At 41.3% G+C, this 72089-nt stretch overlaps 1 protein-coding gene across 1 annotated transcript; it reads right to left on the reverse strand.

The window, feature by feature from the left end:
- Positions 1–3513: 3513 nt before the first annotated feature.
- NKAP (NFKB activating protein) lies at positions 3514–22377 on the reverse strand. The gene is made up of 9 exons (XM_059910522.1): positions 21848–22377; positions 18819–18899; positions 14492–14562; positions 14170–14310; positions 12116–12179; positions 10038–10147; positions 9865–9940; positions 8345–8494; positions 3514–5284 (listed from the first exon to the last, which is right to left on the reverse strand). Exons 1-9 carry the CDS (start codon positions 22231–22233, stop codon positions 5110–5112), a joined length of 1254 nt encoding a protein of 417 aa, XP_059766505.1. The 5' UTR covers positions 22234–22377; the 3' UTR covers positions 3514–5109.
- Between the last annotated feature and the right edge of the window lie 49712 nt (positions 22378–72089).

Here is a 72089-nt window from a genome sequence, read left to right on the forward strand (position 1 = left end):
TCAAACCACGGAATATTTATTGAATAATAAACTTGTGGCACACAATCCAGCTGCATTGGTTTTCTTTGCATTCATTCATTTTCCAGTTGGCAACTTCCATCACATTAGCAGAGTAACCAGTAAGTTGTCTTCTATTTTTTTTTAAATTTTATTTATTTATTTATTCATTTATTTTTGGCTGTGTTGGGTCTTCGTTTCTGTGCGAGGGCTTTCTCTAGTTGCGGCAAGTGGGGGCCACTCTTCATCGCGGTGCGCGGGCCTCTCACTATAGCGGCCTCTCTTGTTGCGGAGCACAGGCTCCAGACGCAAAGGCTCAGTAGTTGTGGCTCACGGGCCTAGTCGCTCCGCGGCATGTGGGATCCTCCCAGACCAGGGCTTGAACCCGTGTCTCCTGCATTGGCAGGCAGATTCTCAACCACTGCGCCACCAGGGAAGCCCTGTCTTCTATTTTCTAAAAGGTTTTTCCCATCACTATCTGCATCACTCAAGAGTCTTACAGGTACAAAAGCTGAGTTTAGGGAGTTGCTAAAATTCACCTGTCAGACCAAACTGAGATTGGTCCTTGGCTGCTTGTTCCCCCATTTGAGCCTAAGTCTCTAGCCTGGACACACCTCTTTCATGGGCACAACTAGGGAACAGAAAAAAGGCAACAGTTCTACAGCTCATAATATAACCAGTCTGAAGGGTTTCCCTACTCACAGACCCCTTTATTTACTGCAAGTTAAGCCTCACTGTTAAACAATACATTCTGAAACTATGAAACTGGGCGTGCTGCCTAACACAACACAGCATTACAACTGTGATGGCACCAGGGTGGTTTGAGGATTGGGTGCAATGAAACAGGGAAGGTTCAATCACCACCCTTACTATTTCTTGTCTTCTTCCCATCCTCACGCCAGATCGTTCCTACCATCCCTGTGAGGTTGTCTTGCCTGGCTGCAAGGTTTTAAAACACCAAATACAAAATTATGAGTGATTACTTACAGGTACATCAGAATATGTATTTATGTACACAAGCACTGGAAGGGAACATAGAATACTAAAGACAATTGATGGGGTAAGACTGGGGGTAATTTTTCTTTCTTCTTCTATTTTAACTGTTGCATTTGTGCAATCAATTAAAAAGGAGGGAAAATCTCATCAGAGCAACAGGTGAGGAGGGGGGAAACTAGGTAAGTCTCCTTAGAGAACAAAAAATATATTTCAAATACAATAGCCCTCCCATTTGACTTATGGCTCAGGTGACTAAAACACAGTTTGAAGCAGTAACTCTAATAGGCTGAAAATAAAATACTTTTAGCCCTTTTATTCTTCCCTCCTCTTTCCCAAAGAACATGCTACTGAAGCTATTCTTTGGCAGATCTTTCCTGAAAAAACCTTGATGAAAGATATGATAAAGTTCTGAAATAAATTAATATATTTTCTTTCATTTATTCAACAAGCATTTGTTGAGTATCTACTCTGTGGAGGAGACAGAAGAATCCGATGAAAATCCACAATATTCATATATCACAAAATTGTTGCATTTAAACTACCTTGCCTACTGAATGAAAATCAGAGAACAAACCCATTCAGTCTCTAGGAACCAGTAACAAAAAGTAATGTTCTTAGAGAACAAAATTTTTATTTTTTCTTCTTTTTTTTTTTTTAATTTTTTTTGGCCACCTGCGCAGCTTGTGGGATCTTAGTTCCCCGACCAGGGATTGAACCCGGGCCCTCGGCAGTGAAAAACGCCGAGTCCTAACCACTGGACCACCAGGGAATTCCTGAGAACAAAATTTTTAAATGGGGAATATAAATTTAGGTTTTATTACACAGGGAAGTGGATGGATTATGACTCACAAATTTGGGACCTAGTTTCCTTTTAACTTTTGGAAATAATACATTTATTAGGCTAGGCAACAATGATGATAAATCGAAATCACTTCAAATTCAGGGATCATAAATGTTGCTACATGCCAACTGGCTGTTTGGTTCATTAATTGTGGGTTAAATTTAGACATTTTCCTAGAACATATGTTAAGTAGTAAAAATTTTATCTATACTTTGATAAAGTATATAAAGTATATTTTCACTGCCTTGTTTTAAAACATTTTTTCTTTTATTTTTTTTGAAGAGTACACTGCATTTATTTAACCCCATAAATTATAACATCTTAACACATGTAAATTATTTGTATTTTTAAAGTGCTTTGAAAGATATTTATTTATTTAAAAAATTTTTTTACTTTTTAATTTTTAAATTTTTTCAATATCCACCAGCCATTGCGTGACACACCAGCCGCCTCCCCAAGGAGCTTGAAGGTGAGGGGAGATGCCCAGTCTTGCCCACCACTTCCAGAGGCCCAGGCCAGCCACAGAGCCCTCAGGTTTGGGGACAGTCCCACCAGCCACTTGCTATTCATGCTTCCCCAGGAGTTGCTGAAACCCAGGTCACAGTTTGCCGTGGACTTGCAGACAACGGCGTCCAGAGGGCGCGTGTTTTACACAGGCACTAAGAACTCCTTTATGGCTCTTTATCTTTCGAAAGGACGTCTGGTCTTTGCACTGGGCGCAGGAGGAAAAAAACTGAAGCTCAAGAGCAAAGTGCAGTGATGGGAAGTGGCACACGGTGGCATTTGGGCAAGATGGAGAAAGGGGGCACTTGGTTGTGGATGGTCTAAGGGCCCGGGAGGGAAGTTTGCCCAGAAATTCCACCGTCAGCCTCAGAGCACCAGTTTACCTGGGATCGTCTCCATCAGGAAAACCAAAGACCCTCCCCCAAAACAGCTTTGTGGGATGCCTGAGGAACTTTCAGTTGGATTTGAAACCCCTGGACACTGCTTCTGCAAGCTTTGGGGTGTCTCCCTGCTTGGATGGCTCTTTGGAGAACGGCATCTACTTTTCTCAAGAAGGAGGTCATGTCATCCTAGCTAACTCCGTGCTTTTGGGGCCAGAATTTAAGCTTGTTTTCAGCATTCGCCCAAGAAGTCTCACTGGAACTCTAATTCACATCGGAAGTCAACCTGGGGAGCACTTATGTGTTTATATGGAGGCAGGAAAGGTCACGGCCTCTGTGGGCAGTGAGGCAGGTGGGATCCTGACATCGGTCACACCAAAGCAATCTCTGTGTGACGGACAGTGGCACTCCGTGACAGTCACCATAAAACAGCACATCCTGCACCTGAAACTGGACGCAGACTATAGTTCCACCGCTGGACAGCACCCCGTCCCCACTGCCCGCACGCAGGAGCATCTGCACATTGGAGGTGTCCCAGCTAATTTGAAAACCCTGAAGCTTCCTGCGTGGAAATCCTTTTTTGGCTGCCTGAAGAATATTCAAGTCAACCACATTCCTGTCCCTGTCACTGAAGCCGCAGAAGTTCTGGGGACTGTCAGTCTGAATGGCTGTCCTGACCACTAACTCAAACCCATCACAAGGCAAGGAAGTTCACCTCCGGAAGCACTGATTACCCAACGCCCCTCCCTCTCCCCTCTCAAGGTCGTTCTTGACTTAAGACACCATCCCGATGGGTTTATTAGCAAATCTCATTTTTAATTCCAACCACACATACCCATCATTTTGGCATTCAGTGCTACATATATATTTTACATAAAAATCCCATTTCTTGAAGAGGATGAACAAATCCTTACATGCTTCTGGTAATATCATTTTCCACTAAAAGTTTGATGTCTTTTAAAGAACATTATTTTCCACTTGTTAAAAAAAATATCTTTCAAAGCACTTTAAAAATACAAAAATTTTACATGTGTTAAGATGTTATAATTTATGGGGTTAAATAAATGCAGTGTTCTCTTCAAAAAAAAACCTTTTTTTAAAAAAAAAAACTTTATTGTAAGGAGAGAGGGCATTTTATAACAGCAAAGTCAGAAATTCCCCATCACTCAGATAATTTAAATTTATCCTAGGCACATAATAATGCAGCTCAAAACAACCTTAACAAAAACAGCCAAAACTTCTACTATCCCCTCCCCCTTCGCTCGTATGTCCTAACAACTAAACTTTAACAAAAGGAGGGAAGGAAAAAGATCACGATCTCACAGTCCCAGAATTTTCCATTTCTCCCAAACTTAAAAGCCAACAGTAGCCATAAAAAAGTGAGAAAGTGAGGGGTTCTATATGAAGTTACAGATTAAACTGAATGACAGATGTAAAAAATAAACTGAAAAGTTTAGCAATGCTTAAAATGAAATCTGCTTATTACAAAGGACAGACTTTAAAAACGTTTAACATCATTTTAGCTTCATCCTTATGAAGCAACCAAGTTAAAACAATGAAAACAATGACTCATTATATTTTTCCTTATTAAACTCCTGACCATTGTTGACTCCCATCCATTTCTAGTATTCAAATAATGATCTAAACACAGCTCAGACGGAAATAATGTACTTACACTGGCACAACAGGAGACTTCCCAATATTTTATATTTGAAATAACCATTTTTAATTAACCTATTAAGAATTTTAAAACTAATGTTCACATTTTCAATTCAACAAGTCTGTGGGTTAGTTTGCTTTTTGGTTTGCTTGTTGGTTTTGGGGTGGAGGCAGGGACTAAAATCAAAATACATTACTTCCAGAGCTGACAATAATATTGTAATATACAAGTCAACCTTCAAATTCCAGATTTGCTTTTTTCAGCCATGCCTTCATTTTGGTAACAAAAGTGGCCTCCTGTGTGTTTCTATCAAGTCCATTTATAACACATTCAACATAGAGGAATGATAATTTCTTACAAGTTCAGTTGGGATGGGTTGGGGAGTGGGCACCATGTAGAGCTAATGGGAGCACTGTCCCATGGTGTGAGTTCAGTTTCTCACCTCACCAGCACCTTCTCTCAATGCCACCTCCCCCAACACAGTAGAGTTTCATTCATAATTTGGATTTTTAAACCAGAAGGTTGTTTTGGTCAATCCAAAATAACCCAAAGAGCTTGCTAAAGTTACATCAATAAGCAGCTTTTTATAGAAGGACTGAAAGAATTAAATAGAAGGCACAGTATAGCACTGTAAAGCTTCTTCAGATCATGATAATCTTTTTGTGTGTATATATGGAACCCAAACTTTCTTTTTTGTTGTTAAAAATGTCTGATGAACAATCAGAAAATCCTTATTTGTCCTCTTTCCCTTTAGTTTTTCTGTATACCATCTCTCGAAAACTGGCCAGAATCTTGTTTTCTCTCTTTCGTCTCTCTTCTTGGTTAAAGGATGCAAGGGCTCTCTTCTCATCAGCACTATAGATCTGGTTCTCTTTTCGCAGTCGCACAGCCTCCATTCGGCGATGCCTGGAGATAATTTTATTTTTGGCTTAATTTCTCAGTAATTATTTTCATAGTGCTTCCTCACTAATTCTTTCGTAATACAGAGTAGTCTATTTAAAAAGCCGACAAATAGAAACTGTTTCTGTAATGAGTTAGATTTTCAAAAGATCATTCATTTTATCTGCTGACATGTCCTTTGATTCATTTCTAGTATTCAAATAATGATCTCTGTGGTTCTGTCAATAGGGTGAATGTTATTAATTTCAAATACTAAGGGCCTAAGTCTGGTTCTGTTATTTCCAGTAAAACAACTAGGAACAGGCAAATTGTTAAACTTCCTAAGTGATATGTAGACCTGATAGTAGGATAGATAAGATTTAAGTTGTCATCTAGCAGGTGGAACTTCTTCAAAGTTCTAATTTATCATACAACCAAAAGAACCAGGTTTAAATCTACAATCGAATTTTTGGGTGAGTTTTGTGGGTGGATTTAACGTCCTTAGAATTCAGTTGCAGCTCAAAGAAAAGAAAGAAGGGATTTTAGCACAAGGACCAAATCAGGAAAGTATAGGGGTCGAGGCAGAGGGAAACTCTTACATCATCTTCAAAAGGTCTGCCTATTTAGAAGGAAAACTTCATGAAAACCTGCCTCTTTTATGTATATGTACCCAATCCTACACAATCAATTCAAGATGAAGCTTGAACTATGCCTAGAAAAACAGAGCAAACTGAGTAAGGAGAAGAGGGGAGGATCATTTCAGGTTAGTGTGAAGGTGGGGGAGTGGCAGGTGGTAAGTCAAGGAGACGACAATGTATTTAGGTTGCTCAGGGTATAGTGAGTAGTTTATCTGGAACGGAAAGTGCCATGTGAATGATGCTGTAATAAACATCAATGTACACATCTCCTAGTACATGGGAAAGATTCTCTTGGGTATGTAGGTATGGAGTTGCTGGGTCATAAAATATGTGAATGCTCAACTTCCCAAGATAATGTCAGAATGTTTTCCAAAATCGTTGTACCGATTTATACCACCACTGGCAATACTTAAGAGAGCCTGTGGATCCACATCCTCTCAAATGCTTGGAATTGTTAGAACTTTGAACTTACCTCTATCAAATGGGTGTAAAATGGTATTTCCATATGTTGATTTCCATTTCCAATGATAACGAACATCTTTTTTGTATGTGTAGGCCATATATTTTTTCCTTCTGACAAATGCCTGTTTGTGTCATTTTCCCACTTTTCTTTTGGATTGTTTATAGGTATTCTTTAAATACTCTCAATACTATCAGTTGTGTGTATTACAAGATCTCATCCTAGCTTGGAACTTGTCTTTTTACTTATTTTAAGATGTCTTTTGATAAACAAAAGTTCTTATTTTTAACTCAGGCAAATTTATCAATACATTATTTTATAGTTAGTGCATTTTTTTTGGCCTTCTTTAAGAAATGCTTCCCCACCCCAAGATCTAATAGAAATCTCCTCATATTTTATACTAAGAGTATTAAAGTTGTTTTTGACGTTTAACTCCTGATCTAGCTGCAATGATTTTTAAATATGGTGATACAGGGTTCTACTTTCATCTTTTTCCATACAGATAACCATTTTCTTCCTGATCCATTTATTGCCTAGTTCATTCTTTCCCCGCTGATCTGACATACCAGCTCTTTCATATAACAAAGTTCCATACATGTATGGCTCTGCCCCTGGGCTCTGTATTTTATTCCGTTGAACAATTCATTTGTTACGCCACTCTTCCAAAGTGCTGCAAGCTTCATAATAAGCCCTCATATATGGTAGGGCAAATCACCTTCCTGCTCTTCTTCAGAAGTAAGATGGCTATTCTTGGCCCTCTAGTCTAACATATAAATTTTAGAACCATCTTATTACGTTTCATGAAAATCTCAGTTGTGATTTTGATTGGAACTGCACTGAATCTACAGATTAATTTTGGAAGAACTGACAACTTTACAATATTGCCTTCCTATTCATGAACATGATACCTCTCCATTTATTTAGGTCTTCTTTAATGTCTCTTAATAATGTCTTATAGTTTTCCCTGTAAAGGTCTTGGACATCTTTTGTGAAGATTTATTCCTAAGTCCTTCATATTCTCTGATACTATTATAAATGTTTTCTTTTTATTTAACTATATTTTCCAGTTCTTTGTTGCTGGTACATAAAAATGCAATTGATTTTTGGGTATTAACATTATATCCAACTATTTGTTAAACCTTCCTATTATTTGTAATTCATCTGAAGATTCTTTAGGATTTTCTATGTAAAAAATCATATCATTCACAAAAAATGACAGTGTTATATCCTCTGTTCTAATTCTTATGCCTCTAATTTCTTTTTCTTGTCTTACTAGTCCTTAGGTATAATGTTTTCAAATATCAGTCCTCAGAATTCCAAGATTCTGGAGATGCTTCAGGGGTTCCACAAATATTTGCCTCCAATTTCACTTAAAAATGTTTACCCACTTTTAAAAGTTTATGAAGTTTTAAAAAATCCAAAATTCAGTTTGATCTTGGTACTGATACCCTATTAGTTCCCTCTCCTTGCTCTTCCTGGGACTTTGCTTTCTCTTCCCAATTTTGTATTCCTTTTCTCATGCTAAAACTGATCTCTGTTCTCTGTCATAATCCTTTTCTGCTCTTCATTCTCAGAGTCCAGAGAACTAGAGAGTCCACGTTCTCTGACTCCACAGAGAACTAGAGACAAACTCAGAAAACAGGAAACACTGTCTTATGTAAATGCTTTCCTAACTACCAGAATGCCACATTCCTCGTGGGGCAGTGATAAATAGCTGAATTTAACTATATTCTCCGGAGGATAAACTATCTGTACCAAAATATGGATTAGAAAAGGACACTGAAAAGACTGATTCTTTGAAGTTGGAGACACAGCCGAGTTGCATACCTACTTGGAATTTTAGACAACTACATTTATACTAACAAAACCAATATTAAACCAATATTTATACTTTACTTTTCATCAGGAATGGTCACTTAATGAAAATCTGTCACCAAAATATAATTTTGGTAGTGAGAAAGGAAACTGACCTCAATGCCAAGAACATACCTGCTACCACTCATTACGTAACCCGAGCATTCAAATGATGCAATTTCTTCACTTGTCAAGCCAATTTCACCTCTTCGTGGGATACGTTTTCCAGCTTTTACATACTCAGCCATAGCTGCACCTTCACCAGGTAACAGAGCATGGCCATAGCTACAAAGTAATATAGAATTCAGAAAAGGTTCATTATAAAAAGTTCATCATCTAAAGAGAGCACAAAAAACCATTTCTCTCAGAGAACAGTAGGAATAACAGTTGCTGGGCAGCATGCTGGGAAGCCCAATGTAAATTACTTTAACTTAACTAGGGAACACTGCACTGTGACCTATATCACTAACCCAGAAATGCAGAGGTACTTTGGAAGAATAAAAGAACTGATGTTAGTGAGCATATACTCATGGTTTACAATTATGGATCAATTTTTCCCACAGGTATTGCCTTTATTGCTTCTGCCTCCAGCGAATTCCTTTTACCTTTTTCCCTTTAAAAAAAAAAGTAAAGAAATAATATATCTCAAATTAACATATTTATTAGACTTATAACCAATAATAATGCTATACAGTAACGGTTCTCAAATAACTTTCATTCAAGGGGACTTTGAAAACTACCATCCCTTCATTCAATTCACTGAATTCTTCTTGAATAGTTATTAAACTCAAAGCTTGTAATATAAAAATAATCTCTGTTCTTATGGCACTTACATATTAATAAGAATATAACACTAATACAATGTAGAATATATAACACATTGCACAAAAGAAAGAAAATGCTATGAGGACTAAAGGATTAAAGAGGGGTAGGAGGACTTCCCTGGTGGTGCAGTGGTTAAGAATCCACCTGCCAATGCAGGGGACATGGGTTCGATCCCTGGTCCGGGAAGATCCCACATGCCGTGGAGCAACTAAGCCCGTGCACCACAACTACTGAGCCTACGCTCTAGAGCCCACGAGCCACAACTACTGAGCCTGCGTGCCACAACTACTGAAGCCAGTGCACCTAGAGCCCGTACTCTGCAACAAGGGAAGCCACCGCAATGAGAAGCCCGTGCACAGCAACGAAGAGTAGCCCCCGCTCGCTGCAACTAGAGAAAGCCTGCGTGCAGCAAGGAAGACCCAACGCAGCCAAAACAAACAAACAAACAAATAAATTTAAAAAATAAAACAAAGTAAAAAATAAATAAATAAAAAATAAAGAGGGGTAGGAATCACACCTACCTGTGGAGGGAAGATATTGGGAATCAGCATATGCCCCCTCCTTTTGAAAAGGGCTTTGAAGAATGTTAAGCATTTTAACAGGAAGAAATTGGGGGTAGTAAAGAAATCAGGGCTGGGGAAAGAAGGGAAGGCACATTGGGGGGAGAAATAAGGTGAAAGTGCACAGTGAATACAGGGAAGTTTTAGTTCAGCTCAGTTGGAACCTGGCATCTAAATAAGGGAGTAGAGGAAGATAAGCTTGGAAGAGGAAGTTAGGACCATACTTTTGGGTACGGTACTTTAGAGATTATAAACACACTCTTAACTTACTTCAAAGGTTTATCATCTTGAGAGGCAAGTGTTTTGGGAGCCTCTGGGCCAATCAAATCTGAGGGTTCTTCAGGCTCTGCACAAAAGATGTTCAGAAACATATTCACATTTTGACTAATCAGTTAATTTAATGTTTTATCTGTTCTGAGTCGAAGTCTATCAGAAGAACCTACTTGATCGATCCTTCCAGGGATTCTCCAGAAACTCTTCTTGGGACTCTTTAGAACTTGAATCACTGGAATCTTTTCTGCTCTTCTTAGACTTCTTTTTCTTATATTTCTTCCTGTAATGATTATAATTTGATATAAATTGATTTAATATTCCCATGCTAAAGGGCATCTTATTTTTTTCAAGGCAATGAAGGACTGACTGAAATGATCTGGATGCTCAGCTAATTCAAACTTATTACAGAAGAACTTTAATTAAAAAAATCTAACTTATTTAACCAAATCATGTTTCACTATAAAAAAAAAGATCCCGGGGCTTCCCTGGTGGCACAGTGGTTAAGAATCTGCCTGCCAATGCAGGGGACACGGGTTCGAGCCCTGGTCCGGGAAGATCCCACATGCCGCGGAGCAACTAAGCCCGTGCGCCACAACTACTGAGCCTGCACTCTAGCGCCCACGCGCCAAAACTACTGAGCTTGTGCTCTAGAGCCCGTGTGCCACAACGAGAGAAGCCACCGCAATAAGCCCGCGGGCACTGCAACGAAGAGCAGCCCCTGCTCGCCAAAACTAGAGAAAGCCCGTGCACAGCAACGAAGACCTAATGCAGCCAAAAATAAATAAATAAATAAATTTATTTTTTAAAAAAAAAAGATCCCTAAGGGAACAATAAAATATAGTTCTCACGTTGTAGAAAGGTAGCAGAAATAAAGCAGTTTAAAAAACAGCTCTTGGGTTTCCCTGGTGGCGCAGTGGTTAAGAATCCGACAGCCAATGCAGGGGACATGGGTTCGAGCCCTGGTCTGGGAAGATCCCACATGCCACGGAGCAACTAAGCCCGTGCGCCACAACTAGTGAGCCTGCGCTCTGGAGCCCGCGAACCACAACTACTGATGCACACATGCCACAGCTACTGAAGCCCGTGCACCTAGAGACCATGCTCCGTAACGAGAAGCCACCCACCACAATGAGAAGCCCGTGCACAGCAACAAAGAGTAGCCCCCGCTCACTGCAACTAGAGAAAGTCTGTGCACAGCAACGAAGACCCGATGCAGCCAAAAATAAATAAATAAAATAAATAAATTTATTAAAAAAAATTTAAAAAAAATAAAAAACAGCTCTTACCAATTTGAACATCAACAATTTTCAGTGTAGTGGATTAAAATACATCAAATATGTTTGAATCCTTGGGTTCATAATGATACTAAAAAACCCCAACTCATTATTTTGAAAACTCATAAAACAAAAAAAGTAAGCAATTATTCTGCCCTTACTATACCAACTACACTTCAGAGTAACCAAATAGTTAATGAGGGTAGGTTTCTCATATAGAATTATTCTACCTAATACATGAAGAAAGAAAGCCAGAAGTAGACCATCACCACTTGGCAATGATATAAGGGACCTAGACAATGACTACTGATGCCAGTTAATATGACAAAAAGAGATAACCAGACATTATCTGCCTCCTGCTGCAAGTACACAGCACCGCCTATGAAGTATTCCTGCCAGAAACTCAAATCTGAACCTTATCAAGTGTCTAGACCTAACTGTCAATCTACAGGAAATACAAAGGATAGAAAACATGTTAAAAGAACACTGTAAGAATACAACCAGCAAAATCCATACCGCAGGAAACCCTCCAGGACAAATGATTTTGTTTCTGCTACAAAAAAACTGCAGGAACAAAAAGGGAAGGGGAAGCTATCTATTTAAAGAGATGTAAGAGACATATCAACCAATCACAATTTATGTACATTGTTTGGATCCTAATTTGAATAAACTATACCAAAAACTACTGAGAATTGAATGAACAATTACTGTTAAACATTTTAGGCGGATTAACAGTATTGTACTTTTTTTTTTTTTTAAAGAATGCCTATCTTTTAGAGAAACTCGCAGCTTTATGAATGAAATGATATCTGGTATTGGTTTCAAAACAATGGCGGGGCGGGCATTAGAGACTGCCAATGAGTTGATACTTGTTCAAGCTGGGTGATGGTGACATGGAGGTCCATTACACTATTTTATATAATTTTCTATATTTTTGAACTTTTCCATAATAAAAATTAAAGAAAAAAACTGACGATCTGCGTTTCTTCTTCTTTTCCTTTTTCTTGGCTTTCTTTGCTCTCCTTTTTGTATCTCCATCTGCAAATTAAAGCACATTATAATTAAAAAAATTTTTAATTCTAAAACCCCAATACTCTTGAGTAGATAAATATCTTATTACTCTTCCATTTGTTGTTACAGAGAAATTAATTCATTCAAATTCATTCAAACATTTATTTCTACTTGTTAGGAAATGTGCTAGGCACGGGGGACATAGAAATTAAAATTGCATTTGGTTATATAGGGTATTATTATTAACCTTATTGCATGAGATAATAGTATTGTGGTCAGATACGAAAATGTCCTTATTGTTTAGAGGTGTATACAGAAATATTTAGGGTGGCAGTGTGGTATTTGTAATTTACCTTGACTATCTCAACAAAAAAATCCCTATCTGAAGCAAATATGTCAAAATGCTAACAAATGTTAAACCTGAGTGACAAGTACTGTACATGGCATTAATACTACTACTCCCGGGCTTCCCTGGTGGCGCAGTGGTTGAGAATCTGCCTGCCAATGCAGGGGACACGGGTTTGAGCCCTGGTCTGGGAAGATCCCACATGCCACGGAGCAACTAGGCCCGTGAGCCACAATTACTGAGCCTGCGCATCTGGAGCCTGTGCTCCGCAACAAGAGAGGCCGCGATGGTGAGAGGCCCGCGCACCGCAATGAAGAGTGGTCCCCACTTGCCGCAACTAGAGAAAGCCCTCGCACAGAAACGAAGACTCAACACAGTCATAAATAAATAAATAAATAAATAAAAGAACGTGAATTTCTAAAAAAAAAAAAAAATAATACTACTCCCTTCACTTTTCTCAGTGTTTGAGTATTTTCATGATGTGTGTGTTTGGGGGTTTGCTTTCCAGGAGCTCATTCTAGTGGAGGAGACACAGGGAAAGAGGCAAGTAGAATCTGAGTGAGAGGGAAGCATGGGGTGCTCTGGGCATACAGAGGAGTCTCAAAATCAGGCTGATTTGGGGAGGGTGGCTGAGGAACGGTTGACCAGGAAAAGGTGACTCTTAAGCTAGTTCTTTTTAAAATCAGTTTCATTACAAAAGTAATGCATGCCCATCATAGCAATGAGTAAGCCAAGCCGCGTGCAGGGAGAGACCGGCATTGTAGGCAGATGGACTCTCTGCATCAAGCGACAGAGTCAAGAGAAAGGACGTGCAGTATCAAGGAGATGGAAAGTCATTCTTAGGCCAAAGAGGATGCTGCAGGAGAGCCACAGGGTATGTGTGATGTGAGAGATCAATCGGGATCTGACTTTACCCTGAAGGCCATGGAGAACTGCGGAAGGATTTTAAGTAGGGACCGCCATGCTCAGATTTGCGCTTCAAGAAAGCTCAGCCTTCCAGCAGTGAGGAAGAAAGGTGACAGTGAGGGCCAGGAAACCCAGGTGACATCAGAGGAAAGGGTGCCTTAGTGTAACGTGTCCCCAGAGGAGGCACCCTCTGTCAGTCATCAGCCAGGAGAGGGCGCAAAAAGGTGGCTTTTTTGTGATGTGCCGCCCCACAGGAAGTGTGACACCTAAATCAGCTGCTGGCCTGAGGGAGTCCCCTATGGTGCACCTTTTTGAAAATTGCACAAAGGCGCCCACTGAGTGTGAGAATCTCACAAAAGCGCCGCTCCACTGGGCTGAGGCAGCCCCCTGTGGCTTGGTTTGGCACCACACGTCTCACAGACTAACCCCAACTTGGTTCGGTGCCACATGCCTTGTACAGCTACACACAACCAATCTGTAGTCACATGGCTTAGGTTTGAATCCCAACTGTGTGGTCTTGGGTGCAGTACTTATAACCTGCTCTGGGCCTCCATTTCTCCATCTCTAAGATGTGTCCTTCAGTGACTGTGTGGATTAAATAGCAATAATGCATATCAAGCACTTAGCAGGGTGCCCAACACAAAGTCAGTGAGTGTTTAAAACTCTTGGCTATTACTGTTTTTAAGAACCTTCTTCTAAAATAAGCTTTCAAGAAGTACAACTAGTTTTGAAGCAAGGCTCACAGAAGGATGTTGGCTTTCTTACCACTGGAGTCTGTTTCAGAATCAGAGTCACTGTCACTATCATCAGAATACTTCTTGTGTTTTCTTTTAGATGATTTTTTCTTCCTCCTTTTCTTGGATCTTTCTTTTGAATGACTAGACTTCTTCTTCTTCTTCTTTTCTTCTACATAAAATACAAATAAAAAACTAACTTCTAAAGAAGTGTTTCTGAGCATAAATTTTATTGTGTTAAAAATACTGAAAGGGAATTGATGACAGGCGATTTGAGTAAAGTCTAATGTTCAACTATTTATAAACGTATTTTTTAAACTTCTCAATAAAAATGTCCTATATTTAAAAAATACCTTCTGAAGTAGAAGCTGAAGTGGTGCTTTTCTTTGGCTCTTCGTCCTCTACTGGTGTATGTTCATCAGAGCTGAATTTAAAGAAAATTGTAGTAAGAATCAGAAAAGTGATAAAATATGGACCACAGAGTATAAAAATATACACTTAAAATTTTTCAATAACAAATTGATTGTCTAAGAACCATTCAAAGCCAGCACCGGACTGCTTTTTTAACAGTATAGCTTATCGGCCAACCACCTTCATAATAGTAGAATAATCACTTACATTTGCATAAAGCTTTCGAGTTAACAAAATGCTATTCACGCTGAAAGCAGCATGAAGGATTTATATTTTCGAAGAAACCACAAGGCAAATGCAGGGAAACAGGAACCATAAGGAAAGAGAGAGAAACTGGAGATAAGAAGGCTGAGGGAAGACTTCATAATTTCATTCTACTTGAGGAACAGACATACGGTAGAGCAGCAACTGTTCTGTCTCCCCAGAGCAAGAATCTAACACACTACAGCTATAGAGATTTCATCCTGTTTTAAGAGAATTCTAAAAATGAGTATTATTAACATTCTACAATAGCTTAAAAAGGGAATTTCCATATCACGGTCTTTTCCTCTGAAGATCACATCTGGAATAATTTAGAAATTGCCTAGAAAATTATATTTAGGATTCCTTTCAACTCTAATTCTTTGAGTATTCTTCTAAAATAAATAAATTTATTTATTTATTTTTATTCTTGGCTGCGTTGGGTCTTTGTTGCTGCACGCGGGCTTTCTCTAGTTTCGGCGAGCAGGGGCTACTCTCTGTTGCGGTGCGCGGGCTTCTCATTGCGATGGCTCCCCTTGTTGCAGAGCACAGGCTCTAGGCACGTGGGCTTCAGTAGTTGTGGCGCACGGGCTCTAGAGCGCAGGCTCAGTAGTTGTGGCACACGGGCTTAGTTGCTCTGTGGCATGTGGGATCTTCTTGGTCCAGGACTCGAGCCCGTGTCCCCTGTATTGGCAGGGAGATTCTTAACCACTGCACCACCAGGAAGCCCTCTTTGAGTATTTTAAAGGTATCTGTTAGAACAAGTTTCAGTATCTCAACATAATAAAGACAATATATATGACAAGCCCACAGTTAACATCATACTCAATGGTGAAAAGCTAAACAAGACAAGGATGCCCACTCTCACCACTTTTATTCAACATAGTATTGGAAGTCCTAGACACAGCAATTAGGCAAGAACAAGAAATAAAAGGCATCCAAATTGGAAAGGAAGAAGTAAAACTGTCATTATTTGCAGATGACATGATACTATATATAGAAAATCCCAAAGACTCCACCAAAAGACTCAGCACCAATAAATGAATTCAGTAAAGTTGCAGGATACAAAATCAATACACAGAAATTCGTTGCATTTCTATACACTAATAACGAATTATCAGAAAATGAAACTAAGAAAACAATTCCATCAAAAAGAATAAAATACCTAGAAATAAATTTAACCAAGGAAGTGGAAGACTTGTACACTGAAAACTATAAGACATTGATGAAATAAATTGAAGAAGACACAAAGAAATGGATTTTCTATGCTCACATATTGGAAGAATTAATATTGTTAAAATATCCATACTACCCAAAGCAATCTACAGATTCAATGAAACTCCTACCAAAATTCCAACGGTATTTTTTCACAGAAATAGAACAAACAGTCCTAAAATCTGCATGAAACCACAAAAGACCCTGAATAGCCAAAGCAATCTTGAGCAAGAAGAACAAAGCTCGAGGCATCATGCTCCCTGATTTCAAACTATACTACAAAGCTACAGTAATCAAAACAGTATGGTACTGCCATAAAAACAGACATATAGATCAATGGAACAAAACAGATAGCCCAGAAATAAATCCATGTATATATGGTCAATTAATTTATGGCAAAGGAGCCAATAATATACAATGAGGAAAGGACAGTCTGTTCAATAAATGGTGCTGGGAAAACTGGATAGCTACATGCAAAAGAAGGAAATGGACCACTATCTTACACCATTACACAAAAATTAACTCAAAATGGATTAAAGACTTGAATGTAAAACCTGAAACCATAAAACTCCTAGAAGAAAACATAGGTGGTAAGCTCCTTGACATAGGTCTTGGCAATGATTTTTTGGATTTGACACCAAAAGCAAAGGTAACAAAAGCAAAAATCAATAAACGTGACTATATCAAACTAAAAAGCTTCTGCACAGCAAAGGAAACCATCAACAAAATGAAAAGGCAACCTACTGAATGGGAGAAAATATTTGCAAATCATATCTGATGAGGGGTTAATATCCAAAATATATAAAGAACTCATACAACTCAACAGCAAACAAACAATGTGATTTAAAAATAGGCAGAGGATCTGAATAGACATTTTTCCAAAGAAGACACACAGATGGCCAATAGGTACATAAAAAGATGCTCAACATCACTAATGATCAGGGAAATGCAAATCAAAACCAAAATGAGATATCACTTCACACCTGTTAGGATGAATATTATCAAAGAGACAGGAGGTAACAAGTGTTGGTGAGAATGTGGAGAAGAGGGAACACTTGTACCCTGTTAGTGGGAATATAAATTGGTACAGCCATTACAGAATTCAGTACGGAGGTTCTTCAAAAAATTAAAAATTGAACTATCATATAATCCAACAATCCCACTTCTGGATATATATCTGAAGGAAATGAAATCAGTATCTCAAAGATATATCTGCATTCTCATGCTCATTGCAGCATTATTTACAATAGCCAAGATATAGAAACAACCAAATATCCACTAACAGATGAATGGATAAAAAAGAACTGTGAGAAATATACACACACACACACCCCACAGTAGAATATTATTCATCCTTAAAAAAGAAAGAATCTTGCCATTTTAGACAACATGAATGGACTGTGAGGGCATTTGCTAAATGAAATAAGTCAGACAGAGAAAGACAAATATCATATGATCTCACTTATATGTGAACTCTAAAAAACAAAAAACAAAAAACCACCAAGCTCACAGACACAGAGAACAGAATGATGGTTGCCAGAGGGTGGGGCATGGGTAAAATGTGTGAAGGGTATAAAGAAGTACAAACTTCCAGTTATAGAATAAATAAGTCCTGGGGATGTAATGTATAGCATGGCGACTACAGTTAATAATACTGGGGCTTCCCTGGTGGCACAGTGGTTAAGAATCCGTCTGCCAATGCAGAGGACACGGGTTCGAGCCCTGGTCCGGGAAGATCCCATGTGCTGCAGAGCAACTAAGCCCATGCGCCACAACTACTAAGCCTGCGCTCTAGAACCCGTGAGCCGCAACTACTGAAGCCCGCACGCCTAGAGCCCGTGCTCTGCAACAAGAGAAGCCACCGCAATGAGAAGCCCGTGCACCGCAACAAAGAGCAGCCCCCGCTCGCTGCAACTAGAGAAAGCCCGTGTGCAGCGACAAAGACCCAACTCAGCCAAAAATAAAAATAAAATAATAATAATACTGTAATGCATATTGGAAAACTGCTAAGAAAGTAAATCTTAGAAGTTCTCATCACAAGAAAAAAAAATTTATAACTATGTATGGTAATGGATGTTAACCAGACTTATTGTGGTGATTGTTTTGCAATATATACAAATATCAAATCATTATGTTGTATGCCTGAAACTAATGTTGTATGTCAATTATACCTCAATAAAAAAAATAACAGGTGGTGGGAAAAAAATAATTTTTTTAAGAAGAAAAAAGAACTCTCAGATAATAATGCTTTATCACCCTGTTACAAATAACAGGTTTACCTGTCAAGCACATTGTCTCAACTCAATCTAAAGAAAACACAGAAATAGAGGAGAGGGAAGAAGCAGCTTATGAATAGCACCAAAGAGAAAAAAGAAATAGGCAAAAAGAAAAAGTATTAGGCCTTCAACAATACTGCATGCAGGAAACTAAACAAACCCATATCAGTATATTCATTTTAAAAAAACGCTTTGTAATGCTAATGTCTGACATGCAATCAATTACTGGATTGAGAAAAAAATAATTCAAAATAATATAAAAGTATTTGTTTCAACACTGAACCCTTCTATGAATAGGAAATTAGCACCTCATGAATTACAACTTAAAGAGAACAATTAGCATGCTAAAATCCACTAGGAGCATGTTTTAATCCTTAGGTATGGTCAATGTTTTTAAAACTTAAGGAGTATAATAGCATAACTCATAAGAAAGAGGAAAAAAAAGAGCTGTAGTTAAAGTTCTTAACAAAAAATTTGACAATAGACTCTGGATTTAAACAAATGTTGCATTTAAAAAATATATTTTTAAATCACTTACTCTGGTTCTGGATTCTTTGGAGAAAGTCCCCATACTTCAGGAGCTCCCAATTCTCCAATCCTCTCTCTCTCACTTAATCTCCTAGAAGAGATAAGCAGGTAAATTATAACTCCATGGCTAAACTGTTTCCTAAATATATAATAAAAGTCAAAGGAGTCCAGTTAAATTCCATTTTCCCTTTACAGTTTAAACTTTAAACTAATAAAAACTTGGTTTAAATGTAAACTCAACACTTAGGATCTGATGTTCTGACAGTACTATCAAATGGTACAGACTACAGACAGCCTGACAGGCCAGGCCAGAAATTCAGCCTGGGAGGCTGTCGAGTGTGTCCCTTCCGCCACATGCATGACATAGCTCCTAACTGCTCCTTTCATCTTCTGCAATATGTGACAGAGACAGTCTTACATTTGGAAATAACTTCAGTTGTTTATGTATCCTTATGAAAGTAAAGATAATTCTCTACTTTTGATAAGGTCAAACCTTCTGTTTTCAGAAACTCAGGAATTAATGAAGAAAATAACAACAAAGCATTAGAAGTAGAAAATAAAAGGAGCTCTGAAAGTGAAAGAAAAGTTTTATTTGACAAAAACTGTACTCAATGAGGTACAGCACTTGTTTTCTGTTTTCCCTTTAATTCCTTTTTCAAAAAGGAGTAAATCCTCTATCTACTCTTGGAAGACACAAAATTTTTTGTTTTGTCTTATGTTTGTGATTTCTTCTCTTAATTTTTGATATTACTTACAAACACACACACAAAACACAAAAAAACTAAGGCTTAATTCCTCAAAGTTTAGCTGCTGTGATGCCACTTGTTTAAAAAAAAAACCTTACAAAATAAATATAATTGGTTTGATTTTTTAAAAATAAATTATTTTTCTTCTTTATTCAGGGTAAAAGGTGTAATCATGCAGAGTCAGACTCAGGTTTCCCACTTGAAGTAACATGGACCTGGAGTCTGTCATGCAGAGTGAAGTAAGTGAGAAAGAGAAAAACAAATACCGTATGCTAACACATATATATATGGAATCTAAAAAAAAAAAAAAAATGGTTCTGAAGAACCTAGGGGCAGGACAGGAATAAAGAGGCAGCCATAGAGAATGGACTTGAGGACACCGGGAGTGGGAAGTGTTAGCTGGAACGAAGCGAGAGTGGCATGGACATATATGCACTACCAAATGTAAAGTAGATAGCTTGTGGGAAGCAGCTGCCTAGCACACGGAGATCAGCTTGGTGCTTTGTGACCACCTAGCGGGGTGGGATAGGGAGGGTGGGAGGGAGGAGATATGGGGATATATGTATATGTATAGCTGATTCACTTTGTTATAAAGCAGAAACTAATACACCATTGTAAAGCAATTATACTCCAATAAAGATTAAAAAAAAATCTAATAGGGGACATACTTACAGCCAAACTTTGAATATATACATATAGGACAAAGAATGCCTGACAGGCTGAAAAAAGCAAGCAGTCAAGTTCTTATCCCTCCCACCACCTGACTTCATCTGTACTCTTAAGATAAATTACTTATCTTCTAAATGTACAAATGCAAATTTCATCCAAGGAATTCTGACATCTTTTGGTGAGGAATGTCTAATAAGAAAACTGGATGCTTTTTGATCGACACAGCCTGGGGGTAACTTTCTGGAAATTCTAATTTGGAAAAGTAGGTCTCCAACCTAACTCAGGGCTGTTTTTACTGTTTCTGCTCCCATGCCCAAAACACTAACAGCTAACACTTAAGGACTATTTATTATGTTCCGGGCACTAAGTCATTACAACTCTTAAAAAGCTTTCGTGCTAATTTTATCCCCTTTTAAATGGTGAAGAAATGAAACTCAGAGAGGTTAAGTGACTTGCCCAAGGTCACACAACTATTAAGCAGCAAAGGATGGCTTCAAACTCAGGCAGTCCGATTCTGGAGCCTGTCCTCTTCATCACTACGTTTTATTACCTCCCACTCCTGGAAGAAAAAGATTCATGAAGACATCGCTCAGCTGTTGGAACCTTAACCTGCTCCTAAATGCCTGTTATACTTTTTAATTTCTTGGCTTTTTTAAAAAAACACATACAGTATGGTAAAGCACTCAGTACAGTAACTGATACACAATTTAACAACCAGTAAGTGTTAGATATTAAGACTTACAAAGCATATAATAACTATATATGAAGTATAACCTTTAAAAATTGTGAATCACTATATTGTACACCTGTAACTTAAAACACTGTACATCAACTATAATTCAATTTTTAAAAAGTAAAAAAAAATTTTAAAACTTACAAAGCAATAATTATAACCCTTTTCCTTTCTCCTTCTTAAACTATTCATTTTTCACTCCAATACTCAGTCTCATTAGAGGAGATCTGATCTCACCCTGACCTCATTTCTCATGGTCAAGATTGAGACCACTTGACAAGATCTTTCTCAGTGTAGTCCAATCTACAGTTTAGCAGATCACTTTTCCTACATTTATTCAAACATCTTGTTTCAGAGGTTTTCCTCCCCTCCAATTTAAACCTTAATCTCAACCCTTCCCAAATCGCTACAAAACAATTCCACTCACTTACCCTATCATCTCAAACCCGTTTGATCATTCAACAAGCAGTGGTTGCGCGCCTACAAAGTGCTAGCCACTGTGAATTTTGTGATCAATAAAACCGGGCTCCTCCTTTCCGTGAGCTCAGTCTAGTGGGGAATAAAACATGCTCACGAATGATAACGACACACCAAGTAAATGCTATAATTCCGGTACGTCTGAGGCTCTTGGCCATGTCCGCTACAAGCCAGGAGGCAGGAGGGGGTTGCGAGAGCCCAGGGCACTAGATGAAGGGGCCCGAGGAGGAGTGAAAACCTAGGGTAGAAAAGGCGAATAAGCTGTTATCGTGGGTGGACTGAAGGAGGGGATGAAAATGGGCGCAAGTCAGGGAGAGAGAGCGAAATGGGTATAGTCGGGAGCAAGATGAACAATAAATCGGACACTGAAGGCTGGTGGGCTCACGAAAGATAAGGTGCGTTCGTCTCACTCACTTCTGCCGCAGGCTCTCTTCCCTCTCCTTGTCCAGGAGGCTAGGCCATGGCTTGTCGCTCCCGTAGGGGCGTGAGTAGCCGCCATAATAGGCGGACGAGGAGGCAGAAGCGAAAGGGGCGCCCCGCGGCGCGGAAGGCCGCTCTCGAGAGCGTGACCGCGAGCGGGAGCGGTAGGACTGGTTTCGGGAGCCTTGGCTGGGGCCACTCAGTTGATGGCTAAGGCCATTCCGGTCCCCGGACCGAGAGCAAGAGTGCGAGCGAGAGCGGCGGCCCCGCGGGGAGCGAGAGGATTTGCTGGGCTTAGGGCTCTTCGACGAACTGCGACGCTTCCCCCCGGAGCCCGAGGCCTCCCACTCCGGGCTGCGGGAGCCAGACACCGGAGCCATAGCTGTTGCTGGGTCCCCGAAGCCGTGGGAGAAGGGGGCGCTCTCGCAAGTTGGGAAGATCTCCGTTGCCTTGGCTCCCAGGACCAGCAGCCGCGACACCACCCAAACCTGATAAAACCTTGGAAACAGTTCCGAGTACGTCTGCAAATTCCTTCCCCGGACCTAGGCGGTCCTGCCAATGGGACGGGATGTGTGTATCCGTATAAAGAAGCCGGTGGGGCAACCAGGTCGGCTCATCCTTCGGGTTCCGAGTGAGGCTGCTCAAGTCTAAGCTCTACTGGAGACCGTGTACTTTTTTCAGCTTTGAGTTGAAATAGTTGAAGGGAAGGACGACAGGCCACAGGACACATGTCACTGAGCGGCCGTATGAACCATAAATACGTTGTAACTAAGTAAGTAAATAAATAAATGTGTCTATGTATGTATGTATGAGTGCGTGGGCATGCGCGCGCGCAAACACACACACACACACTTTTTTATTCTTTACAATTCCAAGCAAATTAAAGGGGGTTTATCTAAATTGGTGGAGAGCTACAATGTCTAAGCCCCATATTGCCCAGTTAGCTTAGAGGTCACAAATTCTGTATTACTGATTTGAGCCTGTTAACATTCCAGTTAGGTTCGCAGCACAGAGGAAAACTGCATATTTATCCCTCAGCCACCCATCGCCACCAATGTGCTCCAGCAAAAGGAATTTATAACCCTCTCCTTGTCTAGTTCCTTAAACTAGTCCCATCATATGTGAGGACAAAAAAAAAATGTTGCCTGCCATACCAATAAACTAGGAATGTCGCCCTCCCTCAAGCCACCAGCCACTGCAGCTGCCTTGACCCCCACACCCTACCCCTGAGGGGAATTCAGGGTGTTGAAAAACCAGGATAGTGGCCCTAGATAGGGAAGATGCATATCTAAGGAATAATTGCAATGAGCCCAGACTTTGGCATCTTCCCATACAGAGAAAAGCACTAAAGTCATTAACTTGAGATGTCTGGTTGTTTTGTGATTAGCAGTAATCTTTTGATGTTCAACTACAGGTTTTTTGTTTTTGTTTTTCAGCAAAAACTCCTATATATCGTGGCTCCTCCCTTACCACTTCGGAACAGTTCCTCAGAGCTCTCTGAGAGGCTGTCTCCCAGGCTATAGTCCTCAGTAAGGTCCCCAAATGAAACATAACTGGCAACTTTTAGGTTGTGTGTTTTTCTTCAGTCGATATATACTAGCTCAGCAATACATGGTTAATGGTCATTATTTCTATTCATTTTATACTGTTTTAAATGAAAGAGCATTAGAACACTAATTATACTAATTTTTAAACTTTATTTTTAAAAATTTTATTGACGTATAGTCGATTTATAATATTATATTAGTTGTATCTCATGGTTTTGATTTGCATTTCTCTGATGATTATCGATGTTGAGCATCTTTTCATGTGCCTGTTGGCCATCTGTAGGTGTTCTTTGGAAAAATGTCTATTCAGGTCCTCTGCCCATTTTCTAAAAAATTTATTTATTATATTTATTTATTTTTGGCTGCATTGGGTCCTCATTGCTGCGTGGGCTTTCTCTAGTTGTGGCGAGCGGGGGCTACTCTTCGTTGCGGTGCGCGGGCTTCTCCCTGCAGTGGCTTCTCTTGTTGCAGAGCACGGGCTCTAGGTGCGTGGGCTTCAGTAGTTGTGGCGCACGGGCTTCAGTAGTTGTGGCGCACGGGCGTAGTTGCTTGGCGGCATGTGGGGTCTTCCCGGATCAGGGCTTGAACCCGTGTCCCCTGCACTGGCAGGCAGATTCTTAACAGCTGCGCCACCAGGGAAGCCCCCCCTGCCCATTTTAAAATCAGGTTGTTTGTTTCTTTGATATTGAGTTGTATGTGCTGTTTATATATTTTGGACATTAACCCCTTATTGGTCATATAATTTGCAAATGTTTTCTTCCATTCAGTAGGTAGTCTTTTCATTTTGTTGATGGTTTCCTTTCTATTGACCTTAATTTTTGAAGGCACAATGAGTTTGCTCTGGAAATTATTTTTTAAAAATTATTTCCAGTTGTAAAGTACATTTAATGGTAGGAAATCAATAATGATGATAGTAATGGACACCATTATACTGAGCACATTCTATGTGCACAGCACTTTACATGTATTATCTGTATTCCGCATAACAACCAGGGTTAATATTCTACATTTCAAATGTTTTTAGAAAATGAGTCTCAGAGAGACAAATGTGCCATAAATCAAGTAAATGGCAGAGCTGAGGTGCAAACCAAGATATCTAAAAAGCCCAGATTCTTAGATGTCAATGAAAGGTGGTAGAACATTTTTCCCTTTTCTAATCGCAGTCAATCTCTCTTCCACCCTCCCTGTCTTCTTCCGTCCTGTACTCAGTTCCCTGCCCTGCCCCTCACCTGCCACTGCTGTGGAAATTCTGAATCCAGTCTATCAGTAGTTAGATGGCCTCTGGGGTTTTCCTCTTAAGAAGTAACCTATCAGACCATGAAAACTAATGCCATTGATTATTGGAAATCTCCTTTTTTTTGGAATTTAAGAGAAAGATGTACAATATAATGTTAAATGGAAAAAGCGGACCACACTACTGGATATCTTCTATGTAAATACAATTAGCCATGGGGTGAGGACCAATAACTGAATTGAGTAAGAGAAGTTATGTTATTTGGGATGGGGATTTAGGGAAATTTCTAATAAGACAGTTTTCAGTGGAAAACCTATGCCTAACTTTTGTGACACCTGGCTGTACACTTTCACATCAATTGCCTGTAAAAGCCAACTTCGGAACAGTGCTTGGTCTACCTGCCCAATGGCTGGTAGGCATGCATTTTAGTTCCAATGAGAAATCCTACCCCTACACCTCTGATTTGCATGTTACGCTTATTGCTCAGCTTCCTTGGAGCAGCCTGTGTTTTTTGACTAGGAAGTGAGGAGGAAGCCAGAGCACGCAGGCAGGTGTAGGTAGTGAATGGAGTCAGGCAGATGTTGAGTCCTGTGGAAGCCCAGCCCAGCCAAGACAAGGAATCATTCACACTCACATTGGTTCGTTCTTTACAGGAGTTAAATCATTTGTGTGTTATGGGCTATGAGGGCATTCCGCTTTCATTAACTACTTCTCTTTGTAATCTGAGTTGCCTGGACAGGTTCATGACTACCACCCAGAGCACCAAGGCTGGGATCTGGGTTGTGGAAATGAGGGTTGAGGTGGTAGAAGTTAGGGGGACTCTTTTGTAGTCTGTGTCCGTTTGAATTTGTAGGTGCTTTCCAGTTATACCAACGATTGTTTAAGAAGTTCCAAGACTAAAACAAAGTTTTAAATTACTAATCTGTTTTGAAAGGATTTACAGGCTCAAAATCTGAACTACACACTTAAAAATTTTTTTCTTCCCAAATACTTCTTGGTTGATACATACTTGTGGTCTCTAGTAACTCTGCTATGGTGCCAGCTTTGTCAGTCCCTCTAACACTAGGATTTCTTCTCTGATAATGAATTGATGCTCCATTTATAGGAAGGAGTTTGATGATATTAGGCCTCTAGATGTATGGAAAATTTATCAAACTCTTGGGTCAGCCAATATGAATTTCACATTAGAAAACTGTGCCGTAAATGGACAATTATTTCTAGCTTACGCTCACTGGGAGGAGCTATGTCTGCCAACAGGTAGAAAAGCAGCTGGAGCTTATGGGAGTGTTCTGATGGCCCAAATTAACACAGGATGAAATGGAATGATGTGACCATTGCAGGATATATTTGAGCTAAAGTGTCTGTGTGTGTGTATGCAAAAGATAGAGGAAAGAATGAATAATGCACTGCACAGAGCATGGCTTGGATGGAGAATTTGAGCGTTTTGCTGCCCACCAGGCCCCTAGGGGAATAGGATGTTGACCAGCTTTGCTAGAGGCTAGTGTTGAGCGTGGGAAAGCTCATCCTCAATGTCTGAGAAGGGTGGAGACTGAGGAAGCCGCAAAACTTGGCAAATAACTCAGATCCTGAAGCACAGCCAACGGTTGTGGTATCACAGATTCCAAATAAAATTAAACAACTATCAATTCACATCTCTGTGTGAAAGAGGAGAAAAGGGAAAGACGGTTGAATACAGAGGCAAAGAAGATACAGCCCTCCACTCCTGCATTGCTTAATTCCAATTTACTGATGTCTTTATTTGTGGCATTTAAGGTGTAAAACTTTGGTTGTGATGATATTAAAACATAAATGTGCTGCACATTTGCTGTTCCTTTAAGGGCAAATGTTAAACATGGTATTTGATTTCCTCGGGCTGCCGTCTTCTTTTCTTCTTTCCTTCTCCTTCTCCACATCTTCCTTCCTCCTTCCTTTGCTTTAAAAATGAAAGAACACGAGTTTCTCAGAATGAGGTTTTGCAAAATTTAACCAACACCACACAAAGTACTTTTATATCTATTATCAGATAAACTACACCAAGAAACCGAAAATCCAAGATAGGCACATCTTGAAAACATGGGATTCAAACAAGCGGAGATGCTAGCAATATTCACGCTTTGATCTTGTCTTGCTTTTTAAAAAAATTAGTAGACTTTATTTTTTTTTAGACAGTTTGCAGCAAAATTGAGCAGAAAGTGCAGACAGTTCTCATACACTCCCACTCCACCCTAGCTAGCTCCCTGCCCCCCACAGTTTCCCCTATTGTTAACATTTTGCATTGGTACATTTGTTACAGTTGATGAACCACATTCATGCGTTGTAATTAACAAAAACCTGTTATTTACATTAGGGTTCACTTCTTTGTGTCCGGATTCCTTTGGATTTTGTCAAATGCTAAAGGTCATGTATCTATCATTGCAGTATTATACAGAATAGTTTCACTGCCCTAAAACCCCCCTGTGCTCCACCTATTCATTGTTATTCTTCTGCTCTCTTCCCCTTCCCCCACACCTGGCAACCTCTGAAATTTTTACTGTCCCTACAGTTGTACCTTTTCCAGATTGTCATATTGTTGGAATCAGACTGGCTTCTTCCACTTAGCAATATGTATTTAAAGTTCTTCCATGTCGGGACTTCCTTGGTGGTCCTATGGTTAAGACTCCGTGCTCCCAATGCAGGGGTCCTGGGTTCGATCCCTGATCAGGGAACTAGATCCCGCATGCTGCAACCAAGAGCCTGCATGCTGCAACTAAAAGATCCCGCGTGCCGCAACTAAGACCCGGCACAGCCAAATAAATAAATAGATAAATAAATATTAAAAAAAATAAAGTTCCTCCATGTCTTTTCATGGCTTGGTAGCTCATTTGTTTTTTCTTTTTTTAAAATTTAATTTACTTTTTTTAAAATTAATTTTTATTGGAGTATAGTTGATTTACAATGTTGTGTTAGTTTCTGCTGTACAGCAAAGTGAATCACTTATATTGATACGTATACCTATATCCACTCTTTTTTAGATTCTTTTCCCGTATAGATCATTACAGAGTATTGAGTAGAGTTCCCTGTGCTATACAGTAGGTCCTTGCTGGTTATCTATTTTATATATAGTAGTGTGTATATGTCAATCCCAATCTCCCAATTTATCCCTCCCCCACTTTCCCCCTTTGGTAACCATAAGTTTGTTTTCTACATCTGTGACTCTATTTCTGTTTTGTAAATAAGTTCAACTGTACCATTTTTTTTTTAGATTCCACATATAGGCAATATCATATGATATTTGTCTTTGTCTGACTTATTTCACTCAGTATGACAATCTCTAGGTCCATCCATGTCACTGCATATGGCATTATTTCGTTCCTTTTTATGGCTAAAATAGTCCACTGTATATACGTACCACATCTTCTTTATCCATTCATCCGCCGAAGGACATTTAGGTTGATTCCATGTCCTGGCTATTGTAAACAGTGCTGCAATGAACATTGGGGTGCGTGTATTTTTCGAATTATGGTTTTCTCTGTATATATGCCCAGGAGTGAGATTGCTGGATCATATGGTAGCTCTATTTTTAGTTTTTTAGGGAACCTCCATACTGTTCTCCATAGTGGCTGTACCAATTTACATTCCCACCAACAGTGTAGGAGGGTAGCTCATTTCATTTTATCACTGAATAATATCCCATTGTATGGATGTATCATAGTTTATCTACTCACCTATTGAAGGACATCTTGGTTGCTTCCAGGTTTTGGTGATTATGAATAGCTACTACACACATTCAAGAGAAATTTTTTGTGTGTAGACATTAATTGTCAACTTACTTGGGTAAATATCTAGGGGTGGGATTGTTGGATTGTATGGTAAGAGTATGTTTAGTTTTGTAAGAAACTGCCAAATTGTCTTCCAATGTAGCTGAACCATTTTGCATTCCCACCAGCAATGAATTAGAGTTCCTGTTGCTGCACATCTTTGCCAGCATTTGGTGTTGTCAGTGTTTTGGATTTTAGCCATTCTAATAGGTGTGTAGTGAAATTTTGTTTTAATTTTCAATTTCCAAATTCCAAATTTGGAATTTCCAAATTTCCAAATTAATTTTCAATTTCCAAATTCCAAAATTTCAATTTCCAAATGATATTGAGCATCTTTTCATATTATTTGCCAACTTTTTATATTCTTTGGTGAGTTATCTGTTCAAACATTTTGCCCACTTTTAAATAGCATTGTTTGTTTTTTTGAGTTTTAAGAGTTCTTTATATATTGTGAATACAGGTCTTTTATCTGATATGTGTTTTGCAAACATGTTCTTCCTGTCTGTGGCTTGTCTTTTCATTCTCTTAACAATGTTTTTTCCAGGGCACACATTTTTTATTCTAATGAAGTGCAAGTTATCAGTTTTTCTTCATGGATTGTACTGTTTGTACAGTTTTCTTCATGGATTGTGCTTATGCATAAACCTAACAAAATATATTGCACATATTTTGTTAGGTTTATACATAAGTATCTCAGTTTTGGCATGCTAATATAAATGGTGTGTCTTTAATTTCAAATTCCAATTGCTAATTGCTGGTATATAGGAAAATGATTGAATGTGTCCTGCAATCTTGCTATAATCATTTATTGGTTCCAGGACGGTTTTTTGGGGTTTTTTTTTGTCAATTCCTTGGGAATTTCCACCTAGACCGTCATGTCATCTGAGAACAAAGACAGTTTTATTTCTTCCTTCCCTATCCCTATACCTGTTTTTTTTAAATAACAGTGAACTTTTTAAAATAATTAATTAATTAATTTATGGCTGCGTTGGATCTTCATTGCTGTGAGCGGGCTTTCTCTAGTTGCAGTGAGTGGGGGCTACTCTTCGTTGCGGTGCGTGGGCTTCTCATTGCGGTGGCTTCTCTTGTTGCGGAGCACGGGCTCTAGGCACGCAGGCCTCAGTAGTTGTGGCACGTGGGCTCTAGGGCGCAGGCTCAGTAGTTGTGGCACACAGGCTTACTTGCTCCACGGGATGTGGGATCTTCCCGGACCAGGGCTTGAACCCCTGTCCCCTGCATTGGCAGGTGGATTCTTAACCACTGCGGCACCAGGGAAGCCCCCTATACCTTTTATTTCACTTTGTCTTAGCGCATTACCTAGGACTTCCAGTATGTTCTTCAATAGGAGTGGTTAGAGGGGACATTCTTGCTTTGTTTCTTCTTTTTTTTTTTTAATTAATTAATTTATTTATTTATTTATAAATAATTTTTATATTTAAAAATATAAATTATTTTTGTGGTGGGTCTTCATTTCTGTGCGAGGGCTTTCTCCAGTTGCGGCGAGCGGGGGCCACTCTTCATCGCAGTGCGCAGGCCTCTCCCGTTGTGGAGCACAGGCTCCAGACGCGCAGGCTCAGCAGTTGTGGCTCACGGGCCTAGCTGCTCCGTGGCATGTGGGATCTTCCCAGACCGGGGCACGAACCCGTGTCCCCTGCATTGGCAGGCAGACTCTTAACCACTGCGCCACCAGGGAGGCCCTCTTGCTTTGTTTCTGATCTCAAGGTGAAAGCATCTAGTTTCTCACCATTAAGTATGATGATAGCTGTGAGTTTTTTATAGATGTCCTTTATTGTGTTAAGGAACTTCCCCTCTATTCCTAGTTTGTTGAGAGTATTTTTTTTTCTTGGCTGCCCCGCGCAGCTTGTGAGATCTTAGTTCCCCGACCAGGGATCGAACCCAGGCCCACGGCAGTGAAAGCACCAAGTCCTAACCACTGAACAGCCAGGGAATTCCCTGTTGAGAGTATTTAGCATGAATTGGTGTTGGATTTTGTCAAATGCTTTTTCTACATCTGTTGATATGAATATGTGATTTTTCTTCTTTAGCCTCAAAAGTCAACAATTGACTTTTGAGTGTGAAACAGCTTTGCATACCTGGGATAAATCCCACTTGGTCATCATGTATTGAATATAAATCTTTTCATACACTGTTGAATTTGATCTGCTAATATTTTGTTGAATATTTTTGCATCTATGTTCATGAGAGATATTGGTCTTCAGTTTTCCTTTCTTGTAATGTATTGTCTGGTTTTGGTATTAGGGTAATGCTTACCTCATAGAATGAGTTAGGAAACTTTCCCTCTCCTTCTATTTTGTAGAACAGATTGAAGAGAATTGGTAGCATTTCTTCCTTAAATGTTTGGTAGAATTTCCCAGTGAACCCATCCGTGCCTAGTGCTTTCTGTTTTGGAAGGTTATTAATTATTGATTCAATTTAAAAAATAGATTTAGGTTTATCAGATAGTCTATTTCTCCTTGTAGGAGTATTGGTAGATTGTATATTTCAAGGACTTGTTCCATTGCTTCTAAGTTAGCAAATTGTGGCCATAGAGTTGTTCATAATATTCTTTTATTGTCCTTTTAATGTCCATAGGATCATTAGTGATGGCCCCCTTTTCATTTTTTTTTTGGTAAGAGTACTTGATAGCACCCCCCCCCCCTTTTTATTTATTTATTTTTTATTTATTTTGGTTTTTTTGGCCGCACCATGCGGCATGCAGGATCTTAGTGCCCTGACCAGGGATTAAACCTGTGCCCCCTGCATTGGGAGCACAGAGTCTTAACCACTGGCTGCCAGGGAAGTCCCCCGTTTTCATTTCTGATATTAGCCATTTATACTTTCTCTCTTTTTATCATCATTAGCCTGAATAGAGATTTGTCACTTTTATTAATATTTTCAAAGAACCAACTTTTTGTTTCATTGATTATCTCTATTGTTTTCCTGTTTTCAATTTTTTTAATTTTTGCTCTGGTTTTTATATCTTTCCTTCTGCTTACTTTATATTTAATTTGCTCTTCTTTCTCTAAGTTTCCTAAGGTGGAAACTTAGATTATTAATTTTAGATCTTTCTTCTTTTCTAAAAATATATGCATTCAGTATGATGAATGTCCCTTTATGCACTGATTTCATTGCATCCCACAAATTTTGACAAGTTGTACTTCATTTCCATTTAGTTCAAAATATTTTTTCAAATTCTCTTGAGATTTCTTCTTTGACCCATGTGTTACTTAGAGGTGTGTTTTATGGCCTTGAATGTAGTCTATCTTAGTGAATGTTCCATGTGAGCTTGAGAGGAATGTGCATTCTGCTATTGTTGGATGAAGTAGTCTATAAATGTCAATTAGATTCAGTATACTGATGGTGTGATTAGTTCAACTATATCTTTACTGATTTTCTACCTGCTGTATTTGTTAATTACTAATAGAGGGGTGTTGAAGTCTTCAAGTACAATAGTAATTTGTCTGTTTCTCCTTGCGGTTCTGTCAGGTTTTGCTTCATGTATTTAGACTGTGTTGTTAAACACGTATATATTAAGGATTATTATGTCTTCTTGGAAAATTGAGGTCCTTTATTGTTATGCAATGCCCCTCTTTATCCCTGATAATTATCCTTGTCCTGAAGTGTGCTTTGTCTGAAATTAATATGGCTATTCCAACTTTATTTGTTTAGTGTTAGTATGGTATATTTTTCTCTGTCTCTTTTAATCTATCTGTGTCTTTATATTTCAAGTGGGTTTCTTATAGACAACATATAGTTGGGTCTTGTTGTTTTCTTTAATCCAGTCTGACATTCTCTGTCTTTTAATTAGCATGTTTTCATCACTCCCTTTTAAAATTATTATTGATATATTTGGATTAATAGCTACCATTTTTGTAACTGTTTCCTATTCATTGTCATTGTTCTTGGTTTCCGTTTTGTCTTCCACTCTTTTTCTGCCTTCTTTGGTTTTGTTTTGTTTTGTTTTATTTTGTTTTGGTTTTTTTGTCCACGAGGCTGGTGGGATCTTAATTCCCCAACCAGGGATTGAACCCAGGCCCTCAGCAGTGAAAGCCTGGAGTCCTAACCACTGGACCGCCAGGGAATTCCCATGCCTTCTTTGGTTTTAATTGAGCTTTTTATTATGATTCAATTTTCTCTCCTCTCTTAACATATCAGTTATACTTAAGGAAATTTTTTAGTGGTTGCCCTACAATTTGCAAAATACATTTACAATGAGCCTAGGTCCATTTTCAAATAACACTATATCACTTCAGTGGTAGTGCAAGTACCTTATACACAGTATTCCCAATTCCTCTCTCCTGTACTTTATAACGTTGCTGTCATTCATTTCACTTATCCATATGCTATGATCACTGAATACAGTTTTGTTAATATTATTTTGAACAAACTGTATCTGTTAGATCAATTAAGACTACGAAAAATAAATTATTTTATTTTGCTTTCATTTATTATTTCTCTAACACTCTTCCTTTCTTTATGTAGATCTGAATTTCTGACCCTTATCATTTTCCTTCTCTCTGAAGCACTTTTAACATTTCTTGCAAGGCAAGTATACTGGTGACAAATTGCCTCAATTCCTGTTTGTCTGAGAAAGTCTTTATTTCTCCTCACTTTTGAAGGATAATTTTGATGGATACAGAGTTCTAGTTGGTGGTATTTTTCTTCCAACACTTTAAATATTTCACTTCACTCCCTTCTTGCTTGCATATTTTCAGAAGAGAAGTCTGATGTGGGTCTTCTCCTTGCTCCTCCATAGGAATATTTTTTCATCTGGCTTCTTTCTGGGTTTTCTCTTCGTCTTTGATTTTCTACAGTTTGAATATGAAATTCCTCAGTGTAGTTTTTTGGATATTTATCCTTCTTGATGTTCTTTGAACTTCATGGATCTGTTGTTTGGTGTCTGCCATTAACTTGGAAAAATTCTCTGCCAGTGTTAAAGTATTTCTTTCATTCCTTTCTCACTTGCTTCTCCTTCTGGTATTCCCATTACACTAGGTTATACCTTTTAAATTGTCTACAGTTCTTGCATATTCTGTTCTGTTTTTTAAAAAATTCTTTTTTCTCTTTGCTTTTCATTTTGGGATGTTTCTATTGTCTATTGGGATGTTTCTATTGTCATATCTTTTACCCCACTGATTCTTTTTTTAAAAAATTATTTATTTATTTATTTATTTTTGGCTGCATTGGGTCTCAGTTGCTGTGCGCGGGCTTTTCTCTAGTTGCAGCAAGTGGGGGCTACTCTTCATTGTGGTGCACGGGCTTCTCATTGAGGTGGCTTCTTGTTGCGGAGCACGGGCTCTAGGCGCACAGGCTTCAGTAGTTGTAGCTTGTGGGCTCTAGAGTGCAGGCGCAGTAGTTGTGGCACACAGGCTTAGTTGCTCCATGGCATGTGGGATCTTCCCGGACCAGGGCTTGAACCCATGTCCCCTGCATTGGCAGGCAGATTCTCAACCACTGCACCACCAGGGAAGCCCTACCTCACTGATTCTTACCTGGCTTGTCCAGTCTATTGATAAGCCCATCAAAGGCATTCTTCATTTCTGTCACAGTGTTTTTGATTTCTATCATTTCCTTTTGATTCTTCCTTAGAGTTTTTATCTCTTAGCTTACATTACTCATCTGTTCTTGCATTTTGTCCACTTTTTTCATTACAGCCCTTAGTATATTAATCATAGTTATTTTAAATTCTAGATCAGGGAATTCCCTGGTGGTCCAGTGGTTAGTACTCTGTGCTTTCACTGCCAAGGGTGCAGGTTGGATGACAGGTCGGGGAAGTAAGATTCCGCAAGCTGCATGACGTGGCCAAAAAAAAAAAAAAAAAAGATTAAAAAAAAATTCTAGATCAAATAATTCCAAATATCTATGCCATATTTCAGTTTGGTTCTGATGCTTGTTTTAGCTCTTCAGAATATGTTTTTTTTAAAAATTTTTAGCATGCATTATAATTTTTTGTTGAAAGCCAGACATGATGTACTGGATAAAAGAACTGAAGTAGATGGTTTTTTGGTGTGAGGTTTTGTGTTTATCAGGCTAAGAATTAGGCTGTGTTTGCTGTTAGTAGTAGGTGTCAGAGGCTAAAATTTCCACTAGTGTCCTTGTTTTGTTTCCCCTGTCATCTTTGAGTTTCCTTAGAGGCTTATTCTTTTTTTTTTTTAAGATTTATTTATTTATTTGGTTGCACCAGGTCTTAGTTGTGGCAGGTGGGCTTCTTAGTTGCAGTAGGCAGGCTCTTTAGTTGCAGCATGCACGTGGGATCTAGTTCCCCGACCAGGGATCGAACTGGGCTCCCTGCACTGGGAGCACTGAGTCTTAACCACTACACCACCAGGGAAGTCCCGAGGCTTATTCTTTTTTTTTTTAAATTTATTCATTTAATTTATTTAATTTTGGCTGCATTGGGTCTTTGTTGCTGCACGCAGGCTTCCTCTAGTTGTGGTGAGCGGGGGCTACTCTTTCTTGCGGCGCACGGGCTTCTCATTGCGGTGGCTTCCCTCGTTGCAGAGCATGGGCTCTAGGTGCGGGGTTCAGTAGTTGTGGCACACGGGCTCAGTAGTTGTGGCTCGTGGGCTCTAGAGCACAGGCTCAGTAGTTGTGGTACATGGGCTTAGTTGCTCCGCAGCATGTGGGATCTTCCTGGACCAGGGCTCGAACCCGTGTCCCCTGCATCGGCAGGTGGATTCTTAACCACGGTGCCACCAGGGAAGCCCTCAAGGCTTATTCTTAAATAGAGTCTGAGGCTTGCAGTTCTTTTCAGCTATCATTCACTGTTATACAGGAGCACTACTGATGTGGTGGTAAGTTTGGGGGGAGGGGAAGCAGTCTATAGTCCTATGATTAGATCTCAGTCTTTTAGTGAGCCTATCTCCCTGGGCTATGACCTTTACAAGTGCTTCTCAGCTTTCCCACCCTTCCCTTTAGCTGAGACAGGAAGGCTAGAAGGAGCTGGAATTGGGTATTTCCTTGCCCCCTGGTCAGCTGGGCTTTGGTGAAACCCAAGTCACTGAGGCTCTGGTAAAATAGTTTCCCTTCAGGGCAAGTCTTTGTTGAAGAAAACAGAGCTCTGGACATATTTCAAAATGGTTACTTTTCAGGAATTCCCTGGTGGTCCAGTGGTTAGGATTCCTTGCCTTCACTGCCGAGAGCCCGGGTTCAATCCCTGGTTGGGTAACTGAAATCCCACAAGCCAAGGGGTGCAGCAGAAAAAAAAAGAAGGTTAGTTTTCCTCTCTCCTTGCTGTAAGCAAGAGGGGATTTTTCTCCAGTCTTTACAATGACAACTTGGTGGCGGTTCCTAGAGGTAAAAGTCATGAGAGTGTGGAGTCCCCTTAAGGAACTCTGCCCTCAGTGTTAGCTCTCAAGGTAGTCCATACTGAGCTTCTAGAAATTCCTCAATTACAGTGTAATGTGTCCCTACTCATACTGGCTCCAACTGTGGGTTTCTGCTCTTGGGCTTCTGTTCCTGGTAAACTGTGTTTCTCTTTATCCGTCTGTCTCTCTAGTTTTCAGGGCAGCAGTTTGCCCTGTGACTTCAATTCTCTGATCTAAGAAGAGTTGTTTTTAGTTTGTTCAGTTTCTTCTTCTTGTGAAGATGAGAATGACTTCCATACCCTTTACATTTGGGGCTGGAAACTGGACGTTCTTATCTTGCTTTTTAAAGTGTGAGAGTTCTATATTTCCATAATATTGTGTGTTCACACACTGCTTACCGTTGACATAGGGAAAGGGACATTGTGTTTTCTTTGAAAAATAACAGCTTAATCCACTAACTTAAAAAAAACACCACTTTTCATTTTTTTTTTCTTATTGTATGTATGTCTTATATGTTATATGTTGCCTTAAATCCTAAGACAGAGAATAAATGGATGAATAAATGAATAACAAAAAAAAGATAGTTTAGGGCTTCCCTGGTGGCACTGTGGTTGAGAATCTGCCTGCCAATGCAGGGGACACGGGTTCGAGCCCTGGTCTGGGAAGATCCCACATGCCGCGGAGCAACTGGGCCCGTGAGCCACAGTTACTGAGCCTGCGCGTCTGGAGCCTGTGCTCCACAACAAGAGAGGCCGCGATAGTGAGAGGCCTGCGCACCGCGATGAAGAGTGGCCCCCGCTCGCCACAACTAGAGAAAGCCCTCGCACAGAAACGAAGACCCAACACAGCCATAAATAAATAAATAAATAAATAAATTTAAAAAAAAAAGATAGTTTAAAGTAAAGGGAATTCATTTAATTGATGCAGGTACAAGAATAAATGAGAAATACCTGGTTCATGCCCAATGGTTTAATCTGCTTAATTTTTATACAGAAGGATTGCATGGTGATATATTAAAGTGAATCCTTAATTCAGCAGAATGTCTAAGGTATGGGGTTATTCTGGTCAATGAAATGTTATGATGAGCTGAGAATGAACACACAACCTATGTTTTTTGTTTATTTCCATCTGTCCTATTGAAAAGAAATGTGAATGGCTTCCCTGGTGGCGCAGTGGTTAAGAATCCGCCTGCCAGTGCCGGGGACATGGGTTCGAGCCTTGGTCCAGGAAGATCCCATGCCGTGGAGCAGGTAAGCCTGTGCGCCACAACTACTGAGCCTGCGCTCTAGAGCCCGCGAGCCACAACTACTGAAGCCTGTGTGCCTAGAGCCCATGCTCCGCAACAAGAGAAGCCATTGCAATGAGAAGCCCGCGCACCGCAACAAAGAGTAGCCCCCACTCGCCGCAACTAGAGAAAGCCTGCGCGCAGCAACAAACCCAACTCAGCCAAAAATAAATAAGTAAATTAACGAATTAAAAAAAAAAAGAAATGTGAAAACATTCACTAGTGCAGGGGTCCCCAACCCCCGGGGCCATGGACTGGTACTGGTAGGTCCGAGGCCTGTTAGGATCCGGGCCACACAGCAGGAGGTGAGCGATGGGCAAGCGAGTGAAGCTTCATTTGCAGCTCCCTATCCCCCGCATCGCTCCCATTGCTCCCCATCGCTCGCATTACCGCCTGAACCATCCCCCCTTCCCCCATCCGTGGAAAAATTGTCTTCCATGAAACTGGTCCCTGGTGCCAAAAAGGTTGGGGACCGCTGCCCTAGTGCATTTTCTCTCAAATTCAAAGAATTTCTTGAAATGAATTGAATATTTGATTCAATGAATTCTGTTGTAGCTACTTGTCAGCTGTGTGACTTTAGGCATATTATTTAACCCAGGGGTCCCCTACCCCTGAGCCGAGGACGGTACTGGGCTGAGGCCTGTTAGGAACCAGGCCCACAGCAAGAAGTGAGCAGCAAGTGAGCGAGGGAAGTTTCATCTGCTGCTCCCCATCCCCCCCATGGCTCGCATTACCACCTGAATCATCGCCCACACCCCCCCATCCCCCAGTCCATGGAAAAATTGTCTTCCACAGGACCAGTCCCTGGTGTGAAAAAGGTTGGGGACTGCTGATTTAACCTCTCTCTGCGTTAGTTTTCTCCTCTGCAAAAAAGAACAATGGTAATTCATGCATATTGCTTAACACAGTACTTTGTACACATTAAGCCCTCAGAAAATTGTAGCTGTTTTTTTAAAAAATTTATTTATTTATTTACTTATTTATGGCTCTGCTGGGTCTTCGTTTCTGTGCAAGGGCTTTCTCTAGTTGCAGCAAGCGGGGGTCACTCTTCATCGCGGTGCGCGGGCCTCTCACTATCGCGGCCTCTCTTGTTGCGAAGCACAGGCTCCAGATGCGCAGGCTCAGTAGTTGTGGCTCACGGGCCCAGTTGCTCCGCGGCATGTGGGATCTTCCCAGACCAGGGCTTGAACCCGTCTCCTCTGCATTGGCAGGCAGATTCTCAACCACTGCGCCACCAGGGAAGCCCCAATTGTAGCTGTTTTGATTGTCATTATTCATGATTGTAAAGCACCACCTAGCTAGCTGTATTGAGGGAAACAAAAAAGCTAAAGACTCAGTGGGTACTTCAGGTACTTAACTGTGCAGGTAAGGGACACAGGATTTACATCACAAAACAGTTAAGTTTCATTGGGAGGCCATTGTTTATGACCTTTCTTGCCAAATGAGTGATCCACCCTTCAGGTTTGTAGAAGTTCAGGGAGGGGAGACACCAGATGGGCAGGCTAGGATGAAAAAGGAAGGAGGAAGAACGAAAGGAGAATAAGGCAAGACCTGAATGAATTGGCTAGATGAAAAAGGGGGAAGAGAAACAGAACAAGCAAACTGTAGGGTCAGCAATGAGCGTGACATGTTCTGGGAATCCGCTGTGAGGTTGCAGTGTCTCAGAGTCATCGTTCTGGAGATCAGATTTCATTGTCAGAAGACTACAGCTAGAAAATTTGACAGAATGTGTGCTGAACCCTGGGACTTTTCTCTGAATGGTTACAATGGAAACAGTAGGAAAAATAAAAAAGATAAAAACTCAACAAAAGAAGAAAAAGACTCTTTCCTGGCAATTTGCCTTTTCCTGCAATAAATATGCAATCCTATGAACCAAAATTACCTCCTAGTATGATTCTACATAATTGAGACATTGCTGTACAATATTACAGGACTACCAGTGGTAAGGGAGAGCAAGCCGTGCTTGTGCAAAAGGCCCTGGAATGGCAAGGGAGTGTTAAGAGCTATTGAAAGTACCATTGGTCTGTTTCCTGTGGATTAAAGTCTTCTCATGGTTCTCAGGGGAAGGAATGGTGAGAAGGAGCAGGGTGAGGCTCATGGACTTCAATTTCTGGCCTTGGATTTGGTTACTATTCTTGGACGGCTGCCTCATGACTATGAGCTCTCTTTCCTTATCTCTTCACACTCCCATCGTGGTGTGGTCAGCCTTCTTTTTTTCTTTTTCTTTTTTTTTAAATTGAAGTATAGTTGATTTACAATATTGTGTTAGTTTCAGGTGTACAGCATAGTGATACGTTTTTCTTTTTTGCAGATTATATTCCATTATAGGTTATTATAAGATATTGAGTATAGTTCCCTGTGCTATATAGTAAGTCCTTGTTGGTTATCTATTTTATGTATAGTAGTTTGTATCTGTTAATCCCATACTCCTGATTTATCCCTCCCCCTTCCCTCTCCCCTTTGGTAACCATAAGTTTGTTTTCTATGTCTGTGAGTCTATTTATGTTTTGTATATAGGTTCATTTGTATTATTTTTTAGATTCCACATGTTAGTGATATCATATAGTATTTGTCTTTCTCTGTCTCACTTATTTTGCTAAGCATAATATTCTCTAGGTTCATGCATGTTGTTGCAAATGGCAGAATTTCATTCTTTTTTATGGCTGAGTAATATTCCATTGTATATATATACCACATCTTCTTAATCCATTTGTCAGTGGATGGACATTTCAGTTGCTTCCATGTCTTCGCTATTGTAAATAAATAGTGCTGCTATGAACACTGGGGTGCATGTACCTTTTCAAATTAGAGTTTTTGTTTTTTTCGATATATAACCAGGAGTGGAATTGCTGGGTCATATGGTAGTTCTATTTTTAGTTTCTTAAGGAACCTCCATACTGTTTTCCATAGTGGCTGCACCGATTTACACCCCATCAACAGTGTATGAGGAACCTCCCTGGTGGTCCAGTGGCTAAGACTCTGCGCTCCCAATGCAGGGGCCCAGGTTCAATCCCTGGTCAGGGAACTAGATCTCACATGCCGCAACTGAGAGTTCACATGCCATAACTAAAGATCCCACATGCAGCAGCGAAGATCCTGCATACCGCAACTAAGACCTGGTGCAGCCAAATAAATAAATAAATATTTTTGAAAAACCCAAAAAACAGTGTACGAGATGAACACTCTTTTAAACTGAGTGTTAAGCAGAGTTTTGAAACTATAGAATGCATTCATCTAATGGAAGGGCAGATTTGGTCACAGAGACCCCTGAAGTCTAAGTCTCTATGTTAAATAAAAGAACCAATTTAGTACCTGGCAATATTTCTGTCTGACTCCCTGTTGGAGTTAAGGTTTTGATGTGGTGGGTGGGCCCACAGAATTAATTGGATATTCTTTATTTTTTATTTTATTTTTTATTTTTGGCCACGCCACATGGCTTACAAGATCTTAGTTCCCCGACCAGGGATTGAACCCAGGTCCCGGCAGTCAAAGTGCAGAGTCCTAACCACTGGACCGCCAGGGAATTCCCTAATTGGATATTCTTAGGAATTTCTTCTTGTTAAAATGAAGAAATAAGACCATTCTGGATGTTTTTTGAGGTGCTGGGGTTGGGAACCTGGGCTAGGGCCAGTCACAGTGAGCGCCCCCCCCCCACCCTGCCCTGCCCCACCGCTCCGTTTTGACTTTCCCTCCTTCCTTATGAATATTTCAGTCCTGGTGAAATCCCTTAAGGTGACCAGTTGCGTTAAAAGGAGGGTAGGCAAGAGAGAAAAAAAGAAAAAAGAGCTCTGTTGCTTGACCTTGTGATGGGGACTGTGGAAGGGGATGTAAGGAACTCATCTGCACATGAACCTGAGTCCTGTTTTTCCTTTCTCTTAGAAAGCCCAGCCAGCCAGAGCCATCTCCTTGTACCCCCCTGACTACTATCCAGAGGACGTGCTGAGCTGCCAGCCCCCCTCAATACCCAGCTCCCTAAACCGGATCGATAGCTCTGGGCCCAGCTGTTGACATCGATTTCTTTTTCCCCTAGAGCCTCCTTTCCACTTACTATGAAAAAATATCCTTTGTTTCACCCTTTGTCTCTCTTGTTCAAGGGAGAAGTGGACAGAGACTTTTCTTTGGTCTCTACCTTGTCTCCATTTTTTTTTCCTAAACCAAGATTCTTGGGCCTGGAATAGGAGGAGGTGGTGCTCCAAACCTGCAATTCTCAATAGCAGCTCTAATTTTGTCTGGGGGCCGTGCTTCAAGTGGGTCTAGGCATATCAATTACATACCCGTGCCTGAATGCCACCACTTCAGTGTCTTGTGTCCCTTGATTTTGAAAGCAAGTGTGTGGGTAGGAGATGTGTTTTGTACGTCTGGAGTCTAAAATATTGGCATGTAAATGTTAGGAATTCAGACATTTACCTTAAGACCTACCCTTGGCGTGGTGGGGGGGGCGTGGGTAGGTGGAGACAGCTCACTGCAGTTGAAAATTATATTTACACCATCGCACCCAGGGTCCCCGCCCAATAGCTTCATGCTGATATCTGAGAAGAAGCAAGTGTGACATTGATCAAGGCAAACCATAAATTATCAACTTCAAAGTGTGTATTAATTGCCTAATGACAGTTTCCATTATCCTCCTTTCCTAAAAAAGCAAATTCAGCACAAGCTTAGGGCTGGGTCTTGATCATGGGTCATGCCGCTAGTTGGCAGACTTGGCTTTGCAAGGAGATTGGGAGAAGTGAGGGCTGTTGTTTTTTTTTTTTTTTTTTTTTTTTTTAAATTAATTTATTTATTAATTAGTTAATTTATTTATGGCTGTGTTGGGTCTTCGTTTCTGTGCGAAGGCTTTCTCTAGTTGCGGCGAGCGGGGGCCACTCTTCATCGCGGTGCGCGGGCCTCTCACTATCGCGGCCTCTCTTGTTGCGGAGCACAGGCTCCAGACGCGCAGGCTCAGTAGTTGTGGCTCACGGGCCCAGTTGCTCCGCGGCATGTGGGATCTTCCCAGACCAGGGCTCGAACCCGTGTCCCCTGCATTGGCAGGCAGACTCTCAACCACTGCGCCACCAGGGAAGCCCAGGGCTGTTGTAATGGAAGCACACTCAGCCTTTTGTGAGGAGGGTACAAATTGCATCACTCTCAGGGCCTGAAACTGTGTACATCAGGAGGCCGAATGCCTCTGCAGGGGAGGTTGATTCCTTTTCCTAGAGGTAAAATGGCTCCATGATCAGGCCTTGGTGGGAGCTTTGAGTCTTCAGCCCTTTGAAGGAAAGAGTTCTTGGGCAGGATGGAGGTTTAAGTGCTGAGGAGCTGAACCTGGGCTGATGTGCACTGCCCGTAGCTGGATGATACAAGGCCCAGTGGAGGGCATGGCCACCAAAAGGCTGGTCTTCTCTGGGATGAACTCTGTGTGCTTTCTTGGGCTGGCCACTCCACTGCTCTGAGCCTATGTTCCAAATCTGTAAAATGAAGGATGTGAACTGGATGACCCCAAAAGTCCCTTGCAGTGTGGAGACCACCGTGGTCTCTTCCTTTAAGCTAGGTACAGAAAACAAAGGCACTTTGCCTGGAAGAGACACATGACCCAATGGGACTGGTTCTCTGTGGTTGCCAGCCTTTTACTGCAGGGTCTGTGAACTTTGTCTCTTTTGCCGAATGAAGGTATCTTGTGTAAGGGTTCCACAAAGGAAAATGAGAATATGCCTGCTAAGAAAGATGATCTGGCGAATTTAAGGATTCACTCTCACTGGGACACCCTACTGCTTTGGCTTAATGGGAGGGAGTGGAAAGTCTCAAATGAATCCCAAAGTAAAAGTAATGTCTTACAGCATTCTTAGGATGAGGGGTATGTCATGAGGGTTATGTTATCATAGCAACTGACTCCTGAGGTGTCCACTCAAGGTTTTGGGAACCCCAGTCCATGCCATGGGCTACGGGAAGTCAAATGAGACCAACTTGGGCTTACCAGTCAGGAAATCCAGTGAAGAACTCTATTTTAGCTCCACTATTTCACTTCCAGGATTCCAACAAGTAAACTAAAGGTGACTGTGATAGGTAGAATAGTTAGTTGAATCCAGGAAGTTGAAAAACATATTCTTCTCAGCTCTACCTGCTTATTTCTTGTTGGGAAAGTCAGATAACACTACAGATAACTGAGTGTCCCTAGGGTGCTAGATAACTAGAAATGGGTAGAGATAAGTAGAAAAACTTACAGATGTCCAGAACCTGGAAAACACGTCTTTTTTTCAAATTTAAATACAAATTACTTGTGGAAAAATGAGCAAAGAGTATGGTTTTCTAGTGGTACCTAGGTAATTAGTTAAATGAAGGCAACTAGAAACAAGTGGAATAAATACTTTAGATGAGGCTGTTAAGAAAAACATTATTCTGGGACTTCCGCTGGCGGTCCAGTGGTTAGGGCTCGCACTTCCACTGTGGGAAGCACGGGTTCGATCCCTGGTGGGGGAACTAAGATCCCACATGCTGCATGGCCAAAAAAAGAAAAAGAAAAACATTATTCTGAAATATGTCTTTTATTTCTTGTGATAATAATGAGTATTATCAGTGAGTAGTGCTACCTATCTATTTACTTAATTAGGGGAAACTAGATATTCCTTAGAAGAATAATTTGAAGCCACGAAGCTGAAATCCATTTCTCTCAAAACTAAATATTAGTTCTTGTTGCAGTAATGAGTTAGACTATAGATAACTGTTGGTACCTAGGTAATTTGTCTACTATGGATAGCTAGAGAAAACCAGGAATCTGTATAAATCTGGACATTGAAAACCACTCCTCACAGCACAGTCTTATCTCTTGTGGGAATAAAGATTTAGTACTATGGATAACTACTGGTAATGAGGTAACTACCTAACTACAGACAACTACAGATAAGTACTTGTAGCCAGAATGTGGAAAACACAATCTTCTCAACCCAAACGTCTCATTTCTCACTGAAATGCTGCATCAGTAATAAGATAACTATTAGTAACCACTCTGCTCAGTTCTTATGTTTTGAATATTCAGTTAGTAATGTAGAAAATGACAATTGATTAGGTAAGATTTAAATAGAGATAATCATATAAAAACAGAATAAAAATTTGAAGCCAGAAGGCTAAAAACATTCTTCTTAACTGTTAGTGCTTATCAAAACCACAATGAGATACCACTTCACACCCAGTAGGATAGTTGTTACCAACAAAACAGAAAATAAGTGTTGGTGAAGATGTGGAGAAGTTGAAACCCTGTGTATTACTGGTTGGAATATAAATGGTGCAGCCACTATGAGAAAAGGTATAGTGGTTCCTCAAAAAATTAAACATAGAATTATCACATGATCCAGCAATTCCACAGCGGTTCCCTAAGAACTGAAAGCAAGGACTTGAATACACATTCATAGCAGCATTAATCACAATAGCCAAAAGATGGAAACAACCCAAATGTCCATCGACAGATGAATGGGCAAACAAAATGTGATGTATACATACAATAGAATATTATTCAGCCTTAAAAAGGAGTGAAATTCTGACACATGCTACAACATGAATGAAGCTTGAAGACGTTAAGCTAAACGAAATAAGCCGGACACAAAAGGACAAATATTGTATGATTCCATTTATATGAGATACCCAGAGTAGTCAAATTTATAGGGACAGAAAGTAGAACGATAGTCCCCAAAGGCTGGGAGAAGTGGTATTTGGGAGTTTTTGTATGGAGTTTGGGAAGGTGAAAAAATTCTGGAGATGGATGGTGGTGATGGCTGCACAACAATGTGAATGTACTTAATGCCCCTGAACTATACCCTTAAAAATGGTTAAGATGCTAAGTTTTATTTATGTGTATTTTATTGCAATAGAATAATATTAGTCTTAATTTTTGTTGGAATAATGATTTCGTACTATAGACATTGGCACTAGGTGTCTAGTTACTTAGAGATATCTAGGATAAGTAGTTGAAGTTAGGAGCTTAAATGTAGGTTCTTCTGGACCCTAAATTCTTTTTCTCCTGGTAGATTAATGAGTTAATAATATAGCTAAATAATAGAACTTAGGTTACTAATTACCTAAACAATATTGGTATATGGAGTTGAAGCCCTGAATTGGAAAACATATTCTTCTCAATCTAACTTTATATTTCGTGTTGAAAGAACTCGTAAGTCTGAGATGAATAGTGGTACATAGATAACTAGTTTACAGGAGATATCTAGAGATAACTACTAATACTCATTGATGTCAGAAAGCTGAAAAATACATTCTTTTAAAATGTAAATTCTTATTTTCTTTTGGAATAATGAGTTAGTACTGTCGACTGAAAAAAATGCACAACCTAAATGTTGAGAATTATGTTTTATTTGGTAGACAAAACTGAGGACTTCAGCCCCGAAGACAGCTTCTCAGACCGCTCTGAGGGACCGCTCCAAAGAGGTAAAGGAGGAGCCACGATATACAGGGGTTTTTGCAACAAAAACCAGGCAGTCAGAACATCAAAAGATTACTGTTAATTAAAGAAACCATACATCGCAAGTTACTGAGACGCGCTTCTCTCTGTATGGGAAGATGCAAAATTCTGGGCTCATTGAAGTCATTCCTTTGATAGGCACCTTAGCTATCTAGGGCCAGTTTCCTGCTTTTCTCCATCCTGAATCCCCTCAGGGTGCACCGTTGTGGGGGGCTGTAGTGACTGCTGGCTTGATGGCTGCAACATCCCTTGTTTACTGATATGGCAGGCGACAGTTTTCATCCACAGTACCATAGATATGTAAGGGGACCTAGATGATTTGTTAGCTATAGATAACTAGTGATAACTAGAATAACCAGTCCAAACCAGTAAGGTGAAGACCACAATCTTCTGTCTAAATTCTTATTCCTTGTTCTAGTAACGAGTTGATTGTACAGATATCCAGTGGAATCTAGGTAATTTGTTAACTAAAGCTACCTAGACTAAACCAGAAAGATGACTTGTAGATGTTGTTTTGCAGCACCGTAGAGAGTATCTGGGTCAGAGAGCACCAAAGGGCAGCAGTGGCTTGTGGTCTTATTGGCCCAGGACTCATCTTACTGATGGCTAGCAGATGTTAGGCACAATTTCATGGGGAAGGTAAAACAGCCAGGCTCTAAATGGATAAAAATATGGTTAATTTGGATATGTTTTAAACAATTGGATGTGTAAAAATTTGTTTGGCTCCAGCAGGCTTTTGAGGTAATGGGTCTCAGCCTCCAGTGAAGAAGTAAACACCTAGCGGCCAATAGACAGAGGCCATTTTTGGCTCATTTGTATAACGTAAAGTCCCCAAGCTGAAAGACACCATCCTCTCAAGCCTAAATTTATATTTCTTGTTGGAATGAAATATTAGTACTAGAGATAACTAGTAATACCTAGACAACTACTTTACTAGAGTTAACTAGAGGTGACTAAGAAAACTGATGAATACAGGAAGTTGTAAAATCATTCAACATCTTTGCATCTAAATGCAAAACAAATGCAATGCATGAAACAGATACCTATTCTAAAAATAGCTATAGAAGACATTTGGGACAATTGTGGAAATTGGAATATGGACTAGATATATGCTAATATTATTACATTATTGTTAATTTTATTAAGATGTAATAGCATTGTGGTTATGTAGGAACATTTCCTTTTTTTAAAAATTTATTTATTTATTTATTTATTTATTTATGGCTGTGTTGGGTCTTCGTTGCTGTGCGTGGGCTTTCTCTAGTTGCGGTGAGCTGGGGCTACTCTTCGTTGTGCTGCGTGGGCTTCTCGTTGCAGTGGCTTCTCTTGTTGCGGAGCATGGGCTCTAGGTGCGCGGGCTTCACTAGTTGTGGCGCACGGGCTTAGTTGCTCCGTGGCATGTGGGATCTTCCCAGACCAGGGCTCAAACCCCTGTCCCCTGCATTGGCAGGCGGATTCTTAACCACTGCACCACCGGGGAAGTCCCAAGAACATTTCCTTTTTTAAAGAGATGTATAGTGGAAGTTTTTAGAGTTATAAATGTCATGACAACTGTAACTATTTTTGCAAGGTTCAGGAGACAGAGAAAGCAAATATGACAACATATAAAAATTTTTGAAATACAGGTGAAAGTTGTGCCGGGGCGTTGTTGTTCCTGTGCGTTTGAAATGACTTGACATCCAACCCTGTTATCTGTTTAGCTTCCTCCCAGTTTAAAGAACTAGTGTAGGAAGAATCATCTGCAACTTATGACCATTTTCTCCTCCCGTCCTCCTTGGACCTGATGAGGGATGTGGTGACTTGCTCCCGCTGTGCTGCCAGCTGTGATAGGAGACCAGGCTCCACCATGGGAATGTGTGCCAGCTGCAATTATATGGAGATTCTTTCCCTATAAGATGTTGGGATGTGTGAACTTGACAAACCAGGATAAAAGCCTCTTCATTTTAATGGTAATTTTATTTCAACAGAGATTAATATGCCAGGCACTCTTCTAGGTTCTGGGGATACAACAGTGTACAAAAGACACAAAAACCTCTGTCTGCATGGAGCTTTCATTCTGCTGGTGGGGATACAGGCAGGGAATACGCAAAATAAATAAGGACATTGTGAAGTGAGGAGAGCTAAAGAGAAGAAATGGAGCAGGGACATGGTGTAAAAGGTTTCCAGGAAGGGGGTAGGGGATGAAATTTTAGTTGGGGTGGGCAGAAAAGGCCCCCTGGTGAATTGTTTTTGAGGAAAGTCCTGAAGAGGGCAAGAGAGCAAGCTGTTGCAGATATCTGGGGGGAAGGCGTTGCAGGCAGAAGGAATAGCTAGGTGACTTCTACCCCTGAGCAGAGCATGGAGATCATGGGTCACAAATGGAGACCATATAAGTCACCTCTCTCTTGTTTCCCTGGCGCATATGTTTGATTAGTCATTGAGCACTTTCCCACGGTACCCAGATATAGCCTCAGAATCTTCCTGAACACTGTGTATTAATTTGCTATTGCTGCCATAGCAAATTACCACAAACGTAGTCACTTAAAGTAACAAATTTATTCTCTCCCAGTTCTGTGTGGGTTGGCAGCCCAGGTAAAATGTAACTCAGCTAGATCCTCTGTTGGGTGTCACAAGGCTGAAATCAAGGTGTCAGCTGCGTTCCTTCCTGGAGGCTTTGGGGATAAATTTACTCCCAAGGTCATTCAGATTGTTAGCCAGATTCAGTTCCTTGTGGTGTGGGACTGAAGACCTCGCTTCCTTGTTGTCTGTCAGCTGGGAGTCAGTTTTTGCTACTAGACACTGCCCTCATTCCTTCTCATGCTTTTCTTTCTTCTTTTTTTTTTAATATTTATTTACTTATTTGGTTGCACTGGGTCTTAGTTGTGGCAGGCGGGCTCCTTAGTTGTGGCATGCGAACTCTTTAGTTGCAGCATGCATGTGGGATCTAGTTCCCTGACCAGGGATCGAACCTGGGCCCCCTGCATTGGGAGCACAGCGTCTTAACCACTGCGCCACCAGGGAAGTCCCCCTTCTCATGCTTTTCATGTGGCCTTCCTTCAACAAGAGCTGGTCAAGTTCCTCTTACATTTTGACTCTCCAACTGCTCTATCTGCTACATCTCTCTTGCCTCCAGCCAGAGAAAGTTCTTGACTTTGAAGAACTCATGTGGTTAGATTAGCCCCATCCAGCTAATCCAGGATAATTTCCCTATGTTAAGGTCCATAACCTTAATTATATGTGCAAAGTCCCTCTTTGCAGATGGCATATAAGATAACATATTCGCAGGATACAGGGATTCGGACATGAACATCCCTGGTCAGCTATTCCATCTACCACATTGCAATCCAGAAAGTCATCACTTGTTGGCATAGGAAGAGGAGATGAAACTTGTTTGATCTAGGTAATGACAGGGAAACTTAGGCCTTTTACATCCATATATCTGGACTTTGACTCAGCCCATTGCAACCTATGTGTTAGTTTTCTATTGCTGTACCACAAACTTAGCTGCTTAAACCAACACAAATGTATTATATCATAGTTTCCTTGTGTCAGGAGTTTGGGCATGGCTCAACTGGATCCTCTGCTCAGGGTCTCACAGCCCGTAATCAGAGTGTCAGTCAGGCCAGGAACTCTTACAATTTTCACATTTTGGTGTGTTTTTGTAAAAGGCAAAAAAGAAGGAAAATTCTTTATAGAATAAATCCAAAGCTGTGTTTGTATACTCTTTCATCGTTAAGTGTTTCTTTGGTATATTTTTGTCTCGTGTTGTTGACTGTAATATAGTCCCTCGCCTCTGGAGGCTCATGTTCTTGGAAGAGCCAAATGACTTCTTTTGGGATTTCCACAAATCTTGGTTCAGGATTAAATACCAAATTGTTCTTTTTTTAGAGTCGCACTGAGAAGATGACCAGGCAGATCTTATTGCTGAATTCAGTTGTGGTAACTCATGTACCTGTTGTTTTATCAGTTTGAGCTTATTTTGTACCATCTGTTGTTTTGTATCTTGGCAGGAACCTTCATTACTTTCAGAAAACACAGAGAGACCAATTATTAAACTTGGTTTACAGAGTGATCAGATAAGACATTTAAAGTAATAATGTGATTTCTATTGCTGGGGCTCAGAGCAGGCCACCCCAAAACATGCCACAGTGGCATATTGATTATTTTGAATTAAAGTCACTTGAGAAACAGCTCATGTGAGAACACTTTGACCCTCCTCTTCTCTGTCCTTCTTGAAAGCAGGAAATAATTCTCCCATGCAAAATTTACTGTCTGTGTACCAGGAGAGAGACATCTTTATCACCAGAGACAGGGAATTCAGGGCTGAGAAGCCTGTACAAACAAACTCTGTTACTTCTTTACTAGTTTACTACCCCAAACCCAAACTCTGCTTATATTCTTCACTAATTAAGCATCCAAGCCTAAGTTTCTTTGTCCTGTCAATTCCTCACAGATTTATTCTTTCTTTGTCTAAAAAGGTAAAAGCTGCCTGCCTTGGTCTCTTCTTAGGTCCTATTTGTATGAGATCTCTGTACATACGAATTACATTTTTTTTTCTCCTGTTAATCTGTCTTCTGTCAATTTTTAATTATTAGACTAGCCAAAAGAACCCAGAAGGTCACTATTATGACTCCAATGAACTGCATTCCAAAGGCAGTAGGTGAAAGGTAGTGAATACAGTGAGAACATGGAGTATTACTTCCAAAAGAAAAATAATGTGATTTTTCATGTGTTTAAGTTTCTTCAATATATTGTGTGTATCCTGCTGTGTGGTACCTACCACATGGCTGTCTGGGGGAGAGTTTTATTCAGTATATACCTTTTCCTTCCAGGCCTAATATACTTTGTTTCTGGAGGCCAGAAAACAGCCCCACACCCCAGAAGCCCACTCTTTTCTCTTACTTATAAGAACTTGTATTTGGGGGTGGGGTTGGTCAGGACTCTCAGGCAACTCTGATGTTTTCAGCCCGAGCCTGTAAGAGCAGCCCACTGTACACATGACGGTGGACCTGACTGGAAGAAGAGAGCAACACCAAGGTATCGGCACCGGGTATTTGGCCACCAGAGGGACAGCTTTCCCACGGTACAAGGCACTGTTCAGTGAGGCGCCCAGCTGTGTGGCAGAGTCCCCCTCCGCCCCATGCTCAAGGGTGACTGGAATGTTCTGAATAGTCATTTTGACATCATGACTCTCAAAGATCCACCCACCTGGGAGTGACCAGCATGATACTCAGGATGTATGGCCCTTAATGTTGGAGGATGGACCTCAGCTTGGAAAATGCCCTGGGACCACTTCTTCCCATTTTGGGGGTCAATCTGGCTGCCTTTTAGTCTTGCATAGAACCTGCCTAACCCTAACTTTGCCTGGAGTTTTTTTTTTTTAACATCTTTATTGGAGTATAATTGCTTTACAGTGTTGTGTTGGTTTCTGCTGTATAACAAAGTGAATCAGCTATACATATACATATATCCCCATATCTTTTCCCTCTTGCGTCTCCCTCCCACCCTCTCTATTCCACCCCTCTAGGTGGTCACAGAGCACCGAGCTGATCTCCTTGTGCTATGCGGCTGCTTCCCACTAGCTATTTTACATTTGGTAGTGTATATATGTCCATGCCACTCTCTCACTTTGTCCCAGCTTACCCTTCCCCCTCCCTGTGTCCTCAACTCCATTCTCCAGTAGGTCTGCGACTTTATTCTCGTCCTGCCCCTAGGTTCTTCATTACCTTTTTTTTTTTTTTAGATTCCATATATATGTGTTAGCATACGGTATTTGTTTTTCTCTTTCTGACTTACTTCACTCTGTATGACAGATCTTAGGTCCATCCACCTCACTGCAAATAACTCAATTTCGTTCCTTTTTATGGCTGAGTAATATTCCATTGTATATATGTGCCACATCTTCTTTATCCATTCATTTGTCGATGGGCACTTGGGTTGCTTCCATGTTCTGGCTATTGTAAATAGAGCTGCAATGAACATTGTGGTACATGACTCTTTTTGAATTATGGTTTTCTCAGGGTATATGCCCAGTAGTGGGATTGCTGGGTCATGTGGTAGTTCTATTTTTAGTTTTATGAGGAACCTCCATACTCTTCTCCATAGTGGCTGTATCAATTTACATTCCCACCAACAGTGCAAGAGGGTTCCCTTTTCTCCACACCCTCTCCAGCATTTATTGTTTGTAGATTTTTTGATGATGGCCATTCTGACTGGTGTGAGGTGATACCTCATTGTAGTTTTGATTTGCACTTCTCTAATGATTAGTGATGTTGAGCATCCTTTCATGTGTTTGTTGGCAATCTGTATATCTTCTTTGGAGAAATGTCTGTTTAGGTCTTCTGCCCATTTTTGGATTGGGTTGTTTTTTTTTTTTGATATTGAGCTGCATGAGCTGCTTGTAAATTTTGGAGATTAATCCTTTGTCAGTTGCTTCATTTGCAAATATTTTCTCCCATTCTGACGGTTGTCTTTTCGTCTTGTTTATGGTTTCCTTTGCTGTGCAAAAGCTTTTTTTTTTTTTTTAATTTTTATTTATTTATTTATTTTATTTTTGGCTGTGTTGGGTCTTCGTTTCTGTGCGAGGGCTTTCTCTAGTTGCGGCGAGCGGGGGCCACTCTTCATTGCAGTGTGCGGGCCTCTCACTGTCGTGGCCTCTCTTGTTGCGGAGCACAAGCTCCAGACGCGCAGGCTCAGTAGTTGTGGCTCACGGGCTTAGTTGCTCCGCGGCATGTGGGATCTTCCCAGACCAGGGCCCAAACCCGTGTCCCTGCATTGGCAGGCAGATTCTCAACCACTGCGCCACCAGGGAAGCCCTGTGCAAAAGCTTTTAAGTTTCATTAGGTCCCATTTGTTTATTTTTGTTTTTATTTCCATTTCTCTAGGAGGTGGGTCAAAAAGGATCTTGCTGTGATTTATGTCACAGAGGGTTCTGCCTATGTTTTCCTCTAAGTGTTTTACAGTGTCTGGCCTTACATTTAGGTCTTTAATCCATTTTGAATTTATTTTTGTGTATGGTGTTAGGGAGTGTTCTAATTTCATTCTTTTACATGTAGCTGTCCAGTTTTCCCAGCACCACTTATTGAAGAGGCTGTCTTTTCTCCACTGTATATGCTTGCCTCCTTTATCAAAGATAAGGTGACCGTATGTGTGTGGGTTTATCTCTGGGCTTTCTATCCTGTTCCATTGACCTATATTTCTGTTTTTGTGCCAGTACCATACTGTCTTGATTACTGTAGCTTTGTGGTATAGTGTGAAGTCTTCCTGGAGTTTTGAGTCAGGAAGTACTTCACTGTCCCCTGCTTTGTCTTTCTAGTTATCTTTCCTCATGAACATGCTTTGTCCTTCCAACTAGATTGTAAGTGCACTGAGTGTGGGAATGTAATTGCATTCAGCTTTTCTTCCCCATAGTGCCAGGCACCTGAGTACTTTAGATGTTCTCACAAGATATGTGCTGGCTGATTGGGTTCACTTGAGAAGAAGAGAATATCAGCATTTAGCCTGGGCTTTCTTGCTGGGAGCCATTAGCCTCCTAGGCATGGGCAAGGAGAGAATGGGTAAGGAGTGGGAGGAAGTAAGGGTAGAAGATAGCTAAGAGTTGGAGCAGTAAGGTGGGCAGAGAGCAGGTGGGAGAAATTGAGATGTATCACTTGGGAGCAAATGCCCTTAAACATATGCTATATTAGGAAGGATTATGCCCTCTTAAAGTTTGGAGGGAACTTAATACTGTATACTGATTAACGCATCTGGTCTCCCTTGACATGTATGACAAGGTGACATGTATGACAAGGCAACATGTATAACAAAGATTATTTAAATCACAGTGATTGTAAGAGGGAGCAGAAAATATTCCCATGGAAGGTCTAGCCCAGTTGGGCAGCTTCAGGTATGATCATTACCAGGTGGCTGGAACTTCACAGTACACATTATTTCAGGGCTGAAATTTGTCATTCATAACTTCAAGTTTTTAATTTTATTCAACTGAACTTAAAAGAGCACAGCTGTAAGTGGCCATAACATATTCCCTGGCTATGTTTCTATTCTGTAAGTGTATGTAAAGCCCTGATTAATTCCCCCAAAGCCAATAATCCAAACCTATTCAAGGCTTTTCTTCAGAGCACATCATGAGACAATTTTTTATTTCAAATCAAAGAATTAAGAATTACCTAATTGGAAAAAAAAATTACCTAATTGGGTAAAGGGTAGAAAATAACTTTAATACATTTTTTAAAAATTAATTAATTAATTTATTTTTGGCTGTGTTGGGTCTTCGTTTCTGTGCAAGGGCTTTCTCCAGCTGTGGTGAGCGGGGGCCACTCTTCATCGTGGTGCACGGGCCTCTCACTGTCGCGGCCTCTCCTGTTGCAGAGCACAGGCTCCAGACGCGCAGGCTCAGTAGTTGTGGCACCCGGGCTTAGTTGCTCCGCGGCATGTGGGATCTTCCCAGACCAGGGCTCAAACCCCTGTCCCCTGCATTGGCAGGCAGATTCTTAACCACTGCGCCACCAGGGAAGCCCAACTTTAATACATTTACAATGACATTTGCTTTCCTATGGAAGTGTGAGGGATGAGAAGGAAATAGGTATTCACGTTTCTGAATGTATTTTCATGAGGTGAAACTTTTTTTTTCATTGGGGTATAGTTGTTTTACAATGTTGTGTTAGTTTCTACTGTACAGCAAAGTGGAGTTCCCTATGCTATACAGCATGTTCTCATTAGTTATCTATTTTATACATATTAGTGTATATGTGTCAATCCCAATCTCCCAGTTCATCCCACCCCCCCTTTCCCCCCTTGGTGTCCATATGTTTGTTCTCTACATCTGTGTCTCTATTTCTGCCTTGCAAACCAGTTCATCTGTACCATTTTTCTAGATTCCACATACATGCGTTAATATACGATATTTGTTTTTCTCTTTCTGACTTACTTCACTCTGTATGACAGACTCTAGCTCCATCCACCTCATTACAAAGAATTCAATTTCGTTTCTTTTTATGGCTGAGTAATATTCCATTGTATATATGTGCCACATCTTCTTTATCTATTCGTCTGTCGATGGGCATTTAGGTTGCTTCCATGACCTGGGTACTGTAAATAGTGCTGCAATGAACATTGGGGTGCACGTGTCTTTTTGAATTATGGTTCTCTCTGGGTATATGCCCAGTAGTGGCATTGCTGGGTCATATGGTAATTCTATTTTTAGTTCTTTAAGGAACCTCCATACTGTTCTCCACAGTGGCTGTATCAATTTACATTCTCACCAACAGTGCAAGGGGGTTCCCTTTTCGAGGTGAAACATTTTTGAAACTTCTTGTTTAAATAATATGAACACAGCAGATCTAAAGTAAATGAAAATCTGGCCAAAGGTTTTACTCACTTTTAGCTTCTGAGTTTTACTTTTGTTTTTAACTAGGATTCCTGAAATATTTAATTGTGTAAAACTAAATTTTGAAACGTGACTATCTTTTCCCTTCATATCACTTTCAGTATCATAAAGAAGTAAATATATTATTTTATGTGTTTATTTGTGTCTGTGAGTGTACATATTTGCATATGCACTGGTGCATATGTCATTTTCCATTAATTTGTGTATACATTTTCTACAATTTATATTACTCCTAGAACTGACACACGACAAAGCCCTCTGCTCCTTTTACAGATACTCAACTTTAAATACTGCTAGTAATAACTACATTAACAGCGTTGGCTATGTACTTGTGTTGGGGGGCCTGTAGCTGGTGTATTAAATTAAGAATATGCAGATTATGACCTGCTGAATGAGTAGGCACAAGCCACCCACACGGGGTTGGCAGGTAGCTCCCTCAGCATCTGAGCTCCCACTTTGGGAAAGTGAAAATCCCAGGGCCATTTCAATTGAAGGTACAGTTTCTATACACTCACACAAAGGAAGTAAAGTCACAAGATTTATTACTTACAAACTCCAGAAACGGGGGTGGGAGGAGGAACAACCTGGGGGAAGGGCAGTCTTCCATCCCAGGTCACAAGCGTGGAGGTAGAGAGTAGGGTGGCAAGCACCTAGTACTTATAAGGTGGATTGGGGCAGAGGTCACTAATTTGCTGGGGGCGGGGGGAACTGCAACTCTAAGTGGCTATTTTAAAAGGTACTCTGGGAAAAGTAAAGCAGGAACTTGTGGTGGGAATCCTAAGCTCAGGTCCTCATCTAAATGTCCAGACTCTGGGTGCGAGCAGGGTTGTCTTACTGTACAATGCCTAGGCAGCAACTCAAAATAGCTGTTTTCCCATCACAGTGCAGAGCGTGCTCTGTACCTCTAGGCACGGTGTTAGACACCAAGTACATTGCCTCTCCTACTTGTCACAGCACTGGTACAAGGTAGGTGTTTTTCCCATCCTCACCTTTCTAGCTTTTCCAACTATGGAGCACCATACATGTCAGTGGAGTTAAGGGGTTAAAATCAGGTAAAATCAAATCAAAGTATGGAATAAACAAATCTTTACAACACAATTATTTGATAAAGTGTAATGTCAACTATGAGAGAGGGAAAATTTTAAAGTTCTGAAGCAATAACAAAATCGGAAAGGAAAACACAGACCCCAAAACTAAGAAAAAGAGGAAAACAACAGAATAGGGGAAATATTTGCAGTGAATGATAGATAAGCATTAGTTACTTTAAGAATATTTTAAAAATGAGTAAACTCTGAAAGAATAGCACCAAATGTCTGAATGTTCAAAGAGGAAGAGAGCAGACATCACAGGACAAAAGCACATGGAAGATAACACTTGTAAAAGGTGTAAACCTCATTATGTAACAAGGAAGTACAAATACGACTTTATACCTATTTAACAAACAAAACCAAATTTTTTTAAAGGATTTTTTTTTGGCTGCACCGGGTCTTCGTTGCTGCACGCGGGCTTTCTCTAGTTGCGGCGAGCAGGGGCTACTCTTCATTGCGGTGCGTGGGCTTCTCATTGTGGTGGCTTCTCTTGTTGCGGAGCACGGGCTCTAGGCGCGCAAGCTTCAGTAGTTGTGGCACGTGGGCTCATTAGTTGCGGTTTGCAGGCTCTAGAGTGTGGGCTTAGTGGTTGTGGCGCACGGACTTAGTTGCCCCGCAGCGTGTGGGGTCTTCCCGGACCAGGGATCGGGCCCATGTCCCCTGCATTGGCAGGCAGATTCTTAACCACTGCGCCACCAGGGAAGTCCACAAAAACAAATTTAAAATGATAAAACATAATGTTTGTGAGGCTGTGGGGAAATTTGTATGTTGCAAGTGGTAATAAATAATAACAATAGCCAATAGTTATTGTGCCCACCTTCCTCATCACATTTCTGTGCAGGAGAACTATTGTTTCTCCCTTTTCATAGATCAGACGACTGTGACCCAGAAAGGGTCACCAGCCCACCATCACACAGCTAGTATGGGGAGCCAGATAAATAAAGCGTTGTTGAAGTTAAAAACCCTATGTTCTTAACCAAAACTGGACATTGCCTTCCATGGTAATATGCAACAAGAACAATGAAAAGATTCATACTTTTTTGCTTATGTATTTCAGGCCTGGAATGTTAGCCTAAGAAACTAATTTTTTAAAAAAAGCCATACGCACAAAGATGTTCATTCATTCAGATATCTGTTGATCACTCATTTTGTGGCAGGAAACAACCTTAGGCAAATTATAAGATATGAATGTAGATGTTAAAATGAAAAATATGATAAAATGTTTGAAAGCATTTCTGAAATAATGTTAAATGGAAAAACCAGACCACGCTATTGGATATTGAAAGCAGTTGTTCATCGAGCGCAGTCGAAGAGCTGAACTGAGTAAGGAAACTTGTGAGATTTGGGAAAATTTCTAATAAGAACGTGTGACTTTTGTGGCACCAGGCTGTGAACTTTCGCATCAATTTTCTGTAAAAGCCCACTTTGCCACCGTGGTTACTCTGCTGATCCCCTTATTGGCGGGCATGCGTTTTAGTTCCTGGGAGGACAACCCCACCCCTCCCTCCTCCTGCCTCCCTCCGCGAGTGGCGAGGCGTGAGGCCACTCTTGCCAAGTTTCCTAGGAGCAGCCTGTGTTTCCTGAATGGGAAGTGAGGGGTGTGCTGAGCATTCAACTTCCATTTGCTACTCCCCTTAACAATCTGTGAGCCTGCAGCAACGCGGGCAAGCGCCTGGGTACCACCTACAGCACCCAGGCGGGACTCTAGCAGGGGTGCAGGGGACCGTATTGTAGTCTGTGTTCATTTGAATTTGTAACCCCTTTCCAATTATACCCATAATTGTTTAATAGATTATAAGACGGAAACAAGCTTTTAATCACTAATAATCACTAATCTGTGTTTAAAGGGCCTGCCTGAACTATGTACTGTAAAAATTAATTTTCCTCCTGAATACTTCTAAGTCAGTAAGGTGCTGTGAACTTTGACACCCTACTGGGGCAGTGGCTTCGTCGGTGCCTCTAACACCTCGCCTGAGAGGCTTTATTCTCTGATGACAAATTGCTCCTACTTTTATAGGAAGGAGTTTGATATTAGCGACTATATGTATGGAAAATTCCCCAAACTTCTGCTTCAGCCAATTGGTATTTCACATTGGAAAAACCCTCCCATAAATAGGCAACTGTTTCTTGTTTTACGTCACTGGGAGAAGCTCCGCAGCTGCGTCTACAGGTAGACGTCTACAGGCTACAGGTAGAAATGTGTCTGGAGTTTGTGGAGGTGTTCTGATAACCAAAAGGTGCTCAGGATGAAATGGACTGATGTGACTATTCTGGGATATTTACTAGCTAAAGATCCTGTGTGTGTGTGTGTGTGTGTACGCATGTGAATGTGCACATGCATGTGTGTGTGCAAAAGAGAGAGGGAACAGGCAATGATGCAGAGCCTAGCTCGTGACTTGGATGGAGAATTGGAGTGTTCCGCTGCCCACCAGCTCCCTAGGATGCTCACCGATTGTGCTAGAGGCTAATGCTGAGTCTGGGGAAGCTCGTCCTCAGAATCTGAGAGGAACTGAAAACAAGGAAGTTCCAAAACTTGGCCAACAATCCAGACCCCAAAGCACAGCCGATGGCTCATGGTGTCACAGATTCCAAATACAATTGAGCAACTATCAAATCATATCTGTGTGTGAGAAGGAGAAAGGGAAAGAGTTGTGGGTACAGAGATAAGTAAACACAGCCCTCTGCCCTTGTATTGTTTGACTCCAATTTACTGATGTTCTTTATTTGCTGCATTTAGACAACAAGTGATATCCAAAGATAAATGTACCACTCATTTACTATTTCTTTAAGGGCAAATATATATTTTAAATATGGAACTCTGGTATTTGATGCACTCAAGCCTTCTTTTGTTTTTTATTTTGCTTTAAATATGAAGTAACTGGACTTCCTCTGAACGCAGGCCTCTGAAATTGCATGAAACACTCCACAAAGTACCTTCATATATATATAAAACATACAGTATAGCCACACAAACCATACTAATCCATTAAAAAACCAAAAGATGGGAGTTCCCTGGCGGTCCCGTGGTTAGGACTCTGCGCTTTCACTGCCGAGGCCCGGGTTCGATCCCTGGTCGGGGAACTAAGATCCCACGAGCCGTGTGGCGCAGCCAAAACACAAACAAACAAAACCAAAAGATGTGTACCTTGATTTGGGTTCAAATCAGCAGAAATGCTGACCATATTCATTCCAGATTCTGATAATATTGTTCCTAGGCTGCTTACCATTCACCCAGGAAAAAGGAAATCACTTTCTCTTTTAAAAAGGACAGCTTAATCCACAGTTAACTTTTTTCTTATTGTATTGTATGCATCTTATATGTTATATGTGGTCTTAAATTCTAATAAACTAATACATGAATGAATCAAATAAAAAAGGACACAATGTGGGGAAAAGGGAATCATTTAAATAGTGCAGGTAGAAGAAAAACAAAAAATCCCTTATCAATAGCCAATAGTTTGATCTGTTTAATTTTATCCAGAAATATTGCATGGGACTATATTAAAATGAATTATATTATAATATATAATGAATCCTTAATTCAACAGAATATGCAAGAACTAAGCACCTTTCACTATGTCTGACTCCTTGTTGGAATTGAGGTTTTGATGTGATTGAGTAGGTCCATGGAACTCATGAGACATCCTTGCAAATTTCTTCTGGTTAGAATGATGAAATGGAACCTGGCTGTTTCGTGGGGCGTTGAGACTGGAGACTGGGCCAGAAACAATCACATTTTGAGACCCTCTTCCTGTCCTAACTTTTCCCTCATTCCTTATGAGTATTTAAATCCTGGCAAAATCGCTTAATGTGACTTTTTTTGAGTTAAAAGGAGGGTAAACTAGAGAGAAAAAGACAGCTCTGTTGCTTAACCTTGTGATGGGGGCTGTGGAAGATGTTAGGGGCTCATTTGCACGCGAACCTGAGTTCTGTTTTTCCTTTCTCTGTGTCTTTTGTCTTATAAAGCCCAGCTGGCCAGAGCCACCTTCTTGTGTCCCACTGGCTACCTCCCAGCCCAGCTGACAACCCAGCTCCCCGGACCCCAGCACCAGCTCTGTGCCCAGCCACTGACGTGGATTTCTTGCTCCCCCTAGTCTCCACCACTTCTGGTTTCAAAATATCCTTTGCTTCGCTCCTTTTTCTACTGTGTTCAAGGGGAATGAGACAGAGACCCTCCCTTGGTCTCTATCTTGCCTACATTCCCCCCACCCAGACCAAGATCCTTAGGCCTGAAATAGAAAATCAAGTTCCAACTCTGCAGTTCTCATAAAAGCCCTAGTTTTGTTTGGGGGCTGAGCTTTGGAGGGAGCCAGGTGTACCAGTGTGCTACCCATGCCTGAACACCACCTTTTAAATCACTCGTGTCCCCTTGTTTGTGAAACACGAAAGAATGGGCTTTCAGAGTCTTTTGTATTCCTATTGGCATAATTAAGGTCTCCAAGCCGTTAGCCTGCTTTCCTTAAGAAGTCATTTTAGCACATGCGTGCAGCAGGCTGTTTTTCATGAGTTGTGCTGCCAGGTGGCAGGCTTGGCTTTGCAAGGAGATTGGAGGAAATGAGGGCTGTTGTCGTGGAATCACACTCAGCTTTTGTGAGCCGGGTGCGCGTTGCATCACTCTCTTAACGCTCTCGTGTTTGCTGTGCAAGGGGGAACCCCAGGATACTGCATGCCTTAAGGGTGGAGAGTGGGGGCCTTAGTGCTGAGACTGAGTGAGAAACCTTAAGTCATCAGCCCTTTGAAGGAAAGAGTTCTGTGCAGGATGGAGGTGGTAAGTGCTGAAGAGCTGAACCTGCGTGTGCACTGCCCATAGCTGGATGAATCTGGGCCCAGGGAAGGGCATGGTCACCCAGAGACTGACATTCTCTGAGACCAACTCCACATGCTCTCTCTCTTGCAGGCCACCCCACTGCTCTGGACTTGCATTCCCTCATCTGTAGTATGAAGGGAATGGGCTGGATGCCCACAGAGGTCCATTCCCTGCGATGCAGAGAGACTACTGTGGTTTCTTCCTTTAACCTGGGTGTCCCCCAGAAGACAAAAAGGTACTTTGCTTGGAAGAGCATCATGAAATGATGAGACTGGTTTCTCTGTTGTTGCCGACCTTTTACTACAGGGCTGGTGAACATTCGTCTCATTTGTCAAAGATGATCTCGTGTGAGTTCCACAAAGGAAAAAAGAGTGTGTGTCTGCTAAAATGATCTGGCTGAGGCAAGGATTCGCTTTCCTTGAGACACCCTACTGTATTGGTTTAATGGGAGGGAGTGTAAGGAAAGTCTCAAATGAATCCCAACACAAAATGTCTTGCAGCATTCTTAGGATGAGGGGTATGTGATGAGGGTTATGTTGTCATAGCAACTGACTCCTGAGGTGTCCACTCAAGGTTTTTTTGTTTTGTTTTGTTTTTTGCCACGCCGTGCAGCATGCGGGATCTTAGTTCCCCGACCGGGGATCGAACCCATGCCCTCTGCAGTGGAAGCGTGGGAGTCCTAACTGCCACTGGACTGTCAGGGAAGTCCTCACTCAAGGTTTTGAGAACCCCAGTCTGTGTTGTAGACCAAGCTGAACTTACCAATCAGGAAATCCAGTGAAGTGTTCTATTTTAGCTTCATTATTTCCTCATTATTTCACTTCCAAGGTCTGACATTTCCTAGAGGAGCCACTTCAGCACCAAATGACTGCATGGCAGATCAGTATGTGTGCTCAGAGCGTGCTCCGTGGTAAGCACAACACCCCATAATCAGAATTCAGGCAAATGTAGTTTTGTTCTTTTGACGACAACTCAAAACAGACTTCATTGCCCTGTTTTGTATACATTTATAGGAACTCTTCTCTTAATTTAAAAAGTCACTTTTCACATCTATTTGGAGGGACCACACTCTTGTATTGCCTGATAAAGAATTGTTTCTGGTTCCTTCCTTTCCCGCTGCCCTTTGTTTCTAAGTACTTGTAGTTAAAATAGGAGCTTGGAATTTTGACGGTCAGGCACTTCCAAGTTAGATCTCCAGGGTTCTCGTTATATTATATTCATTTGAATCAAGATCCAGTCTACATAAATCTAGTTTTTTAAAAAAGTTTCTCCCTCAAACAGTTCATACCGTGGATGAAAACTGTCGCCTGCCATATCAGTAAACAAGGGATGTTGCAGCCACCAAGCCAGCAGTCACTACAGCCCCCCACAACGGTGCACCCTGAGGGGATTCAGGATGGAGAAAAGCAGGAAACTGGCCCTAGATCACTAAGGTGCCTATCAAAGGAATGATTTCAATGAGCCCAGACTCTTGCATCTTCTCAGACATAGAAAAGCACGCTAAATTCAGTAACTTGAGATGTTTGGTTTTCTTTAATTAACAGTAATCTTTTGATGTTCCGACTACCTGTTTTTTTGTTGCAAAACTCCTATATATCGTGGCTCCTCCCTTACCTCTTTGGAGCACTCCCTCAGAGCTCTCTGAGAGGCTGTCTTCCGGGCTGAAGTCCTCAGTTTTGTTCGCCAAATAAAGCATAATTCTCAACTTTTAGGTTGCGCATTTTTTTTTAGTCGGCAATACCTTCTTCCTACTTAATTTGATCACCAACCTTACTATTTTGAAAGTTCACTAGCATGTGTTCTTCATTGTGAAAAACTTTAGAAAGCAAGACTACATCCAGAACTATTAGATTATTGTAATAGGCTGAATCTACTGTACTCCTTACAAGATTGTGCTTATAACTTTTTAGCCAAAACTAAGACAACCTCCCTCAGGTCTCTGTATTTGTTGGTAGCCAGTTTCTAAAGATTTTTTTTATAAATCAAAGTTATTTCATTATGTCAGAATAATTAATTTCTGATCTATGTCTTTGGGATATTTGAAATGTACATTGAGAGAAATTCTCTTTGGGGCACTAATTAATTTGGGGGATTAATTTTAGAAGACCTATCTATCTCTTTGCAAACCTAGACTAAGGGTAAATTATCATCTACAGCAATGCTTTGCTTATTTCTTATGCCTCATGCCACCACTCTGCCTTAATATACCTGGCATCTGAAAGAAGTAGAGACATGTTTAAAAAAAAGAGTGTATATGATGAAGACACCAGCCACTTACAGGAAAGATATTCACTTTTTTTTTTTGTTTCTCCCAGGCAGCCTGAGCATGAAAAAAGAATGTTGTTAGAGTGTGTCAGACTGGATGTGAGGGTTATCTGGGGGATTTGTGCTGAGCATTCTCTGGCTTTCAGTCTCAGGTTGGAAAGGTTGAATGTGGTCCTTTCCGCTGTGGCCAAAGCAGAGAAGGGGTCAGGACTGGGTCTGACGGTGTCCTGGAGCTTATTTGTACAGGCCCTGTAGTTCTGAGGGTCCTTAAAGCACCGAGAAACCTAATGTTTAAAAAAGGATAGTGGTCAACACTAGGAAATAAGAATTTTTGGTTTCAGAATCATCTGGTGAGAATGACAGTGGGCATACACGGGAACATTCTCGAATTTCTCCCACTCCCCACAAGGTCTGGCGTCTCTGTGTAGCAGTAACATCCTTCTCTCTGTGGAAGCCTGATGTTACAACCACTTGGCTGACATTTGACACCCACAAGTGAGAAAGGTGGGAAGAAGGAATAAAAATTAGTGGACACCATGGCAAAGAGTGTAAGCTTTCCTGAGAAAACAGAGCCTCCTTCACACTGGGAACATAGAAGTGCTGTGAGGCTGGTCTTTGATTAACTCCCTTGAGAGGAAGATCTGATGTAACCAAGGCACCTTATCTGTAGTCATTGAAATATTTAATCACTTTTAACATCAAACCCCACTTAAGGAGCCTCACATTGCTAAAGATTACTCAACACCAAAGGTTCAACTGAGAAGAACATAATGCTTTTTAAAAAGTGGGCCTGGCTTTTCACTCTCCTAAACTTATTTTTTTTTCCCACCCTGGTAGTTTCACACAAAGAAGACAACATGAATAAAGCAAAAGTATGACTGCTTCTTTGCAATGAGTGATTATTCTGGAGCACTGCTTGGGAGAACATCTCCTTATTCTTGCTTTGAGCACCATTAAACCAAAAGTTTCCCTTTTAGTGTTTAACAGCAGAAATTGGGGTTCTCTCAAGGATGTTGAAGGTGACGAAATACATTTGAAGGTGTGATAGTCAGCTTCTCAGCTGGGGAAGGAGCGATGAATATGCTTTCCTGGGCTGGTGGGGGGAAGGAAGAACAGGGAGAAGTGCCTCTTTCTGGCCTTGATGGAGTCTCTTCTCATGTTTCTTTTCAAGCAGCAGAACCTGTGTGCCAGAATGGCTCCTATTCCCCAATCTCCTCCCCAAAGAGAAAGAACAGTGAACAGAATTTGGAGCATACTGGATGAATGCTCTGCTGCCACCTTCCCATGAATCTTTGTGAGCAGCCTCTTAAGGAAGATTCCCTTAGAGTCCAGTGTTCAGCCTGAACTTGTCATCATGAACGGAGCTCATCCCTGTCTGGAAACACACTGTTCTCACACTAGGGACTTACCCCGCCCAATCGTGCATATGCACGTGGTCCCAAAGGGGCAGGGTGGGGTTAAGGATGGAGTGATGGGGGAGAGACGGAGGAGAATAAATGGGTCAGTGCAAACTCACCAGTGGGCACTTGGGAAACTTCTGTGATGTACAGGACCTACTGATAGTGATTCAGGGATGTCACCTCATGAAAGGAGGCCTCCTTGTCATTCTGTTTAAATGGCATTTCCTTAACAGTTTTCATACATACCCCGCTTGCCGCATTTGACACACAAAGACAAATATATGGAGAATTTGCCTCTTTATTGATAATACAAATACAGAGGAGGTATGGGTGGCATGGGCAGCATGGGCAGCCCAGGTGTCAGTGGTATCAGAAGAACCCATCTCCAATCTGGCTCCTGAACGAGGATGGTATTTTAGGGCCCATCCAACATTATGATGGCAAGGTGGTCCAGGGAAACAGATGGTGCATCTTGAAGCATTGATGCTCTCTCATTTCTACTGCACCTGGCCCTCCTATTCTTAAACCAGACCTACAATCAGAGCGGGAAAAGGATTGGTTTAGTATATTGCACAGTTAATGTCATAATGCAAAAAGCATAGCATGCAACTTTATATGCCATTGAGATTTTAAACTGCATCAGGAGAAGCTATTTCCTTCTTGCTAAAATACCTCAGGAAAGTTACCACCACACTCCCTCCCTTCAGCTTACCCTTAGTGAGCTCCCCCGTCTGTGTGCCAAGTTCTGGCTTAGGCTTATTATTTTGTCTCTCTCCTCGCAATTTTAATTTTTAATTTTTTTTTCTTATTTTTTGGCCGTGCCACACGGCATGTGGGATCTTAGCTCCCCAACCAGGGATCGAACCTGTGCCCCTTGCAGTGGAAGCTTGGAGTCAACCACTGGACCGCCAGGGAAGTCCCTCTCCTCTCAATTTTAATATTCTAATGTTTTTTCCAGGTATTGGATGCAGGTTTAGCTTATGAATTGTTGTACCAGATCCTTGCTGTTGATACAATGCCTGGTAACAGGATAAAAATGCTCTGTACCCTGGCGGCTGAGCATCAGCCATTGGCTGCCTCCTGCCCCCTCCTCACCTTGTTGCGGGGGTGGATTTGGGCATGGTAAATAGTGGACCCCATGTAAAGTCATATTGAGGGGAACGGCTCCCTATTTGAAAAGCCTATCTTCAGTGTGAAGTAAATAATTAGTAGGAAGGAACATGTTGGTTGGTTTTTTTTTGGCTGTGCTGGGTCTCAGTTGGGGCGCACGGGATCTTCACTGCGGTATGCGGGCTCCTAGTTGCAGCAGGTGGGATCTAGTTCCCCCACCAGGGATTGAACCGGGGCCCCCTGCATTGGGAGCACGGAGTCCCACCCACTGGGCCACCAGGGAAGTCCTGGAACATGTTGGATTTTTAGACAGAAGGTCTCCTTCAAAGATGTCCAAGGGGTCATTAGTCCTTTGAAATGTCTTGAGAGTTAGAAAGGTGGTCTGGCAAGGGGGCCCAGGGGGGTTGTGACTTGTCTTACTGGGACGTGAGAGTTGCTGAAGCTCTGGACACTGCATTGGTATTTTAGCCTGTAGTGTTAAGGGAAGTTGAGATCAACTCGACCCAAGTTAACAAAGACTCTCAAAAATCTTAGGCCACCCAAGAGTTTAGGGAAAAGAGGCATACCATTGTCACCATTGTCAATTCTGCACGCTCCAACCTGCCCCACCCTCCAAACCTTCCTGGGCTCAGGACCAGGTCAGCTCACTCTGCTCTGGCTACGGTTCCAGGATCCTGGACCGGAGCCGCTGTTGTCCAGCATGGCAGGTTATCCTAGGCACTGCTATTCAACCAGGAGGTCCCAATCCCATCCCTTATTCTTAAGGCAAGAAGGTGGAACAGGCATTTTAGTAAGACAGTCAACAACAATGAGGGTAAAGGTCATAAAATAGCTCGTCCCTAAATATCTGCCTACTATTTTTGCAAACAAACAAAACTGTCAGTTAGACTTCACTATCTTCTCAATATCCTAGTTAATGGGGTTTAACACTGTATTTAAATCCTGTTGAAAGTTTCCAAACTGTAAATTTTAAGTGACACAAAAGGCCTTCTCTCCCTGCCTGAGACCTCATTTTCATTCTCCCATCTTAGGACTTGCAGTCTTTCTGCTGCATGCATAGATAGTTTAAACCAGGCCGGTGTAACAGGGCTCATTTTGGGGGGGAAATGAGTTCTTTGCACACACATGCTCACTGTAGCATTATTTGCATCTAAATAATCAAGGGGCAGATGCAAGTGTGTTGGATAATTGGTTAGGGTGTTGATGAAACAACGTTGGTGATGGATAATTGTTGATACCGCATGAGGAGTACATGGGGTTTATCCTAAGATTCTCTCTGCTATTATTATTATTATTATTATTATTTTTTTTTTTTTTTTTTTTTTTTTTTTTTTAGCTGTGTTGGGTCTTCGTTTCTGTGTGAGGGCTTTCTCTAGTTGTGGCAAGTGGGGGCCACTCTTCATCGCGGTGCGCGGGCCTTTCACTGTCGCGGCCTCTCTTGTTGCGGAGCACGGGCTCCAGACGCGCAGGCTCAGCAGCTGTGGCTCACGGGCCCAGTTGCTCCGCGGCATGTGGGATCTTCCCAGACCAGGGCTCGAACCCGTGTGCCCTGCATTGGCAGGCAGATTCTCAACCACTGCGCCACCAGGGAAGCCCTGCTATTATTTTGAATAATAAAAAAACATGTTTTTAAATGATCAGGGTTACAAACAAATGCTGACAAAGGCAGGCTGATAATTTAAGAGCAAGGAGCATGGGGACTGGCAAATTGGGGAAGAATATGTCTCTTCTGAAGAAGATGGCCAGGACTCAGCTCCAGCTCAGTGTTGCTGGGCAGGAATGTTGGGCTAGGACTGCCAGATTTTCCCAGTTTTTCAAGACTGGCCCCAAATCAAAATGTTTATATGAAACCTTGCATTCTTTAAATGTTAGCAACTAACTGAAATATGTTTTATTGAAAAGCATGCTGCCTACCTAAAACAGGTCTGTGGAATAGACTCAGTCTGCAGCTGCCAATTTGCAGCCTCTGCCTGAGAAGCTAATAACATTAAACAATTTTCATTTTCTGGAGCAGAAGAATGTAATTGAAAGCACACCTAAAGCTAACAATCATAGGATGCCACTGTTCTGCCCTGTTGTTTCTCATTATAAGTCCTGCTTCCATACATGCTTTGGTCTCTCCCCTCCATCCCTGCCTGTGAGTTTCTCTAACTTGATCCTTCACTCTGCTTACCTAGTTCTGATCTTAAATTTCTGACCACTGAGGACTAAGACATCATGAGTGTCCAGGACAGGAAGTCCCATGGTAATGAACCAGGTCCCACTTGTCCTAGTCATACTTGCTGGCGAATTTTGTAGCTGTTATTAGTGATAAGCATGCATCTTGGGAGAGTCTTTTTTTAAAAATAAATTTATTTATTCATTTATTTATTTTTGGCTGCGTTGGACCTTCGTTGCTGCGCACCGGCTTTCTTCAGTTGCGGCGAGCGGGGGCTTCTCTTCATTGCAGTGCGTGGGCTTCTCATTGCGGTGGCTTCTCTTGTTGTGGAGCACGGGCTCTAGGCGCGCGGGCTTCAGTAGTTGTGGCGTGCAGGCTCAGTGGTTGTGGCACACAGGCTCAGTAGTTGTGGTGCACGGGCTTAGTTGCTCCGCGGCATGTGGGATCTTCCCGGACCAGGGATCGAACCCATAGTCCCCTGCATTGGCAGGCGGATTCTTAACCACTGCACCACCAGGGAGGCCCCTTGGGAGAGTATTAAGAAACATTATGCCTCAGAGACAAGGTAACAGGCTGGGAAGGTCAGAGTACCCTGGAGAAGAAAAAGGGGATTTTATGAATCCCCTTTTGTCCCTCATGTGGTCAAGAACATTTTCCTGAAGTTCAGCAGTTTTTTCAATCTCCTTTGTTTCTTTTTCTTCTGTTAAATGAAGTAAAATTTAAATATAATACTCTGTATTTTAAAAGTGTATGTGGTATGATTCCAGTCTTATTAGATTCTCCTGCTGCACACATGCCCCCATTCACCCTCTCTTCTTCATCCTTGTGTGCATAGGGATGTCGGTGGGAAGGTACATCAATATCATCAACCCTGATTATTTCATCTTCATCAGATGTGAGTAGATTTGTTCTTTTTACTTTGGATTTTTATGAAGTCCTTGTATTTTCATAATGCCAATTATCATTTTATGACTAAAATGAAGTATTACATAAAAGAACAAATGTATAGAAATTTGAAATTTTAAAACTGCATCAACATTTTAATCTTGTTGATCTTGAAGAATAGGAAATAAACTTGCATTGGCAGATAACATGCAGGACCCTGACTTATATTTGAATTTTAAATAAACAACAAACAATGTTTTAATGTAAGTATGTCTCGAATATTGCATGGGACATTCTTATCCAGAAATATATTTGTTGTTTATCAGAATTAAAACATAACTCAGCCTCCTGTATTCTTTATGCTAAATATTGCAACTGTAATACAAACATATTGTCATTTCCGTAGGAAATATTTTCAATACTTTGTACTTTTCTCCCCATTCCATTTATATTTTTTAATTCAGGGGAGATTTTAAAAATATGTACTTTGATTTGAGCCATTCCTGTATTATACACACATATACATACACATATATACATAGAGATATATGACACAGTACACACCCATATTATATAATATATATATAGTGTGTGTCTGTGTGTATACGTATATACATATACACACATACCCCAGACACAAGATGAATTCACTGTATTGTTGAAATGGCCTCCGTGAAATATGTCCTGTGTCCCAACGCCCTTCCCTTCAGTTATTTCAAATACGGGGCTGAGAAAGGACACGGTCTCCTGTTCAGCTTAGACTCGGAGAGTCTCCTGAGGAACCGGAAGGATGCAGCTCCTTTCCAGGGATGCGCACAGCCCTTCCCGTCGTTGGCAGGAGCGCACTCTAGGAGAGGGGGAAGGGCTTGGTCGACTCACCTGCAACCGTTTTCAAGGTTTCCTCTGCTTTGGGCGGGTCTGCAGCATCGAGGTTCTGGAAGACAAGGCGCCAGCTAGAGAGCGCCCCCTTTCTTCGCGGCAGCGATGGCTCGGGTGTCTGGCTGTGCAGCCCGGAGGGGCAGGCCTCGGGCTCTGGGGGGCAAGCATCGCAGTTCGTCAAAGAGCCCCGAGCCCGAGGGGACTCCGCTCTCGCTCGCAGCCTTGCTCTCGGCCCGGGGACCGGAATGGCCTCGGGCCATCAGTTGGGTGGCCTCAGCCGAGGCTCCCAAAACCAGCTGAGCGGCCCTCGGCACCTCTGTGCGCCCCTTTCGCTTCTGCATCCTCGTCCGCTGAGCGCGGCCGCCACTCGCGCCGCTGCGGGAGCGAGGAGCGGGGACCCAGCCTCCTGGACCGGGAGGGGGTGAGTGATGCGGCTGCACCTTCGCTCTGAGGAGCCCACCTGCCTTCTGAGTCCGCTTCATCTCTCATCCCGCTTCTGAACGGTCCCAATTAAGCATTTTCTACCTTCCTTGTGCCCATCTTCATCCTTTAATCAATTCATCCGCAGCAACCTCTTATAAATCCTACTCCCTCAACATTCTCACTCTTCCTCAGGTTCTTTCACAAGGTGTCCTGGTCTCCCACTCTCCCTTCCATCTCCCGACTTGGAACAGACGTGGCCAAGCACCTAATACCTGTAACGGAGCAGGAGGCCTTCCCCCATGTCCTCTGCTTTAGCTCCTCTCTGAAGTACCTAGATAACAGTATCTGATGCACATTTCCTGAGTTGTTTTACTGATTTGAAAGCCCCCCACAGAATGGAAGATGTTAACTACTTGATGACCATGAGCATGTAGCCCCCAGGCGTACTGGAGCCTGAGGATTGATAATGTTGACCCCTGTGACAGCACCCTGTTACCTCACCATCAACCAATCAGAGAACTGTGCACCAGCTGATCACATACCCTGTGACACCCCCCTCCTTCACCTGGCTTTTAAAAAAAATGCTTTGCTGAAACGCTTCAGGGAGTTTGGGGGTTTTTTTTGGGCATGAACCACCCATATCTCCTTGCATGGCCCTGCAATAAACCTTTCTCTGCTCCAAACTCTGACTTTCGGTAGTGTTTGGCCTCACTGTGCGTGGGGCAGACGAACTTGTATACGGTAACATACCTACTGGAATTTACTTGTCTTTATGTTTTTATTCCCTACTAGTCTGAACTCATGGAAGAAAGAAGCCCTGTTTGATTCATCAGAGAATTCGCAGTGCCTGACACTAAGTTGGCGCTCAACTATTGCTTCTTGAATGGTGAACAGACATTTTGGTTTGAGATGATAACAGGATATGTAAGTGAAAATTCTTTGTTGGGAGTTGGGAAGGGTGGAGAATGAAAGTTAAAGTAGGAGAGGAGAAAAAGCCTTCCTAAGTTCTCTCTATAATGGTTAGGTATTGTTCCTATTATTATAATAAATGTTGTTCTTTTAAATGTCCTTACCTGGTGTTATGTATCATTTTCTTCTTCCCTCTCTATTTCCGTGTCTATTTTATTTTCCTTTAATTTTTTTCAGTTTTATTGTATAATTGACAAAAATTATATTCAATGTGTACAACTTGCTTTTTTAAAAAAATTTATTTATTTTATTTATTTATTTCTGGCTGCATTGGGTCTTCGTTGCTGCACGCGGGCTTTCTCTAGCTGCGTCGAGCAGGGGCTGCTCTTCATTGAGGTACGCGGGCTTCTTCTTGTGGTGGCTTCTCTTGTTGCGGAGCACGGGCTCTTGGCGCGTGGGCTTCAGTAGTCGCAGCACACAGGCTCAGTAGTTGTGGCTTAACGGGCTCTAGAGCACAGGCTCAGTAGTTGTGGCACACGGGGCTTAGTTGCTCCGCGGCATGTGGGATCTTCCCAGACCAGGGATCAAACTCGTGTCCCCTGCACTGGCAAGCGGATTCTCAACCACTGTGCCACCAGGGAAGCCCGAACTTGCTATTTTGATATATATTTACATTGTGAAATGATAGCCACAATCAAGCTAATTAACATATCTGGCACCTCACATAGTTGCCCCTCCCCCCCTTTTTGTGGTAAGAACACTTAAGATCTACCCTCTTAGCACATTTCAAGTATCAGTCCAGAAGTGTTAACTATGGTCATCGTGCTGTATATTAGATCTCCAGAACTTATTCATCTTGCCTAATTGAATCTTTGTGCCCTTTGACCGACATCTCCCCATTTTCCCCAAACCCCAACTCCTGGCAACCACCATGCTACTCTGTTCTTCTATGACTTTGAACTCTTTTAGATTACACATGTAAGTGAGATCACGCAGTATTTGTCTTTCTGTGTCTGGCTTATTTCACTTAGCATAATGTCCTCTGGGTTCAATTTCATTTCCTTTGGTTATATAGCCAGAAGGGAGACTGCTGGATCATAGGGTAGTTCTATTTTTAATTTTCTTGAGAAACCTTCATACTGTTTTCCATAATGATTGTATCAATTTACATTCCCACCAACAGTGTACATGGATTCCCTTTTCTCCATATCCTCACCAATAGTTGTTACCTCTTGTGTTTTTGATAATAGCCATTCTAACAGGTGTGAGGTGATATCTCATTGTGGTTTTGATTTGCATTTCCCTGATGATTAGTGATAGTGAGCACCTTTTCATATA

Source organism: Balaenoptera ricei, chromosome X (genome assembly GCF_028023285.1).
Source record: "Balaenoptera ricei isolate mBalRic1 chromosome X, mBalRic1.hap2, whole genome shotgun sequence".
Lineage (NCBI taxonomy): Eukaryota > Metazoa > Chordata > Mammalia > Artiodactyla > Balaenopteridae > Balaenoptera > Balaenoptera ricei.

Bases quoted from the DNA above. Each gene is read 5' to 3' on its own strand.
- NKAP (XM_059910522.1), bottom strand. From the start codon at position 22,233: ATGGCTCCGGTGTCTGGCTCCCGCAGCCCGGAGTGGGAGGCCTCGGGC. The intron at 12,180-14,169 runs GTAAGAAAGCCA...TTTAATTTGCAG, and splicing joins TTCTGAAACAGACTCCAGTG to ATGGAGATACAAAAAGGAGA. The intron at 10,148-12,115 runs GTCAGTTTTTTT...TAATCATTACAG, and splicing joins AAGAAGAAGAAACGCAGATC to GAAGAAATATAAGAAAAAGA.